Source organism: Polyodon spathula, chromosome 3, assembly GCF_017654505.1.
Source record: "Polyodon spathula isolate WHYD16114869_AA chromosome 3, ASM1765450v1, whole genome shotgun sequence".
NCBI classification, from domain to species: Eukaryota; Metazoa; Chordata; class Actinopteri; order Acipenseriformes; family Polyodontidae; genus Polyodon; species Polyodon spathula.
This window is the reverse complement of record NC_054536.1, coordinates 34308950-34379151: the sequence shown is the minus strand read 5'-3', so window position 1 is coordinate 34379151 and position 70202 is coordinate 34308950. Positions and strand designations below refer to the sequence as shown.

Sequence of the window (70202 nt, the reverse complement as noted above, 5' to 3'; positions counted from 1 at the left end):
TTATTTTATTTTTAAGATGTCTGGGATTTCTTTTTTGAAAACCCGATTTTCCACTGCCATTTACAACCTGTTGGTGCTAAGCACTGTGCTAAGGTTTAAACAAAATATATTGATATTGAGCACTGTCATCCCTCAGCTTCTAAAGAAACCAAAGATTAAATCAAGTTTTCAGGCTAATTTGAATGTAATTGTCTAAGATTATCCACCTTGAAGACCGTATTCATTAGAAATTTTGTAGAGAAATTAAGCATTCAAAACATGACTATTTTAGTGTTTGTTAAAAAGCATTAAAAAATGTTAAGAAATACATGCTCAATGCCACAAGCTAAGTATGTCAACTTCTAAAGAGCACTGCTGTTGAATTGCTGTCTGGGGTTATTCAATTAATTCTTAGTTTAGAAGTACACTGGGCTCTTAGAAACCTAGGTAAGCAGTATAAATCAGAATAATGTTTGTTCGCTGTTCATTGCCACTTTAGTCAGAAGTATAAGTGCCCAGTTTCTCCAATTGAACACCATATAAAGCATATAAGATTAAACACTAGAAAACACACTAAAGGGATTTGCTTTGCTTGATTTAAGGTGTGTTTTTTTTTTTTTTTTTTTTTTTTTTTTTTAAAAACCATGATTCATAAAAACTCCCTGTTTTAATGATAGAAACAAAGATATTTAGATTAGACACTGTTTCTATTAAACAGAACCAACCCCCGGGTCAACTATACCTTTTGTACCCAGAAGGTACAACATAAATTAGTGTTTGTTTAATGGTGTTTTTAAAGTGATATATTTAACATTACCATGCAAGCTATTATTCCTTAAAATATATGTAGGCATTGCCAAATATTTACATTTGTTAGTTGAGGAAGATTCAGGAATATTCTTGGTCTAGATAAAATCTGTGAAAATAGAGAATCAATCCTAAACTTTTGTCCACCCACCCCCAGCTTCATGTGTGATGTCTGACTACATTCCTGCTCCCCACTTAGTTTTCAAAGTGGTAATATAGATTGTATTTGCTTAGTTTCAGTAAAGGGCAAGTATTTCCTGACTAGCCTACTGTCGAGTCAAATCTTGTTCAACAACCCATTTTATGAGCGAAGTTACTCAGTGAGTTGACACCCTTGGTCAGAGTACCATTTGTAAGTCTTTGTATACCTGTATTATGTTTAGGCCAGTCAAACAGCAGCTGAATGGGGAAAACGCAAAGCAAAGTCTTGCTAAAAAAAACACTGGCAAGTCTCCTAATCTAAAGGTGCTTGTCCATCTCGGCTAAGTGTTATTCCACAATAAAACTTTGATTTGTAATCTTGGTAACTCACTGAATGGCACTGTTTCCTCTGTTGAGGCCTGCTATGGTTTTAATTTAAATGTCAGCCAATCGTTCATGTCTGCATTTCAATAGGATTTGATTCAGTTTAATGATTAGGTTCAGTTTTAGAAAAACAAAAAAAAAAAAAGCTTTTTTGAAACATAACTCCGCCAGACATTCCATAAAAATCAACCTCTGGGATTGTCTTCATAAGATACCTCCAGTGTCTCCTCCTGAGTGGTCTTGTTTCTGACACTGCACACTGGTTCCTTTTTAAATCTACTTTACCAAATGCAAAACATCTGTGCAAAGCCTGCTGCTGTAGATTCTGTATGCTTTTTTGAAATGTTATTTTTGCTAGGTTTTGGACCGAGATCTGTCTATATGGTTAGGAGTAAATACAATAATCACCACGTCAACTTCAAAACACACAAAGTTTCAGACTAGCTTGCCTTTCATAGAGGATACAGTCCCGTTGGTAAACACTTGCAAAGTCAACCTTTTTGATTGTGCCTTTAAATATATCAGGAAAATTGATCAGCACCGGTCTGAAAGTTGTGCCAAAAAGAACCCAATGAAAATCATGGGTGCCAAATAGAACACAGGGATTGACAATGCTGTGCTTAGGAAGAACGGTGTGTGAGTTAAGTTTAACAAACAAACAAGAAACACTGGTATTTATAAAGTAATTTATCACATAACGTATACAACAGTGTAGTCAAGACACTAATCACATTTATTTCCCAGAACTTTCTACCTCATTTGCAAGCTTTTCATTTTACTGTGACTAACCTTCACCTCAATTAATGATAGAAACTAGATTACAAAAAAGTATCAGCTTTACTAAAAGATTTAAAAAAGCTTTTTACCAAGTAATTGGCACGTTTTGAAAAGGGTAAGGCTGTTGCTTTTTTTAGGTTTGAACAAACCTTGTACACAAATATGATCTTTTGTTTTCAGTATTCAGTGTGCTAACATCTTTTTGTAACAGTTTGAATTCTATCTCTGTGTGAGATATTTAGGTCTTTACTCTAAAAGAGTTTTTTTTTTTTTTTAATTTGTGCATGCTTTAAAAAGTCATAGTAGAAAATAAATGTCTTTTGAGATTTGGTATTAAAAATAATGCTTTACCAAAATATTGTTTGGAGGGAATCAGTAGGTGATGGAAGAAATGTTTTTTATACAAGCTTTGACAAACCCAGTCAAGTTGATATATTGTGGGTAATTTTATGAAGCTGAAAAATATAGTATGCTTTATTAACTGCTGTGGGATTCTTTTTGGTGATCACACCCCCATATTTGTTGGTACCGGCCTGTTTGTGGGTGCTTTCCACATTGTCAGTCATTGGTGGACTAAACTCAAAGTAACCCTCATGCTTGATATTCACAGCACACTCCTGTGAGCTACGGTTAATTGAGGTGATGGTTATTCTGTGTTTGCACATTTGACAGCAGTGATCCGTTTCCATGTTGGTGTAAAGTGTGTTATTTGTAGCATACAGAAGTGATATGTTTGGTGCACAAATTTTGGTTCAGTATGTTGTATGCATCAATGCTTAAATACATTTTGGATGGATAGCACTGTATATTTGCATCTAATAGCTGTAAGCCAGTCAAAATGAAATCATTTATTTTTTCCTTGGCCAAAGTGGGTGACAGACCAGACCAAAGATGAAATGAGCTTGATTTCCCCCCCCCCCCCACCATAGCCAAATAATAACAGCTGATCTCTTTAACCCCCTATTCATTCTAAAGCTTTTTAAATAACTGAATGCTCTTGTTAAACAAGAATTACTAGATAGTGACTAAGAGGGATGATATATATATATATATATATATATATATATATATATATATATATATATATATATATATATATATATAGATAATATATTAGTTATAATCAATCAAATTCAAACCAACTGGAAAGTATAAATGAGGTGTCTGATATGGCATAGCTTGGTATTACTGTGCTATATCTTGATTGGGTTACTGATTTACTGTTGTATGGGTGTACTAGCCAGTTTTCCATCTTTTTGCTTTACCTCTTGTGGTTAAAAAAATGTGTACCAGTTAAGTCTTAGACCTCTTTTATGATTGTATAATCTTAAAAAAAAAAAAACAAACAAAAAAAAACCCCACCTCAGGTAGATTTCCAGAGCTCCTTGTCCTCTGAGCTTTCTTAACTTTAGTATGTGTCCTGTAGTGAATTAGAAACTGTTTTTGTTGAAACCTCAGAACTAGTATCTGATTTGTGCATATTTGATCTATGTATGAAAATATTGTTGCTTACATGAAATTCTGTGGTATTACTCTTTTGCTTTAGTGCTTATTTTTCATTCATCAAAAAAGAAAACACACACCAAAACCTGAAGGTTTCATAGCGACCCTTTTCTTAGAAGTTGTTTTTGACAAACATTAAGCACACCAAGGGGCTGTGAATAGAGGAATTTGGGTCTAGTCTGTCATGCCTGTATTCAGACAGGATTTTTCTCTGTTGAAGGAAAAGCCATATGCTCTAGATGTCCCTTATCTAAACAAACAAGCTCAAACAAATTGAAAAGTCAGTTGGCTTGTTACTCTAGTTTGACTGCGTTGGTTCTCCAAACAGGATTTCTTAAGGCGTTCCATGGATAGATTACATTTCCAGTCTAGATTTGTTTCTTCTGCTAACACATGCACCACTTTCAGATCAATCTGTATTTTTAATTGAACTTGTGACAAGGGTTTAAACCCCTGCTTACAAGCAGCTAATCTAAAAGCCAAACAGTCTTACTGCACTTCTGTGTGAGGGGCAGTGGGGCTGGTTTGCTTTCCCAAGAACCATTTATTAAACCAAACATGACAACAAAAATAACAAAATGTTTATTGGAAACCAATCCATTTTCTACACAATGAAGAGGGTAGATTATATTTCTCAGAAATTCACAGCTTACCTACCAAAGATGATTTGCTTGTATTATAACCACTGGAAATGTAGTGTATCTGACAGCCTTAATGACCAAACCATGCCTTTTAAGGGGTATGCTTTTGGGTATAGAAAATATTTTTTTCCCACTATTACATTTAATGTTCTGGCACAAATAGTGGCACCGCAAAGCAATGCATGACAGGATACTATCCTCTTCCCTCTTTCTTTGGGTGGGTGTGTGTTATATTAAAAGAAAATCCACTAAATGTATTTTCATTGCAGTTCATGGAGAAAGTCTGTTTTGTGTAACAAGCTGCCCTTGGATAGATGGCTGCCAGTACACATGTCTCGTTGCTTTATTTCCCTGTGGATGCAGCCCAGCTCTGAGATTGGGGTCTGTGTGGATTTCTCTAAGATTACCGACCCATACACACCCCCTGTTCTCAAGGCTGACTGCAGATGATGTTGATGTGATGCCGTCCATCTAAACAAGGCCAAGGAGATGATATATCGGTTGCCTGCAGCTTTTAAACAAATGTGTTGTCTTTATGGACTTTAAATATTTCCTATGCAGTTTTATTTTACTTTTTGTTTACACTTAAATAAACTTGTCTTTCTTGGACTACAGATTGATGTTATCATTTATTATATTACACCTACACTTTCCACAAAGCTAACTTCCATCATTAACGTAAAAGAAAATAGAATTTGTGTATATTCGATGCAAAAAACTTACCAACAGCAAAAAAAAAATTGTATTAATTAGATTGTAGGAAGTGCAGTATAAAATATTCTGAGAACACTTCAGCCTCAGTTTACATCTTGTTTTAAATAAATGCATGTCCATGCAATCAAATATTTCAATAAATATATTTTCTGTCCATCCATTATCATTAATCACTTAGTCCTTTACAGGGTTGCAGTGAGGTGGAGCCTAACCTGGCAGACACAGGGTGCAAGGTGAGGGTACGCCCTGGACGGGATGCCAGTCCATCGCAGGGTAGTAGCACACATGTGCACACCCTCGCACAGAGGGAAATTTAGAGTGACCAATCAACTTGAAAAGCATGTCTCTGGTCTGTGGGAGGTAAAAGGAGTATCCAGAGAAAAGTTCACACGAACATGGGAAGAACATACAAACTCCACACAGACAGACCCCTAGGCTGGAATCAAACCCAGGACCCTGGTGCTGTGAGGCAGCAGCACTATACACCGCACCACCATGCCACCCATATAAATAAATATATTTAACTAATCATTTTCAAAAAGCAAAAATAACAGTATGTACTGTAATACACATTGGAAATACAAAATGGAAAATTACTATTCTATTGTACTTTCTCTGTGAAATGCAAAAAAAAAAAAAAAGTTTTACTTAACTGTGGAGGATCTCAAACAAGCTGCACATTCATACTGACAAATATGCTGCAAATACAAATGTATGTAGTTTTCTGATGAAAACAAGCAATTTGGTGCATAACGCTGATCCATCATTTTCTTTTCTATCCATTTTTCAATCATTCAGTGGATTGTGGGCATTTCACAATTAAAATATACAAATGCTTTATTTAGAGTAAATGTTTGTGGTACCCTCCAATAAGTTACAGAACTCATTGGAAAAGGTTCAAAACTGAGCTGCCTCTGGTAAGATTCTAGAAGTTTCAAGGATTAGAAGTGGCACTGGCTTCACTTTGTGTATGTGTGGTCTTGACATCTCATGAGCTGCCAACTACTTTCCCAGGAATGTGTCTTTTTCTCATGCAAAATCCCCAGCTCTTTGTGTGTCAAGCTGTCCCACCAGCTCAGGGGGTCACAGTAGCAGATTGAACTACTCTATTTTCTGGCCTGTTTAGTAGAACATTCTCTAATGTGTGCTAAATGTTGTACATAGTTCAATGGTCTTCCAGCTTCTAGCCCATATTATATGTGGTTGGGGAAGTTTAAGGCAAAAGATAATGGCATGTAATATCAGCATATACTGGTATTTTAGAACCAGTTTATAAGGTAGGGCCTGGTATATATTTGATTGGTTGTCTTTATATATATATATATATATATATATATATATAGAGAGAGAGAAAGAGAGAGTGAGTGAGTTCTAAACAGTGATGTGATAAATGCTGCCATATTTTAATTATTCCTACTGGTGTTTCCCCCTGATGATTTTAAGACCCATTTAATAACACCACTAAATGCAGTATAATAGGTCTGCAATAAAGCTGGTAGTCATTCTCGTTTTGATCCACCATTGTTTAAAATATTACAATAAACTCAAAAAATATTTAGACGTATTTGCATTTATGTTTTGTATTAATGTTTCTTGTCAGTTTTTATGACAAGTTTACCCACGCATAAAAAAAAAATCAGAGACAAACTCTACTTCTGCATACAGAACAAAAATCCTCTCTGTTTTTTTTCCTGCTGTCCTGAGGCAAGTTGCTAATTCAATAAGAGGTGATTCATCAACACTACACTACAAGACAGGGAATACAACAAGCCCAAAACCTTGAACATAGTTTGCCCCTTATTATGACTCTCTCTGACTTACACATAAGAAAAGTAAAATGTTTATGATTGTTATTCAGTTAAGGGTCTTTGCATAGTTAAGTATAGTACATGTACAATTTAAAGTCAATATAGTCTAACCATGAAGTGACTGAATTTGTGAATTTTCAAATAACAAAATAATCAGGGGAGTAATTTAGATATGGTTTCTAACAGGCAGCTGAATTAAAAGTGGGTGTGAAAACCTCTAATTTGAAAGTGATGGTTATATAATTATAGCACTAGGATTATTATTTTCAAATGTATATCATCATCATTTGGTTAAAAAATGTTACTGTATTAATGTTTTGCAAATAAGATCAGTTTTTATTATATCCTTTTTATTTGAGATATATACATATATTTAACAAAAATGAGTAAGTGTGTTAGTAAGTTGGAGCTGCTCAAAAACAACTGAAAAAGAAGGTAACGAGACATGTACTACAAAGGCACACAGCCTCGTTGACCAACGTAAATATCCACATATGGATTTTTGTATTTATTAATAAAATGTGATTCACAGAAAGAAATCTTTTACGTTGGTTTACCAGATGGTCAATATTTTATTAGAGTATTGCTTAAAAGATGTACCTACAGAATACATTCTTTATTTCCATTCCAGGTATTTCTCTTTATATTACATTGGATGTTACCATATCATTAGCAAGCAGTAATAAATTCTATCAATTCAAGTAAAGATTCTCAATTTGTTTTCTCAATACATAAATTGATTTTTAACATGCAATATACTTATCAGCTGCAATCAATCCACGCTTATTAGTTACATTAACATATTAAATATTTCATAAGCTAATATTGATATGCCTTTTAGACTGAAGAATTGAAGTATTGTCTTTATGTAATGAAGGACAATGGGATAATTTTTCAGCCCCCTGCTATTTTCCTTCACTTTGTAACCCCTGTCTGTGTTTTGATATTATGCTTTAAACAGCAGCAGGACCATCAAGAAATGCAAACCAATGCTTTAAATCCACCCCTACCTTATCAGCTTCGTTAACATTAAGATGAGTATATTGAGATCTATTTTAGTTTAATTAATTACACCTTTATTCAGGATTTGCAAATATTTCCAATACAATAATTTGGATAAATCTGGGAACTGTTACAGTTGGTCCCACGTTCTGATTGCTGCTAGACCATTGTAGTAAGGCTATTGCACATGAAGTGATTAGGTACCAGGAAGCAGCAGCAACTCTTCCTGTCTGCATTTTCCAAACTGAAGTAAAATAAAGGCAAAGAATTAAAGGTTTTCAATCAAGGTTTTACTGCAGCTAGCAAACTTCTAACAAATTTGGCTACATGGTTTATTATGATGCAAAAACCACAACAGTTGTAGGAATACAATACAATTCTATTTTGGTAACATACATCATTATGACTTCCTGGTTAAAGACAATCATCAATAATACTGTTCAGTTCATCACAGGGACAATGAAAAGATCAGCCTCCAGATGAAAATTGAACACAATGGACACAGTAAATAATGTCAGCACAGCAATGTTGACTCCCTGCTTAATCTGGGGCTGGTGTAGAGTATCTACTTAAGTGTACCTTGCTTACTCTGATGGGGTTTGGTGTAATGTAGATTGCTACCAAGCACAGAAACACTATCTCTTCTGAAATGGCTGGTCCAACACAGGTGTATATGGACAGGTATTATCCTACATACTAAAAGAAACAAACTATTTCACAATGTTTGAATTAGTCTTTTAGTAATACAGGTGCACCCTGCTGGAATAGCTGTTGTGCTGATTTCAGTAAAAACCGCACAACTGTCATGAGTTGCCAATGGTAAACATACATTTCACCCATCTACAGAAAGGTGAGGGTCTGCATTTGCCAGATGTTGCGAGTCAGTCTTGAGTATTGGGCCTTGACAGGTATGCTGGCTGGTCACAGTAACTCGTGAAGATTAGGACACTTGTAACAATGTTTAAGTTGCCACAACATTTGGTAATGGTTTCTAGTAGTTTGGGTGTTCAGTAAGTATAATACGATACACCCACTGCATGTAACATTTTATTGGCCAGTGCTGCAAATTGATCCCAGACAATCATCAAGAAATTGATATGCTTTAATATATACATTTCAACAATCTGCTTAAGTCACTTATTACTGTGGGAACTGATGGCTGTTGTGACAGTGATTCTTTAATCAGCTGGTAGTGGTTTTCATCTCATACATTTTGAAGGGAGCAATAAAGTGTATTTATGTTTACTAACTTATCTGTATTTATTAATGTTTGTTTACCCTATTCAAAAACACTTTTTCATAGGCTGTGAATGGGGTTCTGCACACACATTGAAAACTAGAAAATATAAAGTGGCATTTGAGAAGTCCTATTTACTGTATACTTACAGTGCAGTTCAATGTACTCCATCGCTGGAAGGAAACATTGATTGGAATTCTTCCTTCTTTGCCACGTTAATTAAATCTAAATTTTTCTCTACATTGGCTTCATTTGTTACATGAACTTAAATAATTTCCTCTCCAGTTCAAAAGATAAAATACATGAATTACACTCTTTGTGCGCAGATAGCAAACTGATTACATAAATATAATATGCTTATAGAATGCAATTTTAAAATTGACGACTTTTGCGTCACCCATTTCAAGCAGGTAAATATTAAAAATCTAAATATGTACATTAGCTTTATAGCAGAAAAATGGCAATTTGCACATCAACTAGCAAAAAAACGAAATTGTCTAAGCACGTACTTCAGCAGGTACTTACTGCCTACACAACTGGGATTATCTTTTTATTCACAGCAGAGCCTGAGGCTGTAACTGGTGCTCCTGTTGGTGTTGCCTACATGCATTCTCCTATATGAATTGACAAAAATGTTCTTATAGTGTGCTATATGCAATCACATATTATTTATTCTAATGGGCCAATTAAAATGGCAGGTAAATGAGGGCTACAGCTTGTTACTGAACTTTTAATCTGTGGTCAAAGCTTAACCCCTGAGAAAAATGTTAAAATATAAACATTTTACATACATTTTTATTGGCTAATATACATTACAGATCTCTCTCATACAAGACATTAAAAGTTTGCGCCTTTATTGTTTTTAGTTCACATTCCCTGCATGACCTTAAACAGCCCTTCTCCACATTGAACAAACTGCATTTTAATTAAAAAAATACTTACTGCCTGTGAATTATTTCTCCTGTTCAAATAGTGTCACACATTTAAATGTAATACTCGTAAAAAAAAAAAAAAAAAAAAAAGTTAATGGTTTTAGATGCTTCAGAACCTATTTAAATTAATACCTGAACTTTGAAGAAAAGACCTTTAGTAAACCTGGTGATTGATCATAGACTGTATTATAGACTACAGTATAGACACAAGCAATAGATGGTCTTCTAATGAAAAAGAACAATATAATCCTATCATCTTATCCAATAAATTACTTAACTTAGTAAAAGATACAGAATGAACAGTATGTAAATTATATTTTATTATAAAATATGTTTTATATTTACATTTTATATAAAGTTGACCTACTTTATCTAAAATTGCAATACTTGGTGTAGAATATATGTTGTACTTTAACAACACATTGGTAAGTAGAACACACAGTCATTACTGCATTATGATTAGAATTTTAAATGATGATAAGCAACCAGAACATTAAGTACTGCAACAGATGCCATGCACATCAGTAAGTGACAGAACCCTTAAAGATTTAGTGAAGTCATTACCTGTTATTTGTATAGCAAACTGTTCTCAAGAGGACCCTTCTCATAGTGTTTTTCACTGATAGAGACAAACATTTTTTAGATCGTCTTTATTTTTATATATATATATATATATATATATATTATATATATATATATATATGTATGTGTATATGTGTGTGTGTGTATATATATATATATATATATATATAATCTCACAGCAATAAATTCCAATTCATACAGTATTCCCCAAATTCTTATGGCTTGAGATTGAGATTTTTTTTTTCCTTCCGTTATTCATTAACTACCTTTAAATTCCAGTGCTATGTAACTACAATTCACCATTTAGTCCTCATCTACAAGCAGGCATGAACATGGGTACAAATACCCCTATTCCAAAATTCTAACTAAATACTGTAGAGGGAACCAGTATCTAGACCTGGTTGATTTTTAGATAAATTTGCTAAACCAGGAGATTCAGATCCCTCTGATTCAGGTGCATTAATTTGTTTTACCATTTTATTTTTTATTTATTTATTTTTTTAACTTTTGTAATCAAAAAAAAAAAAAGTATAACAGAGTAGGACCTAGTTGATTGAAGGTGCTCTTTTTAAATGGCTCTGAAAAAACAGATGGGAGAAGTGTTGTGCTTCTAAGTGGGGTGGGCTCTGCCTCTGCCTGCCTCACTTGCGCTGCACTGTGGTGAAAGCAGGCATTTGAATAGGCTGGATGGGCTGAAAGGCTGCTGGTTTCTTCCGTACATCAGGAGACAGGGTTTTGACGGAGGGAAGTAGCTGATTTCTTTTTATAATCTGCAGAGCCAGCTGTGTGTTTCCTGAAGAACAACAAAGAATGTTAGGGTATCCATTCACTTTCAGTTGTTCTCCATTTGAATTGCAGAGCAACTCATCTCATTGAATGATAACACTATGTAACATAATTTTTGTTCCTGGGTAGTAAGTGTTATTTCCTAATTGCTTATGCCTCAAAAGTATAGAAAATGGCTATTACTCCCCACAAACTTTGCTTTTGTGACCAGGACAGTGATATTTCAAAATATCACTATTTCCTATGGGAAAACGGGCAAATGTGTGTCTTTTCATTCACATAAAGTCAGAAAAAAACAACATATGAATCCATATTAACATGTATTTATACTAAAGCAATACAAAAATGACTACAAAAGATTTAGAAGTGAGTATTTTTTCGGGATTTACGATTATACTGTATTTATCATTAGAAATAGTGATATTTTGAAATATCACTGTCCTGGTCACAAAAGCAAAGTTTGTGGGGAATAATAGCCATTTTCTATACTTCTGAGGCATAAGCAATTAGGAAATAACACTTACTACCCAGGAACAAAAAAAAAAAAAAAAAAAAAAAAATTGTTACACGGTGTAATCACTGTATGAGAACTGCAGCACAGCTGCTTTTTTTTCTCTATCCCAAATGCAAAGTGTCAACCATCCTCCCTTAATTCTAGCTTTGAAGAGCTGCCCTCTCCAGGGAAAAAGACGCACTAAAGCTACCACCTTTAATAAATCAAGACTCTAACTGAGGTCCTTTTGTGCTGTGGACAATGGTTCAATAATGTATGTTCAGAAAATGCAAAGCTCATTAAAATGGTGACCAAAGGTCCGTTGAAAGAGATAATTTTCTTTTAATTTTATTTCTATGCAATTTCAACAGTTTTTCTTATTTTTTAAAATACCATTTTGATTGCTTAGAACATTCCTACTACCTTGGGTATACATCAATTATGTGTTAATAAATGCTTAATGTTTTTAAAATACCAACAAAAAAATAAATAAAAATCGAAAATTTAAAAAGGGAATTCCCCAACACAGTGATTTACCATTCTGTAGTTCAAGGTAAACTGCCAGCAGAATCGCCTCGGGTGGAATCTCTTTCGTCTGAACCATCGAAGCAGCCTGTTTCATAACACACAAATAAAACTGATTTAAATTCCTTACAAAATCATTTAAAACTGTCTTCAATAAAATTACAAATCAGGAATGACCTTGTATTCTTAGTTAACTGAATAATGCTAAACCAACCAACCACTCTCAGGCAGTACAAGGACCCCTTAGAATACAGATAAATCACAACATATTAAATACTGCAGAGAAAGTGAGTGATAGAACAGCACTTATTCTATTAGATGTACTATGGCTTCTGTTTTAGATTACCTAAAGTTTAGTTATATTATAGGTTGATGGTGCACAGCTTAAAAGCTTTACCATTTTCAAAAGTGTCATGTTAAACACAGTAATAAAACACGTAAATTATGTGAAAGTATTATTTTTTTAACTGATCTCTTTCACCTGAAGAAGAGACCTTTGAGGTCTTGAAAGCTTCTGATTAAGTTTTGTATAGTTAGTCCAATAAAAGGTATCACATCTGACAATGAAAAAGTGATAAATTGTCACATCTAAATTCCAGAGCAACTCATTCTTATATTATGCTCCATATTATGTAATTTATATTAATACCAGTAGCTCTACAAGGTAGAGGTCTTCACAGGTCCAGATAGACACAAGGACCTGAGACCCGAACAGGTTTCTGGTATAAAATGGTTATGCAACACGTGTTTGGGTTTTAGTGTTTTGCACACTGACTAATTTCGCATAATACATTAAATTTTGGGTTTTATCGATTCCACAGTTGGTCCACGTTGACTTGAATTTCGACGGGGGCTGTGTTCTTAAAGCCCATGTCTACCAATGCACATGTGAACCTACCAAATCAAAAAACACATTGGCTAAAGGCACAAAAGAATGCACGCTCGTCGTCTGTGTCACAGAGACGGCCGAAGTGGGCGGCGTCAGAACCAGGAAAGGTAATGCAATACACACAACACAGGACGGATGAAATGAAATGATGAAGACGCCTGTTGGCGCCGGTTTATTACAAAATAAAAGGTTTAACAAACACGAAAAACACAGGACACGGCACTCTACGCCAAAATAAATAGACAAACAAAAACAGACTAAACTTAACAAAACGGTGCACGGACAGACACTGACAAACACGGTGAGCGGATACTTTCTCCTCTTATTACTGCTACTGCTACTGCTTATTTCCTCCGTCTCCAATCCCGTTCTCCGCTCACCGAACACCCAACCACCAGTATGTGACAACGTGCATCTATATATACTATTGTGCTGGGATTCAATTACCAATTAATTATTCACTTGAATCCCAGCACGTGAATTAATAAAGTGCAATTCCCCGTGCTCACATATTATTACATTTTACTTGCACGTGAAGTGCTGTGCAATCCTCGTGCCTAAATACAAATATACATTTTAAACACTCGTGTTACACAGACCCGTTTATATCCCGTGTACCAATGACTATACACCAACATTAAACACACCACACGCAACACATAACAGATAATATACACAGGGGCGGGCACTTTGTTACATATACCCCCTCCTGTGCAAAGCACACATGGCCTCAATGGCCACCTCCCCCCTTAAAAGCCCAAAAGTCCCGCCCAAAGTCCTTGGCCAGGACCAGAGGCTTCCAGGGGCCCACAGGTCGTAATGCTGTCAGCAGGGTAGCATTCTCCTGCCAGGGTAGTCCTAGCAGCGGAAAGGCTGCTTGGGGTGTGGTCTCCTGACCTTCCCCCTCCTTCGGCGCCGGCAGCTCCCCTTGGTGGGGCTTCAACCACCGTTCTTCCTGCAGGGAAGAAACTGCAGAGGGAGCAGGTCTCCGGACCTCCCCCACGATCTCCGGCGGAGAAACTGCTGCTGGGGTTGGCGGTCTCCAGACCTCCTCCCCCTCCTCCGGCAGCGAAACTGCTGCTGGGGTTGGCGGTCTCCAGACCTCCTCCCCCTTCTCCGGCAGCGAAACTGCTGCTGGGGTTGGCGGTCTCCAGACCTCCTCCCCCTTCTCCGGCAGCGAAACTGCTGCTGGGGTTGGCGGTCTCCAGACCTCCTCCCCCTCCTCCGGCAGCGAAACTGCTGCTGGGGTTGGCGGTCTCCAGACCTCCTCCCCCTTCTTCGTGGCCGGCAGCTCCCCTTCGTGGGGTTCCGGCCACAGTACTTCCGGCTGTGATGCGGAGCGGCGGGCAACCCCAGGCGATGCAGAGCGGCGGGCAACCCCAGGCGATGCAGAGCGGCGGGCAACCCCAGGCGATGCAGAGCGGCGGGCAACCCCAGGCGATGCAGAGCGGCGGGCAACCCCAGGCGATGCAGAGCGGCGGGCAACCCCAGGCGATGCAGAGCGGCTGGCAACCTTGGGCGAAGCGAGCGGCGGGCAGTCCCCTGGGCGATGCGAGTGTTGGCATCCTTGGGCGAAGCGAGGCTGGCATCCTTGGGCGAAGCGAGGCTGGCATCCCTGGGCAAGCGAGGCTGGCATCCTTGGGCGAAGCGAGGCTGGCATCCTTGGGCGAGGGAGAGGGCTGGCATCCTTGGGCGAAGCAGAGGAAGCTCCAGCTCCTCTCCTCGTGATGGTGGGCGAAGTGATACCAGCAGGCATTCACTCCTCTGCTGGTGGGGGAAGTGATACCAGCAGGCTCACCCTCTGCTGGTGGGGGGTTGATACCAGCGTGCTTCCCTCCTCTGCCTGGTGGCTGCTGAGGACCGCCAGCAGGCATTCACCCTTCTGCTGCAGGGGAGGCAGGCTCCTCTCCCCTGGTGGCCAGACCCAGAGGCATTCACCCTCTGCTGGTGGACAGAGGGACCCAGCAGGCATTCACCCTCTGCTGGTGGACAGGGACCCAGCAGGCATTCACCCTCTGCTGGTGGGGGAAGTGATACCAGCAGGCATTCACCCTCTGCTGGTGGGGGAAGTGATACCAGCAGGCATTCACCCTCTGCTGGTGGGCAGGGACCCAGCAGGCATTCACCCTCTGCTGGTGGACAGGGACCCAGCAGGCATTCACCCTCTGCTGGTGGGGGAAGTGATACCAGCAGGCATTCACCCTCTGCTGGTGGAAAGGGACCCAGCAGGCATTCACCCTCTGCTGGTGGACAGGGACCCAGCAGGCATTCACCCTCTGCTGGTGGACAGGGAGGCAGAGGCAGCTCCTGCTGCTCTCCCCCTGCCGGTGGAGGTGGCAGGCAGAGGCAGCTCCTGCTGCTCTCCTCCTGCCGGTGGAGGTGGCGGAGGCAGAGGCAGCTCCTGCTGCTCTCCCCCTGCCGGTGGAGGTGGCGGAGGCAGAGGCAGCTCCTGCTGCTCTCCTCCTGCCGGTGGAGGTGGCGGAGGCAGAGGCAGCTCCTGCTGCTCTCCCCCTGCCGGTGGAGGTGGCGGAGGCAGAGGCAGCTCCTGCTGCTCTCCCCCTGCCGGTGGAGGTGGCGGAGGCAGAGGCAGCTCCTGCTGCTCTCCCCCTGCCGGTGGAGGTGGCGGAGGCAGAGGCAGCTCCTGCTGCTCTCCTCCTGCCGGTGGAGGTGGCGGAGGCAGAGGCAGCTCCTGCTGCTCTCCCCCTGCCGGTGGAGGTGGCGGAGGCAGAGGCAGCTCCTGCTGCTCTGCTCCTGCCGGTGGAGGTGGCGGAGGCAGAGGCAGCTCCTGCTGCTCTGCCCCTGCCGGTGGAGGTGGCGGAGGCAGAGGCAGCTCCTGCTGCTCTCCCCCTGCCGGTGGAGGTGGCGGAGGCAGAGGCAGCTCCTGCTGCTCTCCCCCTGCCGGTGGAGGTGGCGGAGGCAGAGGCAGCTCCTGCTGCTCTGCTCCTGCCGGTGGAGGTGGCGGAGGCAGAGGCAGCTCCTGCTGCTCTGCTCCTGCCGGTGGAGGTGGCGGAGGCAGAGGCAGCTCCTGCTGCTCTGCGCCTGCCGGTGGAGGTGGCGGAGGCAGAGGCAGCTCCTGCTGCTCTGCTCCTGCCCATGGAGGTAGGAGCGGCGTGTAGTCTCCTGGTGGTGGAGGTGGGAGCGGTGTGTAGTCTCCCCTTGATACAGGGGACTGGTGCGGCTCTCCCTCACTTGCAGGGGACTGGTGCGGCTCTTCCTCCCTTGCAGGAGACTGGTGCGGCTGTGGAGACAGCGGTGGGACCTCTGCCTTCCTCTTCCCCTTTCCCCTTCTCTGCCACCTCCTCACCTTCCTCTCCTGCGGCAGTTCCTCCTCTCCTTCCTGGTAGGGGCAGCGCACCACCGGGTGCCCAAACTCCCCACAGGCAAGGCACCAGCCCTGGTCCTCCAGACCACCGAGGAACTCCTCCAGGTCCTGGCAGCCATCTCTCCAGTCCCAGCCTTCCATGTTTTTTTTTTTTTTTTTTTTTTTTTTTTTTTTTTGTTTTTTTTTTTTTTTTTTTTTTTTTTTTTTTTTTTTTTTTTTGACAAAACAACTCTCCTGGTCTGACGCTTGGAGGCGCTGTTATCCCACGCAGGACACCACGTGTCACAGAGACGGCCGAAGTGGGCGGCGTCAGAACCAGGAAAGGTAATGAAATACACAAAACACAGGACGGATGAAATGAAGTGATGAAGACGCCTGTTGGCGCCGGTTTAATACAAAATAAAAGGTTTACACAAACACGAAAAACACAGGACACGGCACTCTACGCCAAAATAAATAGACAAACAAAAACAGACTAAACTTAACAAAACGGTGCACGGACAGACACTGACAAACACGGTGAGCGGATACTTTCTCCTCTTATTATTACTACTACTGCTTATTTCCTCCGTCTCCAATCCCGTTCTCCGCTCACCGAACACCCAACCCCCAGTATGTGACAACGTGCATCTATATATACTATTGTGCTGGGATTCAATTACCAATTAATTATTCACTTGAATCCCAGCACGTGAATTAATAAAGTGCAATTCCCCGTGCTCACATATTACTACATTTTACTTGCACGTGAAGTGCTGTGCAATCCTCGTGCCTAAATACAAATATACATTTTTAAACACTCGTGTTACACAGACCCGTTTATATCCCGTGTACCAATGTCTATACACCAACATTTAAACACACCACACGCAACACATAACAGATAATATACACAGGGGCGGGCACTTTGTTACATATACCCCCTCCTGTGCAAAGCACACATGGCCTCAATGGCCACCTCCCCCCTTAAAAGCCCAAAAGTCCCGCCCAAAGTCCTTGGCCAGGACCAGAGGCTTCCAGGGGCCCACAGGTCGTAATGCTGTCAGCAGGGTAGCATTCTCCTGCCAGGGTAGTCCTAGCAGCGGAAAGGCTGCTTGGGGTGTGGTCTCCTGACCTTCCCCCTCCTTCGGCGCCGGCAGCTCCCCTTGGTGGGGCTTCAACCACCGTTCTTCCTGCAGGGAAGAAACTGCAGAGGGAGCAGGTCTCCGGACCCACGATCTCCGGCACGAAACTGCTGCCGGTCTCCAGACCTCCTCCCCCTTCTCCGGCAGCGAAACTGCTGCTGGGGTTGGCGGTCTCCAGACCTCCTCCCCCTCCTCCGGCAGCGAAACTGCTGCTGGGGTTGGCGGTCTCCAGACCTCCTCCCCCTCTGCTGCTGGGGTTGGCGGCAGACCTCCTCCCCCTCCTCCGGCAGCGAAACTGCTGCTGGGGTTGGCGGTCTCCAGACCTCCTCCCCCTCCTCCGGCAGCGAAACTGCTGCTGGGGTTGGCGGTCTCCAGACCTCCTCCCCCTTCTTCGTGGCCGGCAGCTCCCCTTCGTGGGGTTCCGGCCACAGTACTTCCGGCTGTGATGCGGAGCGGCGGGCAACCCCAGGCGATGCAGAGCGGCGGGCAACCCCAGGCGATGCAGAGCGGCGGGCAACCCCAGGCGATGCAGAGCGGCGGGCAACCCCAGGCGATGCAGAGCGGCGGGCAACCCCAGGCGATGCAGAGCGGCGGCGGCTGCAAACCCCAAGCGATGGCGGGCCGGGCAAACCCCAGGCGATGCAGAGGTCGGGCATGCAGGGATGCAGAGCGGCTGGTCAACCACCCTGCGATGCAGAGCGGCGGCAACCCCAGGCGATGCAGAGCGGCGGGCAACCCCAGGCGGCGATGCAGAGGCATCCTTGGGCGAAGCGAGGCTGGCATCCTTGGGCGAAGCGAGGCTGGCATCCTTGGGCGAAGCGAGGCTGGCATCCTTGGGCGAAGCGAGGCTGGCAGGCGAGGCTGGCAGTCAGGACAAGCTGGGGTGCGGGTGTTGGCCCTCTTTTCGGCCACTGCAGCCGGGAGGTTCTTCCCCGTGCTTCCCTCAGCAGCCTATGCAAGGGCTGCTGAGGACCGCCAGCATCTAGTCCTGGCCCTTGTGGTGCAGGGAGAGGCAGCTCCTGCTCCTCTCCCCCTGATGGAGGTGGAGGCAGAGGAAGCTCCAGCTCCTCTCCTCGTGATGGTGGGGGAAGTGATACCAGCAGGCATTCACCCTCTGCTGGTGGGGGAAGTGATACCAGCAGGCATTCACCCTCTGCTGGTGGGGGAAGTGATACCAGCAGGCATTCACCCTCTGCTGGTGGACAGGGACCCAGCAGGCATTCACCCTCTGCTGGTGGACAGGGACCCAGCAGGCATTCACCCTCTGCTGGTGGACAGGGACCCAGCAGGCATTCACCCTCTGCTGGTGGACAGGGACCCAGCAGGCATTCACCCTCTGCTGGTGGGGGAAGTGATACCAGCAGGCATTCACCCTCTGCTGGTGGGGGAAGTGATACCAGCAGGCATTCACCCTCTGCTGGTGGACAGGGACCCAGCAGGCATTCACCCTCTGCTGGTGGACAGGGACCCAGCAGGCATTCACCCTCTGCTGGTGGGGGAAGTGATACCAGCAGGCATTCACCCTCTGCTGGTGGACAGGGACCCAGCAGGCATTCACCCTCTGCTGGTGGACAGGGACCCAGCAGGCATTCACCCTCTGCTGGTGGAGGTGGAGGCAGAGGCAGCTCCTGCTGCTCTCCCCCTGCCGGTGGAGGTGGCGGAGGCAGAGGCAGCTCCTGCTGCTCTCCCCCTGCCGGTGGAGGTGGCGGAGGCAGAGGCAGCTCCTGCTGCTCTCCTCCTGCCGGTGGAGGTGGCGGAGGCAGAGGCAGCTCCTGCTGCTCTCCCCCTGCCGGTGGAGGTGGCGGAGGCAGAGGCAGCTCCTGCTGCTCTCCCCCTGCCGGTGGAGGTGGCGGAGGCAGAGGCAGCTCCTGCTGCTCTGCTCCTGCCGGTGGAGGTGGCGGAGGCAGAGGCAGCTCCTGCTGCTCTGCTCCTGCCGGTGGAGGTGGCGGAGGCAGAGGCAGCTCCTGCTGCTCTGCGCCTGCCGGTGGAGGTGGCGGAGGCAGAGGCAGCTCCTGCTGCTCTGCTCCTGCCCATGGAGGTAGGAGCGGCGTGTAGTCTCCTGGTGGTGGAGGTGGGAGCGGTGTGTAGTCTCCCCTTGATACAGGGGACTGGTGCGGCTCTCCCTCACTTGCAGGGGACTGGTGCGGCTCTTCCTCCCTTGCAGGAGACTGGTGCGGCTGTGGAGACAGCGGTGGGACCTCTGCCTTCCTCTTCCCCTTTCCCCTTCTCTGCCACCTCCTCACCTTCCTCTCCTGCGGCAGTTCCTCCTCTCCTTCCTGGTAGGGGCAGCGCACCACCGGGTGCCCAAACTCCCCACAGGCAAGGCACCAGCCCTGGTCCTCCAGACCACCGAGGAACTCCTCCAGGTCCTGGCAGCCATCTCTCCAGTCCCAGCCTTCCATGTTTTTTTTTTTTTTTTTTGTTGCTGTGGTTTTTTTTTGTTTTTTTTTGTTTTTTTGTGCTCTGCGCCTGCCGGGGGAAGTGATACCAGCAGGCATTCACCCTCTGCTGGTGGGGGAAGTGATACCAGCAGGCATTCACCCTCTGCTCCTGGTGGTGGAGGTGGGAGCGGTGTGTAGTCTCCCCTTGATACAGGGGACTGGTGCGGCTCTCCCTCACTTGCAGGGGACTGGTGCGGCTCTTCCTCCCTTGCAGGAGACTGGTGCGGCTGTGGAGACAGTGGTGGGACCTCTGCCTTCCTCTTCCCCTTTCCCCTTCTCTGCCACCTCCTCACCTTCCTCTCCTGCGGCAGTTCCTCCTCTCCTTCCTGGTAGGGGCAGCGCACCACCGGGTGCCCAAACTCCCCACAGGCAAGGCACCAGCCCTGGTCCTCCAGACCACCGAGGAACTCCTCCAGGTCCTGGCAGCCATCTCTCCAGTCCCAGCCTTCCATGTTTTATTTTTTTTTTTTTTGTTGCTGTTTTTTTTTTTTTTTTTTGTTTTTTTTGTTTTTTTTTTTTTTTTTTTTTTTTTTGACAAAACACCTCTCCTGGTCTGACGCTTGGAGGCGCTGTTATCCCACGCAGGACACCACGTGTCACAGAGACGGCCGAAGTGGGCGGCGTCAGAACCAGGAAAGGTAATGCAATACACAAAACACAGGACGGATGAAATGAAGTGATGAAGACGCCTGTTGGCGCCGGTTTAATACAAAATAAAAGGTTTAACAAACACGAAAAACACAGGACACGGCACTCTACGCCAAAATAAATGAAAACAGACTAAACTTAACAAAACGGTGCACGCACAGACACTGACAAACACGGTGAGCGGATACTTTCTCCTCTTATCATTACTACTACTGCTTATTTCCTCCGTCTCCAATCCCGTTCTCCGCTCACCGAACACCCAACCACAGTATGTGACAACGTGCATCTATATATACTATTGTGCTGGGATTCAATTACCAATTAATTATTCACTTGAATCCCAGCACGTGAATTAATAAAGTGCAATTCCCCGTGCTCACATATTACTACATTTTACTTGCACGTGAAGTGCTGTGCAATCCTCGTGCCTAAATACACATATACATTTTTAAACACTCGTGTTACAGACCCGTTTATATCCCGTGTACCAATGACTATACACCAACATTAAACACACCACACGCAACACATAACAGATAATACACACAGGGGCGGGCACTTTGTACAGTCTGTCTCTGTCTACGCACCCTACGTAGTATTTCTATGGCCGGGGTGTGCAATTTTTGAAAAAAAAAATGTATTGTAAGATTACAACTATAATAAGCAATACTTGGAGTTCTTCAAATATAAAAATAGCTTCTGCCTTTTTGTTTCCAATCTTTCTCTAAGTTGAATTCAGCTCCTGATGTACAGATGTTTGTTGCATCACAGATGCGAAACTATTGCCAACTATTATTGCTGCTTTGTGGAATTCACATTTCTCTTGAAATTCACCCAGTTTTGTAACAGTTGAACCCCAGATTGTTAACAGGACTTGTGGATAACCTGTCAAGTTTTCCTGCATTTTGAACTACTAAAACACACACAATATTTACAGTAGGCTCCATCAAATTCTGCAAAGACAAAATACATTTTTTCTTTTATATACTATTTACTCTTTTAAACAGCATCAAACATTTCACAGCTATTTTTCCTTATCTAACATCTTGTCCAAAGATGGCTAACTGGAACATTGCTGCAGCAGGGTGACCCTGGTATACCAATGTTTTTTTTTGGGAGGGCAACATTTTTTCCCCTGCACTACTCTCACTGGAAAATAAATACATAAATGAATTAACACATAAACATATTGCCATGAGATTTACAGATAATTTCATATATAAGCATTTAATTTCTATCAAACATATTTCATGTTTGACTCATTTCACAAATTGGTGGATTGTGCAAGTCCAATAAATAACTAATGTCTATTACAAGTTTTATTAGGGTTCAGGTTGGGTAAAAAAGGTGCCGGTTCTGGGTCGGACTGGGTTTGTTATTTTGGACTTGTGAAGTTTTACAAGGTATGGGACTGTTTTTTCTCTCACTACCACGCAACAGTGATTTAAAAAAAAGCAAACAAAAAAAACAGTATTTATACTACAAAAATTAATGTATTTAACAATGTGATTCCATCTCTAGGATCTGATGCGAGTTAATTTATTTCAACATTCACTTAAAGCCTTAATGATTTGTAATTTAATTACATACAATGGACAAAGGCAAAGTGTTTTTTTTTCTTTCTTTTAAATATACTGTATTCTGACATTTTTACTAGCCAGCAAGAGCCACACACAATTTTGAAAAAAGTACAAGATCCAAGAGTACAATGTTATGTCATCAATGTGTTGTGTGATTCAGCATAGCAACACAAAATAGGTGTTCTTCAGGCACAAATGTTATTTAAATAAGGTATATTTCACCTGATGGAGACATTTTCGGGCCTTCTCATATTCACTTCTCAGACAGTAGGCACTGCCAAGATTGAACAACATCATTGCTCGAGCTGATGTCACAGAGTTGGGGTAGCATAGTGGAGTCTGCTTTCCTGCTAGAAGATTACAGCACTACATGTTTAAATATAATATTCATTAAGAACATTTTTACATATTTGGTGTTTTGGGGTCCAGAGTTGGCATTTATCATTGTTATTCCCCCATTCTAAATAATTTCCAGACAAATCTACAAAATATATTGTTAATCAACTTTTTACATTCTACATTTTGTCCAAACACATTTAAAACCAATACTGAATACGACAAAATAAAAGGCAGTATTGTATCACTAGTGACACATTTATATTGCGCCCCAAGAGCCAGCCCTCTACATTTACAATAACACCCACACAAAGAGCCCACATCCAGGCCAGCACATGTGGCAATTTGACTTTATGGGTGTGATATCTCATTCAGTCCTAAGGTTATCTGCCAAATGCCTGTACACAAGCCTAGTCACCCGTTCCAGGGATCTATATTTAACAGAAAATCATGACCTATATAGGAGCATTTATATCTGAATGATACTGGCCAGGATTCAGTACTCCAAATAATGAAAGCAAAACCACTTACAGGACTCCACTGGGTCATTTTCTCCCTTGTCAGACCCTGCAGAGTAAATAACACAAGTTTATTGATTGTACAAATTAATGCCCAGACTCTGCTAAATCAATATTTATTTTAACACTGCAAGTGTGTGCCATCCACAAAAATAAATGTACCAGTACCGTTTTTTTTTTTTTTACCTGAAACAAATAGTTCAGTATGATAATATTAAATCTCTTAACCATCGGCTGCCATCCTATGTTTTGCCTGTGCACACTCAAAATCTGAATGCCATGCAGACTGTTAAGGGGACATTCATGAAGCAACATAAATGCAGAACATATCAGAGTAAGATTCATAATGATGCTGGGGTTACAGAATCATAAGGAGTATCAAAGCAATGTTCAAGAAAATTGTCTCTAAATCTTGGATTCCTCAAAATCCACCCTGTGACTTAATAACAGCCTCACAAACACTAGGCATTCGGTTAACAAGTTTCAGCAGGAAATCACCCGACATGTCGTCCCAGATCTTCTGCAGCAATTCCCAGAGATGTAGGGCACTTGTGGGTAGCTTTGCTTTGACTCTTCTGTCCAGTTCGTCCCATATAAGTTCTATGGGATTGAGATCTGGAGACTGGGCAGGCCAGGTCATTAGATTGAGCTGTCCTTCACTTTCCTTCTTCGCCAGATAGTTCTTGCAAAACTTTGAGGTGTGTTTTTAGGGACATTTTCTTGCTGAAGAATGAAGGACTGCCCAACTGGCCGTAATCCTGATGGAATGGTATGCCTCTGAAGTATGCTATGATAGCCATGCTGGTTGAGCTTGCCATGGACTTGGTAAAGATCACCAACTATCACCAGCAAAGCAACCCCAGACCATGACTCTGCCTCCTCCATGTTTGACAGTGGGAACCACACACGCAGAACTCATGCGCTCACCCTCTTGCATCTTACAAATACTCGGCAGCTGAGTCAAAATTTGAAATATTTGGGTCCATCGGTCCATAAGACCGACGTTCACTCCTCAAAGGTCCAGTTTCTGTGTTTTTTGGCCCAGGCGAGTCTCTTCCTCTTATTCGGCACTCAATAATGGTTTCTTTGCAGCAATTCTTCCAGTTAGGCCAGCTTCACACAATCTCCTCTGAACAGTTGATGTTGAAACATCTGTACTTCTAATAGCGTTTAGCTGAGCTTGTATTTCAGGAGCAGTTAATCGCCGATTTTGCAAACTTGTGACTCGAATGAACTTGTTCTCTGATTCTGAGGTCACCCTTGGCCTGCCTGACCTCGTGAGTGGCAGTTACTTCAAACTGTTTGATGGTCTTGGCCACAGCAGTTACAGACACTTGCAAAGTTCTTGTGATTTGTCTTAAAGATTGACCTTCATTTCTGTCTTTTTTCTTTGCTAACTGAGCGTATTTTGCCATTTTCTGCTCCCTTACATTCAGGAATGACAAACTTGTGCCTATGCTACCTATATTTTTAGTAATCATGGACCCTCACCTGTTAACAATAATTGGTGACAAAAGGTTAATTATAACACTTTTATACTTAGGCCAGTGTTCTAACACCGTGTTATACACATTTCAGACTTTTAACTGACTTGGGCTTCAGACTGAAATCCCCTTGCTTTGGGTGACCATTTCATTGAAATTGACAAGATTTACATTTTCATTTAAAAATTACATTTTTGAATGCAATTCACTTATGATTATCAGCTTATATAAGTACACGTATCATATAATGAAATATTAAGTGTTTATAGCCAAGTTTATACAGTTAAAAGCATAGACAATCATGAAAAGCCTGGTTTCAAGCAGGTGTACTCAAACTTTTGACTGGTACTGTATATACACACATATACTTTATATATTATAAAGCACATTAATAACTTTCATATTTGTTGCTTCATGAATGTCCCTTAACCATCTGTATGGCATTCAGATCTCAACCAACAGTAGTATAAATGTTTTGACACAAGTTTTAAAATGCCCTCCCTTTCTGAAAATACGTGCAAATGAAAGACTTTATTTCAAGAGATTTCTCAAGGACCAACACACTGCTAAGCCAACCAAAAAGCCATATTACATAAACAGTATATATTTTTTTCAATTTTGAGTAAATAAGGATTACAGCGAATCCATGAGCTCAATTACAGTTAGTATGTTACTTAAACTGTCCTCATTCATGAAACTGGTTAGGATAATCTTGATAGCATATTCTGTAAAATATTGTTGGGTATCCCATTAATACAGCTTAGACAAACATGTATTGTGTAAAATAATAATTATTTAGTAAGCTATGTTTTTTAATCTAGATATGTAAATCTTGTACATCCTAACTTGTGAAATAACAATGTTTGCTTAAAGTAGTGCAGGTTTAAGATCACTTTTTTAAAAGCAAAATAAAGAAAATAATGTAGAATTGTTATACTGTGATATAGGTTCTATGGGGGCAGGGAGAGAAACAAGCCTTTAAAAGGCTGAATAGCTCTCTGAAAAAATATACTGCTAGTTAAACTAAATATCTACATTTTACACATGCTGCTTACGGCAGGAAAGAAGCTTAATGCATGTCCGGTTTTAATCAAACACATGCTCATTAACCTTGATCTTGTTCATTTGAAGAGATCCCTAGGGAAACATCAGTGACGTTCTCAGGGTTCAAGTGACTAATGGCATCAGCGATCCTGTCCAAAGAGATGAGAGCCTCGGCTGCATACAAGTGGCCCAGAAATCTATACCAACACAAACATAAAGCTTTAAAATTTCAGCAGTTTACAAATCACATTACTCAGTTATTGATGTGTGAAAAAAAACAGGAGTTTTCTTACTTGTGAATCACAAATATCAGCGAAGTATAGAGAAGCAAAGATTCCTTAACCCTTTAAGGTACAAAGGACATCTGGTCATCCTCATGTGCCTTAAGAGGTTAAGTGTTTGTCTGGACAGTGTTTGTTATTATTATTATAATTGGGAACACCAGTTTTTTTTCTGTGAAACTGTCATTCTTTTATTTTTTTCTTTGAATATGCAAATAGTACCATGCATTGGAGTTGAGAGGAGTAGTCACTATAATGAAGCAGGAGAAATCCATCTCACGTCTCTTAATTTGGTCAGTACAATAGTGCATATACTTGTTTCAGGACGTTCTTCATTTTCCCATTGCACATTTCTGTTCTCTTCATATGGAAAGTTATATCTATAATTTTCCTAATTCAACCATTATACTAGTTTATTTTATTATTACTGGAGATTTTATGATTGAATGTTTAAAATGTATGTATGTTGGAACAAAGCCTTACAAGGCAATTTTACACTAAAAGGCAGGAAATATTACAAAAAAAAAAAAAAAAAAGGTTAACATACTTTAGTGATCCCGACAACTTGAGCTGCTGTAGAAGTTTCTCTGCATGATTCAAAGCCAGGAGGTTATCTCCGAGAGCCAGAGCTACATAAGAGCTGCAGGCCAGAATAGAGCACCTACAGGCAATATATACAAGAGAAGTTAACATCCTGTTCTACTCCAGAAGAATGTATTAGAGTCACAATAAAAATGCAGACATGATTCTCCTTTTATCAGACGTTCCACTGCTCCATTCTCGTTCAGGGTGAAACATTTAAACAAGTGGCAGCCTGTTATAAACAGGGTGGTTATATTCTGATGGTAACTGTGTTTAAATATATTAAACTTTTTTTTTTTTTTTTAATTCAATACGCAGTATATATTTTAAAGAACAAGCAAAAGAGATGTTCACACTATCCCCACAGTACTGTATTCAACTATTTACTATATTATATTTGCGGGTGGGGAGCACCAGGGTGTATGATTTTGATTTAATTACAACTGGTTAAAGTAGGAAGGAAATACAACAGCTTTTTTAAATGATTAAAGTAATGTCTGCAGATGTAATTTAGCTCTTTGATTTCTGAATAATTTCTTGAATGCTAGAAACATACCAAACTGTTCTTACAATCCCGCCCCCCCCCACCACCACCAAAAAAACATATTAAGTAACAAACACATGCAATCTTTGTGGCGATACATGAAATGTGCTATTTGAAGGGGTAACTAATTTAAAATGGATTTTTAAATAAGGTAGAAAAACAGCACCAGCTTTTATGGCTCCTATTCCTGGAAACACAATAGGGCTTCAAATTCCTGGAAAGAAATCTGAACCCAACTCCCTGCCTCCTCATAAACCTGTCACAGACAGGATGTCATGGCAAGGTCAAACATTTATTTAAAGGCACTCCCAGAGTAAACCGGGAGGCTGATGAAATTAGACTGGCAGCAACACAACCCTTTTTCTAATCTGCTTCCAGAGAATCTAGAGAAAACAGCAGCATGGTAAATGAGCTATGCTTTACAAAGCTGAGCATTAGCACACCACAAATGTCTATAGCATGACTACCAATAGTTCTACATCACCTCAAGCAACAAATTCCCTTGCATTTTAATAAAGAAATGCTACTGAATCTTCACATTTTGCACAATAAAATAGTGTATAAAGCACAAATGTGAGTCTGCAAGTGCTGCTTTACATAAATGGAAACAAAAACATTGACTCTTAGTATTCTCAGAGCACTGAAGTTGGAATCCACAGCAGGATGGTGTAACTACAGCATCTTATTAACTTTCACATAGAATTGGGGCTTGAAGTTTTAATTTTTTTGTTCAGTTCTGGGGGGGGGGGGGGAAGCTTTTTATTTATTATAGTTTGGCAAAGACGGTTAATTTTGGTTATTAAAAATAAAAACCACTCAAACACATCAAATTTCAGTTTGTATAATAAATTGCATGCACATTTTATTAATACATACAGCTATGGCCAAAAGTTTTGTATCACCTACAATTTTTGGATTGAGATAATTTTATATACAAGTACTGCAATAATTACTCATCAGATGAATCATAGATTCATCGCCACCCCCCCCTCACACAGCAGTGGTGTGGGTGATATTCTGTCACAAACAGTGAGCACGCAGAAGCAAGCAGTGATGCGAGACCCTCCCCCAATACACACACACTGACAGCTTTTAAGCAAGAGAGTAAATGTGGAGAAGCTGAACACTGAAGTGTCTAGATATTCACAGAGCAAAAATATAATAATGATGGTGAATGCAGAGACAGTAGGATTAGTGTTTGTTTATTTATTTAATGCAATGTTTCCCATAAATTACAGTGTAAACAGATATATAGACTATCAACTAGGGCTAGACTCCCCACTGTCTTTCTTTTTTATTTCATGTGCCCCCTTTCTCCTATTTTTTTACACTAGGATCAAAATGGTTCCCTATCAATTCGAAGATGACCACCAACCAATACCTTTGGGCTATGCCTGCACAGGTCAGGTATTCAATGAGCATTTTATATCAAAGCTGCCGATAGGCCTCTCCGTGGAGTGACGTCCTTGGTCCCGCCTCAGTGAGGTACTAAATAAATAATCACCACACGGAGAACTTGTTCTCTTTTGCCTCTCACATCCTGGTACGTAAGGTGGTGTGGCAGAGCAAAGCTCTGCCCTTTTTAAATTGGCAGGGATGGGGTTAACTTCCCCTACCTGCCTGGGTTTATTATGTTCAGGTGGCTGGGGTTGATTAGTTGATTAGGTTAATTAACGATCAATCAGCGCCCAGCCACCTGACATAAAAGGAGGCATCTGCTTCTCATTTGGGAGAGGGAGCTGGGGAAGCAGGTTGGTGTTTGTTGGTTTTGTAAATTTGAATCCAGAGAAGGCAATGCCCAGCCTGGAAACCTTTATTTTGTACATTTTGCTTTTTTTGTCTTTCTTTTTATGTTTCAATCCCTTTGTTTTGGCCCTTGTGCCTTTTTATTTTTGTATCTATTTATAATAAAAGTATATTTTTTTGAATTGCAGTCTGTCTCTGGGCCTCTATCCACTTGCCAGCCTGCCACATTTGGTGTCAGAGTGGGATAGCGCCACCTAGAGGCTCAGAGCAGTATTTTTATTTTTTTGGAATTTTTGGGATAATTTTTTTTTTGAAAAGAAAATACTGCTACATCCCTGCCAATTTAAAAAGGGCAGAGCTTTGCTCTGCCACAGGTGGGTATAACTAACTTCTTTCCATTTGTTTGATTGTCTCTTTTAAACCTTTGCAGTCCATTTATTCTGCACTTGTCAGGCACGTCTGGTCCAATTTATTTTCTTTTTTTAAAATCTTTTTAAAAAATAAAATTTAGTCGTCGCCAATTATTTTCTCCCCAATTTCGTCGTATCCAATTATTTTTAGGCTTAGCTCACGGCTACCACCCCTGCACTGACTTGGAAGCATTGAAGACGAACACACGCTGTCCTCCGAAGCGCCTGCCATCAGCCAACTGCTTCTTTACACACTGCAGACTAACCAAACAGCCACCTCAGAGCTACAGCGTCAGAGGACAACGCAGCCCTGGGCAGCTTATAGGCAAGCCTGTAGGCAACTGGTCAGACCACAGGGGTCACTGGTGCACGGTGAGCTGAGGACACCCTGGCTGACCTAGCCCTCCGTCCCTCCCACTCAGCCAACTGAGCACCACCCCCTAGGAACTCCTGGTCAGAGTCAACAGTGACAGCCTGGATTCGAACTTGCGATTTCCAGGCTATAGGGCACAAAAGCACGGAGTGCTTTTACTGGATGCACCGCTCGGAAGCCCCCAGGTGCAATTTATTTTCACACACACAGTTTTAAATTTTTTTCAGGAGATGCGTTAAACAGGTGTAAAATGCATTGCATGGCAAAATGACATCAGTACTGCATCTCCAGCCAAGCCCCACCGCTTGTTTGCTATATTTTTCACATTCCTCTTTATAGATGTGCATACTGATAAATCCTCTCCTGATCACTCGTTTTTTCACCAAACTCCTCAATAATGCTATCCAAGTCATTATTTTATTAATACAACATCCAGAGACCTGTGCTTTACGTCTTTTTGATGATGTAGGACAGGGTCTGACACAGGACCGCAAAGGGTTAAAAGAGCACTTCTCTCTGAGTTTTTCTGTAAGTAACTTGGCAATTTATTCCAAGTTACTTTCCCCGGACTCAGGACTTGGCAACTGAAGCCTGAGCTAAACGTTGCGCAGCTGCGCTTCGGTTTAAAAAATTAAAAATATATATATATTTTCAACAGCCTACATCTCCTGGCGACTTGCCACTTGTCAGCTTTTGAAAATACCAAGAGAGACCTTCCTCCAGCGAGCCCCAGCTCTGTGCATGCTGCTGCTGAGTCGAGGACTCTGGGCTACCTCGGCACAACTACTTGCTGTGCGACGCCTAGCGCCCCTACAGGTTGTTACTATTGATCCTTTTTTATTGCTTAGAATAAAAAAAAAAAGAAAGCAAAAAAAAAAAACAACAACATCCTTACACTCCAGCTTGCTGTTGAGTGTCTGTTACTGGATTGCAGTATAAAAAAAAAAAAAAAAAAAAAAAAAAATACAACAGTGGGCTTCCTCCATTAGTCCAGCCACAGCTCAGTGCCCTTGGTGCTCAGTGCTTTGGTGCCTCAGTGTCTAGGCCTTGACACTCATGGTACCCTCGGAACCTCTGCCCTAGAGCTTCGATGCTCTCTGTGCTCAAGCACTTCCCTGCTTCAGTCGCCTCGCGCCACTGGTGCTCATAGCCTCGGTGCCTCGAGGCTTTTAAGCCCAGTGCTTTGGTGTCTTTGGCGCCCTCGGTGCTTCGGCATCCTTGAGGCCTTGATGCTTCAACGCTGTGGCAAAGTGGCTTGCAGTGCGCAAGTGTAGAGGTGATGCAGTGCTCAAACAACCACAACAGTGTTCATGGTCCAAACAGTTTCTTTCAGGTCGGGTGCTCATGCAGTGAGTTTTCCAACTGGAAATAGTTCAGTTGATCAGACGTAACTCAGTTCAGATAATATGTTGCAATTGAAAAGTTATGTACTTCGTGGAAGTGTTCTTGTTGCAATTCTTCTGTGCAGCTCATACATGACCTTAGGTCCAGCTGCTGGATTTGCTTCCATTTACTGTTTCAGTCCCTCGTAAGGCAAAGAACTACGGATCACTTCAAAGCTGATTTTAGCCATTCTTCAGAACATTGGTTCTTCCTTGCCTTCCGTGAATTCGAGCACTTATGCTCCCACGATTCAGAAACTTTCTTCAGTGCAGTTTAGCTTCCATTTCGTTCCTCCGAACTCCAAGCCACTTCTAGCAGGTGGAACGCACTTGTTTTTCTTGCCTGGAGCACTGTTCCTCTGTGCGGAAAACTCAAGCATAGGCAAATTCAAGCCCTCTCATGGATGCACACTCCAGCTCTCTCATGTGCAAACTCCTCAAAAGTGGAGAGCACATGCCATTAGAAAGTCACGCGGTTGGTTTTGTTGTCCTGACTTCCACCCTGTGATTTATTTACTTTGGTTATTTTGGGCTGGGTCCGAGTCCACGTGGGGTGTTTCTCACTGGTTGTTCTCGTTCAGAGACAACCCATTGTTCTCAATTGGTCCGTGGTTTCGACCTCTGTCGGTTCTGTTTACGAGGGGTACTGTTCAGAGTCCGAAGTGTCAAAGCATACTTAAAACTGTCCGGCTTGCCTTCTGCAAGATACTGCAGGCGCCTAAATGATTCATTCAGTGATAGGTAAAGATGAAACACTTGTCCAGCAGTTAGTTTACAACTCTTTCTAAAAGCATTCTTTGTCAGTGGGGGAGTCTGTGACCAGAAACCAAAGATTTAAGATTCCCCTCTGCATATTTCAATTCTGTCACTTTCATACCCAGAATGATATTATGACCCCCTCTGACGCTACACCTGGAAGGCAGTGCCTGAACAACACTGGTCTGTTTTCAGACCAGTGCAAGCTTCGACTCCCCAACCTTTTCCGGTGTTCCCAGATTTTCGGGAGGTAAAAGCCTCCTGGCACCACCCGGCTTCGGCACCCAGCGTATCTAATAGCCTGGCCTCACTAACCTCCTTGGAAGGTACGGAGGCAAAGGGGATAGCACAGTTTCCGCCGGTGGACTCCACCATCGTGGCCTTGGTGCAAGATCCCCCCCCCATCCCCGGTAGGAGGTCTGGCTAAGGATCCTGTATGCCCTAACAGCAATGCAGGATCACAGAATCCCACCTCAAAAAGGCGTACGCAGCTGAAGCGCAAGTAACACGCTTTGCCAATACAGGAAGTCTCTTGACTGCCTACCTCGATGGCATGCTGTGGTCTGCTAGGTGTAGCTACTTCATGGGACCTCTTTAGAGGAGATTTATTGACTGACATTTGTACTGCGGCTAGCTGGGCTATGCCACATACATTCACGAGATTCTACCGACTTAATGTTGTAGATTCCTCTATGCCCTCATTAGGCACAAGGGTCCTTGAGGTTGCACGCTCACACCACCAACACTAGTTGGTGGTAAGGAGACACCCCTCGTATGCTGTCCCCTCATACTGCCTTGCGACGGCTTTTTTATACCTTCCCAAAGGTATTGATTGGTGGTCATTTTTTAATTGAAAGGGAACGATAGCGCCCCTACATCACTCGCAATTGCGGGTTCGATGCAAATGAGTTCTCCATGTGGTGACTATTTATTACCTCCGTAGGACCGTGGATGTCACTCCACAGAGGGGCCTATCGGCAGCTTTTACATAAAATGCTCAGTGAATACCTGATCTGTGCAGGTATATCCCAAAGGTATTGGTTGGTGGTCATCTTCTCTTTCAGGGAACCGAGGTTACATCCGTAACCTATTGTTATTTTGACATGAAAAACAATGACAGACTCTAGGTCTGCGCCCAGCTGTTCCAATGAGCCAGGGCAGATTTGTCCAAAAGGAGCAAAGCAAAAAAAAATGTCAAAAGCAGGGGATTTTTTCCTTCCTCCAGATGGAAACACTGGCACGGTGACAGTCAATGATTTCTTAGCAGCACAGTTCTGCTTTAACGTCTAAAAACAAAACACCCCTTTGCATTATTGAATAAAACAGAAGCCGAAATGTAATATATACTTTATGAAAATAAAACATTTTAATTTATGATTTATATTCATCTGGTCATTTATTTAAAAAAAAAAAAAAAATCTTTTAATCTGCATCACTAAATGTAAGAAAATGACCAGATGAAAGAATGACCAATTTTAAGCCCTGCATGTAATTAATACATTAAGTTGTGTCAGTTCAGCTAACATTGTGTCAGTTAAGGCCTAGCATAACGAAAATCAGAATATAAAACACATTTCTTATTTATCAGGCTCCCCACTTGTGTTAATATGCCTTGTTACTTTGAAAGGTTTGTAACTGCCGATGGGTCCGTCTCAAAAGCTTGTTGTGACTCACAAGCGACTTATATATTTGCAACAAAGCCCCTTCTTTGTTAAATAATAATAATGTAAGGATAATATTTAGTGTATTTATTTAATTCTAGTTATTCTTTCTTTTAACTCTACCACTGAATGCTAAACACTACATATTATAAATATTATTTAGTGTTTAGCATTTACCGTTCAGTGGTAGTTAAAAGAAAGATAACTAGAATGAAGCAGACAGTGATAGACAAAATTTTCTTTTGAAGACAGCAGCAGTGAAGAGTCTGGTGGAGAGCAAATTTCATGTGTGCAGACAGAAGATATGCAATATCTCTCAGAAAAGTCTAGCAGCAGAAACACTGACCCTTTAACATGAGGAAGGCAAATCAGGAAAGACTCCCTTACCTGTCAAAACTGGCAAGAGCTTATCTTACAATATCAACAACATTAACTCCCTCTGAGCATCTGGGAGGCAAAATATACTATAGTTCATGTATTTAGTTTCCTCAACAAATAATTATTTAAAAGGGCTATTAAGATTTGGAAACAAAATAGGTCATTTGTTTAAAGTACATCCCGCTGAGAAATGTAATAGAAAAGTTTGATTATTTTACTTATAAAACAAAAATTAAGTAACACTTTTTTCATATCATTACGTTGTTAGAAAAAAAAAAAATCAAAAAGCAATAATTAACACAAAGTTGTTTTTTGTCTTATGAAGTGGTGTGACAAAGTGCCCGCCCCTGTGTATATTATCTGTTATGTGTTGCGTGTGGTGTGTTTAAATGCTGGTGTATAGACATTGGTACACGGGATATAAATGGGTCTGTGTAACACGAGTGTTTAAAAAATGTATATGTGTATTTAGGCACGAGGATTGCACAGCACTTCACGTGCAAGTAAAATGCAGTAATATGTGAGCACGGGGAATTGCACTTTATTAATTCACGTGCTGGGATTCAGTGAATAATTAATTGGTAATTGAATCCCAGCACAACAGTATATATAGATGCACGTTGTCACATATTCGCGGTTGTGTGTTCGGGAGTGGACAACGGGAGAGAGAGAGAAAGAGATAGATTAGTGTAAATATAGATTTCAATTGTTTGTGAGCGTTCGTCCACTCTGTGTTTTGTCCGTGTCTATTTGTTTTGTTTGTCTGTTTATTTTGGCGTGAAGTGCCGTGTCCTGTCTTTTGTTTGTTAAAAACCCTTTTATTTTACAATAAACCGGCGCCAGCCAGCGCCATCATCATTTCATTTCATCCGCCCTGTGTTTTGTGTATTTCATTCCTTTTCCTGGTTCTGACGCTGCCCACTTCGGCCGTCTCTGTGACAAGTGGTCAATTTAAATTGTAACTTCAGTCTCGTTTCGCCCCCCACCATCGACTTTGAAGCGTTGGACTAATCTGGTTCGCTCATGCTCATAATTTGGGCAAGTCTAGTTTCGTCCAAAACTTCAACAATCGATGCTGGGCCAATCTAGTTTTGCCTATACCAATTATTTGGCATTTCCCGTGCCAGCTTCCAAGTGTGTGCCATGGTACCTGTCTCGCCTCTGGGTGTGTTGGGTTTCAAGTGGTAGAGCTGAAAAGGCAGTAAACCTGGGCTGTTTTAATAGTGGTTAAAGCCACTTTTTATTAGGTCACTCTCCAGTCAAAAAATCTCGCCCCTCCATACGCGCATGCAAACTCGCCACACACACGAGATAAACAGTAACGTGCAGGCAAACTCGCCACACACACACGAGAGAGAAATAATGTTAATTGTTCATGATGAAATCTTCTTTTGTTTCATCTTCATTTCAGTAAACTTACTAAGACCGTGTGTTTAATTACCAACGATTAACCATTTATGTCAGGTGCGGTATGCATAAAATGCCAGAGATGCACCTTTATAACATTTGCTCTGATGAAGACTAAAGGTACTGCAATGTATGCTTCGTTAGCACCTAATTATGCAAATCTATATGCTGGATAGTTGGAAGAATTATTCATTTTGAATTCCCAGATTAACCATTTCATAAAACATAGTGACTTGGTAAATAAGATGTTTTTGATTTATGGAAAGGTAATGTTCAGGAGCTTGAACAATTTCACCACTTTCTGAATTCTTGTAATCAAATTTACTATGCAATTTGATCACAAGTGTATTAACTTTCTGGACCTGTGGATTATCAAAGATGGGAATTGCTTGTACACTAATCTATTGTAACCCTACTGATCGTAACACACTGTTAAGGGCAGACAGTTGCCATTCCTTACCTTTAAAGAATAGTTTACCATAGTCAATTCTGTAGGATCAAAACGCAATTCCAAACAGGAGTCTGACTTTGAAACATGTCTGATATTAGACAGATTTGAAAAGAGGATATAAAATCAAGTGCCTCAATGCTGCCATGTCTAAAATTTCCTTAAAACCCTGAGATGATATTCTACATAAAGAATTTAAAAACTAACTCAAATCCAGGTTATGTTGATTACTAAATATTCCAAATGTGGAGAAAAAAATAAGAAACTGTCATATTTTACAATCTAATCTTACAATATCAAAATCATTTTGGACCCTCCCCATCTAACTTTTAGACAAGGGCATAATTTAAGAGATACCCTAGTAAGGGCAGATTTACCCCTTGCATCAAAACAGACACTTATAGCCCCCATATCACATGGTAATTACAAATGGGGCTCTTGTGCTCAATGTAATAGCACATTTAAGTAACACTTCTTTAAAACATCCACTTACTGGTAAAAGGAGTAATAGCATGTATAACAACAGGTGTAATCTATATGATATCTTGTCCATGCGGTAAAGCATACATTGGCAAAACTACGCATTCTCTTAAATCCAGAATTGCTGAACAAGGTATTACTATTAGATGTCAAAATACAGTCTATCCCGGAGGTGATCACTTTACTGAGACGCAACATCCTGTCTCCTCTCTCTGTTATTTAAGAATTGAAAAGGTTAATTTGCCCAGAAGGGGAGGTGATTTGGGTAATTTGCTTATACAAAGAGAATTGTTTTGGATTGATTTTTTGAAAACACTAACCCCCAAGGAATGAATGTGGAATTTGATTTGAAGTGCTTATTGTGAAAACTGTATAAAAGGTCTGTTACTCGATTTAAAAGTTTTATTTATACATTTTTTTATCCGAGTAATGTGCCTCCTTAATGTTGTATACTTCTATATTGTCCATATATGTGTGTGTGTGTGTGTGTGTGATTATACACATTTGCATTTTTTTGGTCTGAGTAATGTGCCTCCTTAATGTTGTATACTTCTATATTGTCTATACTTTTGTACAGCAACTGTATGGTAATTGATAAGTGCTTCTTGTGAAAATTGTATACATTTGTTTATTTCTCAATTTAAACTTGGTTTTATCAGACTGTTAGAACAATTTAACTATGTAATTCTAAATTGGTATATGACCGCTAATTTTCCTTGATTGATCTTATACTATTATGAATTTTCACGTGAACTGGTATTTGACTTTGTTAATCTTCCTCGATTGATCTTATACTAGTTATTGAATTTTCACGCGAATGAAATTACTTTTCTTCACCTGTGATTGATTACTTGAAACCTAAATATATACATCTGTTGTGCACAAACTTTTACCCTGACGAAGACACTCCAGTGTCGAAACGTCAGCTTTTCTTTTAATACAGTAGTTTTGGATTGCAACTGAATGTGCAGTTATCATCTTTTCTTTTTGGCAATTTTGTTTTGCATAATTATTTACATACCATGGTTCTCTCGTCCGGTTCTGCAAAATACTTCCAAACCTGGCTTTGCCTCGTTCCTTTGTTTTAGATGCCATTTTATTAAAAATAAATAACAAACTCAGAAAAAAGGCTTGTCATTAACTTTATTATACCATGGGGTTGATATCACGCCTACTACAGCATGAACACCAAGTGCACCAATGAAGCGCCAGATCAACCGAGAATAAAACCCACCCAAGTGTCAATCTTTCTGTTGTACCAATTAGAAAAGCTACTTGGAGGCAATTGCCAAACCCCTTCCTTTTTATAATATTCGCCCTTCCTGTGGCACTAGAGCAGTTGGATACACGACTGACTACTGATGATAAATTACTAAAATTAATACATTAAAAAATATGCTTTTGGTGACATTTGTCATGTGACCGGTTATACGTCTAGCATATTATTCAACGTTTAACCACTTCTTTAAAGCTTATACGCTTAAACATTTAAAATTCCCATACCTAGTAGCTTTTTGTGTTATAATGTGGGTAATGCACCAAACCAGTGGTTTTCCACCTGTGGTATGTGTACCAGTACTGGTACGTGACAGGCTTGCAACTGGTACACACCGACAGTTCTTTATGATGATGCAATTCCTCAATCACAATACTCCCTCAGTCTCACGATCGTAATTTATCAATCTGTTTGTACCACTGAATCACAGATAAATGAGAAAGGATGATGCAGGGCTCTAGACTGTGACTAAATGGTTGCAAATGCGACAATAACGTTTTTACAACTGTTTTTTCCTTTAAAGGCATGAGTTAATATTTATGGTTTCATATGAAGTTGTTGTGTATATTAAAACATGTGAGATGATATTTTTTTTTAATATAAACTGCAGTGCAAGAAGGACAGTAACAATTTGATCGAATACAAATGCTTGCAAGCGCAGAGAAGTACTGTATTAACATCAGCAGATTTAGTTTTTTTCTCAACGGTACACGTCCTAATTACAGTATTTCTGTGCATTCTGCTTTAATGTAATTGTAAGAGCTGTCTGTGTTTCATGCTGTCAGATCATGACTTCACTAACATTGAGCATGGGAGCTGCAGCATGCTGTTTCCATATTACAACTGAACAATTGAAGTTCCACACACACAACACTTGCAAACTATTTAAAATATAACAATGCTGAGTTAACTGCAGTCATCCGCTGCATAGATTAATCATTCAGCACAATGAGTCAACAAACAAGTGAGTACAGACACAACAAACCTGGTTGTAATGGGGTAGGTCTCGGTTTTACAACAGCCATTTAAGATTGCACATAGTTACAGATACACCTGCTGGAAAAACTGGTACTTGAGATGAAAAGGTTGAAAACCACTGACTAAACTAAACCAGTGGATTTTTTTACTAAATGGTGGCATGACAATGTAAATCTCAAATGCAAATAGGAGACTAAAACAGTACAGAGACCGACAAACACAAATATTTAGGGGGGAAAAAAAACCAAAAAACATATGACATTTTCATGTGATATTTTAAACAACGATGTTGCTGTCAGGGAAATAACAAAAACACGTACACAACCGGTTAACATATGATTGTTAAATTAAACAAGGTGACTAATTCAGTTCATACAGCCATTGGCTCAAATGAATGAATCCCAAAAAAACACATTTTATTTTTTATGTTTAATGCCACTTAAGCCCTTCGAGCTGTAATCATCCGATAAAATATTGTGAGCCACTCTTAATTTAGCTGTTATAGACAAATACGATATCCCTTATGTTAACATCTCAATGCAAAAAAACCTTAGTTTCCATAAAATCCACATTTGGAAGCATATTTCTACTGTATACGCTATTTTCAACATAACTAAAAATCACCTTTGGTCTGTCGATACAGACGACAGCTGCTAACTCCACCAGTTGGACATGTAATTGCAATTTCCCCTGAAGTCAACCACAGCTGCTGGCAAACTCGGAGAACAATTGTTTTTTTTTACTGCCATACTTTACAAAAAAAACTCAACATCCTTGTTCTGTTTGCTTTGACATTCATATAAGAATTGTTCAACCTCATGGGTGAATGTTGTTGCCTTACCTTAAGTTTTCGAGTTCCTGTTTCCTCAGTGGGGATGAAGGAGGAGATGGAATGAACTTATCTCCTTCCTGACCTTTACCACTGCAAAAACATAAAAGTTGGTTTAAAAAATAGGCATCTAAAAAAAAAAAAAAAAAATCTCAGCAAATCTCAGCAACAGCCAATATAAACCCTCCACCCCTCTTCTGTAAACAGCCTTGGGTAGATGTAGTCTCAAAGATAAACAACACATAAGGCACATTTTCATTCAGGTGGTTTAAATTTTTTTTTTTTTAAAAATGCCTGGATTCTTTACAATTGTTCTGAGTCAGCACTGAGCATTTCACAGAAAGGTCTTTAATTAGGGGCTAGAGCTTACCTCTGTGGAAACCTTCAAACATGTTTTAATACTTTACCCTTTTCAATGACTTAAGGAAGCACACACACACATTTAAAATGCCAATTGTAATTGTATATATAAAAAGGGGGGGGGGGGGGGGGGGGGTGAACACAAGTTATATTACTAGCATCCTCAGAACGGTTTTAAGAGCACATGGGGTTAAGCCAGAAGACTACCTATCCTAGTACAAAGAGTTTAGTGTGTCATGTAACCTGCAGGCTTCGCTGCCCTCACTGCTGCTTTCCACACTGCCAGACTGGCTGGAGTTTTTAGAGCCGTTCTCTGACTTTGCCTCCTGTTGATCTTCAGGCAGGAGGAGCAAGGCATTCCTCAGGCAGATAGCAGCAAACTCCATGCTAGCAACAGGGATTGCTGCAGATTGACCATCACTGCACAAAACAAAATACATTTCATGAATGATTCCATACAGTCAATCACTACCATTCAAAATGCTCACCTTTTAACATTTCAGGCTTCGAAAGCATGGCAAGTATGCAATAAATAAAACTAATTTATTAGGTTACCACAATAGGGTAAAAAATATGTATCTTTTGGAAATGGCTTTTTGAAAACCTGGATCTTGCTGTGCACAACATTGTTAACCGGCCATGCCTGCCCTTCAGTGGTGACATTTATGAATTGCACTATTAGGAAGTTTTACCCTGGTTTATTCTGTTAATGCTTTATAGAACAGAGAAGGTGCAAAATTCTTGGTTACAGCAAGGTCAAGGTCCAGAGCACATTTTCACTCCCATCCCCATACCAGCAAACAAACACACAACTACACAAATATAGTTTTTAAATATGTTGTTGATTTGAGAATTCTTCACTAGGTTTGAAGGAGTTTTTGGGGGAATCAAAACTGTCTCATTTTTACTTGTCTGCCTTCTTTACTGACTTGTTACTGTATGAGTTATTTCCCTGCCATAGCCATAGAACTGTATAACTAGTGAATTCTTGTGTGTCTGTGTTAGCAGAGCCTAACATTGTGTTTCACCATTACAAAAACAAAGCAAACTGTAGCAAACAAAACTGAAGCACAAGAAAAAACTGTCTGTCAAGTGAATTAAAAATAAAAACACCTTACAAATAATAAATACAGTAATTTTCCATTTATAATAGGCTAATACTCACAGTAAGTAGGACAAGTGGCAGGTCCTCAAGGGCCTTGATTACAGGTGAGCTTAGCAAGAGCAATACAGAGATGCAAAGATTTGCATCAGTCAGAACAGAACGCAGATATTAATAATGTTCGTCTTGGAGAACAAATATCCGCACACATAATGCGATCTGCAGATACTTAAGACAGGAAACAAGCCTGACTTGGATTGCACAATTTGTCAATTTTAATCTCCAATACAATCAGCATACTCGTTGCTAAGCTTTGCACACAAAGCACATTTTGGTGGATCGTGGAATGATGCGATACCTGTCGTGGCCGGGGTTCTGCCCCCCACCCACGTATGCGTTTTTGAAAAGAGCATTATATTGTATTGGTTTTACCCGTAATATTTTTTTTTAATCACTTGGAAAAGCTACTTAACAAAAATGGGATTTGAGCACCAGTACTTGTCATTGTTTTCTTGTCTTTGTGGAGTACTAATGACAGTTGTTTTAGTAGTCAGTCATAGAGAAGGGATATGTAGACACTTACAAAACTGGCCACAGCAGCCTGCTAATACTGTTGACGACTTGTACATTTTGTTTCATTCATAGTTTGCATCGAGTATCATATGTTATTTGGGGGAGGGGGAGGAGGGCATGTCTCCAATTTGGATTAGTTTATGTATGTTACAATATATACAGTAGATATACAGAAACTATACTAATATACCTTAGTGAATATACATTTGTGTATGCATATTATATATCCTCCAAGCACGTGCAGTATAATGTTACATGTCAGCAAGATAAATAGGTTATAGTTAAGGCTGTATTTGTGTCATTGTTATCATAGATTTCACAACCTACCCATTGCCGTGAAGTATGTAGTTCCCCGTGAAAATTCCTATTTCTAAAGAATATTGTAAATATACATATTTTTATCACTTAAAAATAAATACAGCAAATGTTTGCCTTACTGACACACTGCCAGTTACACTGAATTTAAGAACCTGGCAGCTGGTGTAGTTTTCTTCTGTTAAATAACTGAACACATTGAATTGAGCTGCATAATTTCTTTAAAATGTCTTGAACAAAAAAGACACCAGCTGCATCAAAGATCGGAAATATTTCTGCTAAAGATCACTGTCCTGTACAAGGGGACAATTCGTGTGTATCTTGTTATTTTTACATCTATTTATGTTTTGATTTTGTTTGATAATTCACATATGGTGAAAATGGAATGTCTTTAAAAGGGTTGACATAAAAATGAAATATGCTACAATTCCCATTTACTGTTTTTCAGGGAAGCATTTAAGTATTAATGAACATGTGTTGTATAATAACTACATTTTAAATTTTGAATGTGACACCTTTTTTTTTCTTGCTTTAATACCTCAAATCCTGAAATCTTGAAATACAAATTTTTAGACTGTGAAAAAAAAAAACATTTTTTTTTTTTTTTGCTGGTTTCAAAAAGCACTGCATATTGTAGGTTGAAAAGGTATGACTAGTGTACTAACTTATCTTCATGTACAAATGAAATTTTAGACAAACAAAAAACTGAGTTGAATGTGAACTTTATCTTATGGTTAGTCATGTTATTATGTGTTAAACTGATTCAAAAGTAACCTTAACTTAAGGTTAAGGTTATTTTTAAGGTATTCTAGTTTATGATGGAAATACTTTTACTTGATATTTTTATTGTGTTAAAATAAATTGTCAGGAGTTACCCTAAACTCACTTGTTATCTGATTGGAACAGCCTGTAGCCCCTTCTTTAAGCAAGAGAGAGCCTGTAAACTGACTGGACACATATATTAAGATCATAGCAAAGCACAGAATGGCTTAAACTGCTACTCAACGGGAGTCCTATCAGGATTTGTTGTACATTCGGTCTTTATTCTAACACTCTGTAAGAACCATTACAGGTTTCACTAACCGAGTAGTCAAACCTGGAATGCTTCAAACGTCTATGCAATAGAATCCAATTTCCACCAATGTGGATTGGTTCTTCACTTCCTAGTCTGTTTGCTGATTTCACATGTCTTGACAAACTGTGTACAGATAAGTTGCACAAAAAATGTGCTGTGTCCCCCGGTGCAAAGTGAAAGATGTGTTACTCATGCTCATAACAAACTGACCGAGGGAGCATGATTACCTGGTACTGTACTCAACAACTAGAACCAAGGCTAAGATTTTCAAATTCTAGCCAGTAAGTAGGCCAGTGTAGGCTACTTACACCTTACCACTTTGGATTAACAGTATATATACTGAGCATCAAAAGAAACTTATCACTTATATTTGGATAAAATTCACTCGATGTGATCAAAAAACGACAGACTGTTTTAGAGCAGGCGCAGTGACTTTTTATTGTACTGATTAACAATTGACATCACGAAGATGCTGCAAAATGATCTGGCGATCTTGGGCTTGTGACTCTTGGTCTCCCAGTTTGTGGCCTGCCATTGACAGTGTGTCTAGTTATACCATCTCGCCAGGTTTGAAATTGCTGGTTGTGAGCACCCAGGATGGTGAGTCACAGTATGCTGCCCTAGTCCAGAGTCCAACATGCCGATTGCACAAAGGCGCTGCTCTCTTGACAGACGTGGCATATTGTTTTTTTTCTGTGATTTTCTTTATTGCTTGCAATTCAACAGCTGAAATCACTCCATATCCAGTGTCCAATTAACTGTCTCACTAATTAGGTGATTAAGTGCATATGCTTCAGTCATAGTCACTCAAGCGTGTCATGGTCAAGGATGAATGATCGAGTGTTTAAAAAGAAACCAAAAACATTTCGACAATGTGCATCATTTATAGACCTTATTTTATTTCCAAAATAAGTGTTATAATAGTGATAAGTTTTTTTTGATGCTCGGTATACATATCATATCCTAGTAAAATGCATCCTTTAAATATAAAGTACATTATTGTAAGATACACAATACATATACATTACTTGTATACTATGTTCTGTGTTGATTGTGAAGCTAGAATTATCTTGCGATGATATCCTTGACCAACAATTGACTGCACGATTCCCTTTTTGCTTGGAAGGCCTTTGGTCTCTTGCTCTGAAGTCTAAAACATAAATAAATAAATAAATACATACAATTATATATATATATATATATATATATATATATATATATATATATATATATATATATATATATATATATATATATATATATATATAAATAAAACAATGATAAAAATGAAAGAGGTTTACAGGATTTATCACAGAGTTCTAAATTCTGGTCTCCAAAGCACAGAAATATTTGAGAACACCATAATTTATAGAGCTCAAAATTAAGAAAAAATGTTGCAGGTGCAGATCTTTAACAATCTGAGAAATCGACGAGTTCAAAAATCTGGATTTTGCCTGGTTTCTGTTCTTAGCTTGCACCACTAAAATGATAGGATGGGGCTCAATAACAAATCATTTATGTTCAGAACAGAACTGCAGTAATGCAAGTGTATGCTAAGGCTATTTATTAGAGAGCTCAAATAATTTGCACTTGGGCAGGGGGGTGGGGCGAGAGGGAGTTAATGCCTCCAGCTCCTGATCATGGTTACAATCTGTATTCAACCTGTACTCACCCCCTTGTTTGCAGCTATGCAGCATTCTGCTAGCCGCAGCCAGAGCCGTGGATTTGAATGGTATACTTGCACTGCCTCAATCAGGCATTCAAAGGCTGCCAGGGGCCTCCCTATGTGTAGGAGCTGTATTCCACAGTTGTACAGCAGCTCATAGCGCTTATTAGCTAGAAGGGTGCACATAGGGATGCCGGAAAAGTTCTTAGCTTTAACAGCGAAAAAAGGAAAATAGTTAAGAATTAGCTACATAAAAATATGCAAAATGCAGTCTTCATATACTGTTCATTGAGAAAGCTGTTTAAAATTCCATAAATGATCTTACCTTGCCCAGTGCCACTGGCGACTAGCTGTGAGCATGTGTGATCGTTTTCCTGAAGAGCCTTTTTGAAGTAGAAAATTCCTAGGTTGTGCTTTCCCATAGAAAAATGAATGCAACCAAGATTGTTCCAAAACATACACCGTACACATTCACCTTAAAAAACAACAGAATCAAATCAGTAGATTAATTGCAGTGGAACTTCAGCAGGCCGGTATTTTATAAGGTATCCTGAGCAGTTATATTCATTAAAGGGGTGAAATAAAAAAACTCAAACTTTACCTGTTGTGCTAAGCTATTCACTATGCAATTTTAGAAAGAAATGTACCTGGTATAATACAAGGTTTATAAAATAAAACACATCAGATATGTACTTCTAAATAAAAAAAACATATTTGCAATGACATGTGTTTCTTTCAAAATCGTACATGTGTGACATACATGGTAAATGAGTGCTTGAAATGGTAAGATTTATGGGATTCGTGCATTAACTATAATCACGATAAATAGCATGCTGTCTGCATGGTTAGAATAGCTGGCAATTTAAAAGGCAAGTTACCAGTTTTCATGACGCCTGGGTATTCAGCAATGTTAGCGCTGTTCAACAACTTTACTGCTTTCCGATAGTTACCCCTCAAATACTCAAAATTACTTTTTAGGAAAAGGGAGGGTGCAGACTGAAAAAAGAAGAAAAACAACCAGTTTACACACATAATATATATATATATATATATATATAATATATATATAATATATATATAGATATATATCATATATATATATCTATATATATATAAACCTATATAATTTACCTTCATTAAATCTATCACTATTTGGTATGTTTTTCTACTGATGGGGAGGGGGTGCTTTATTAGCATGACCAACAAATCACAGAAACAGATAAAACGATAACGCTTTCCCTTAAGAAGATAACCTTAAGGATTAGTTAAGTCCTTCACATAATGGATGAACAATTTTAATGACATGACAATTTCAGACCTTGTTGATCCTGTCATCGTGGAATGGCTGTTTACATTGGGTTTTAGTGAGGGTGTGTGTAACTGGACTTTTGATTGCAGGTCAAACCCAGGGATTACACTCTGTATCACTCCAGCATTTATTATTTACAGGTATTTGCCTTAAGGCTCTGGACGTTGTAGTTTATTTCAATAAACACCCTTGCACCTGAAAGCAATTGTCTGCATGATTAATCTGCTCTGCACTGCACTCACCTGTATTTACTCACCACTTTGCCACAGTTAGTCACCAAGGTCTAACGTAAGGCTTCACTTTTTTGTCTATTGTGATTTGGCAGGTAAAGAGGGTGTAACTAACACTGTGCAAACATTTATTTTATGTCCCAACCAATCTTCACAGCTGGATGTTTTTATGATCAATTGTTTTTAAAAATGTGAAAAATTATAACAAATATACAAAACAATCGGATCTTGCACACAATCAATATATAAACAAAATAACAAAAGGAGAAACTATATAAACCATTCATGCCAAAATAAGATCAGCCAGAGCAGCAGAGACTGAAATCCACGCCTCTATCATTGCTGGCCTAAGTGAACAATATCCCTAAACATGCAGAGCCAAGAACAGGCCAGAGGTGTACCTACCTGGTGATATCCAAAGCTGCAAAATTTACTTTTTAGCAGCCGTTAGGCCAGCAAGTAGAGTTCGACAGAGTCAAAAATAGATTAACCAGTGAGTCATCAGCATGTAAAAATAAACAAGGTTCATCTACTTACTATAAAACCAGTCAATTGAGATAACACTGAAGCTACATAGCTCCAAAAAGTGGCAATGACGGGACAGTCCCAGAACATATGCATACTGGTGCCAGGTGTAATTGAATAAGTGGTTGTTTATACAAAACTCTAAAGTGGGATATATGCATGTAGATAAGCCTACCTAGGCGGTATTTCCCCATGTCCAGGACATGGGTACCTAGTGGGTGATAATAATTTGATAGAGGAACTTACATTTCCAGCTGTGTTCATGACTGACTTGATTTCCCTTTTGCAGGTCTTCAAAGACTTCATTTGAATATAAGCCCTTACTTTATACTGGAAAACAACATTAACAGAAATTGATAAAAGAAAAACAAAATTGCCGCACACAACAATATATGAGACATTCCAACACTGATATTAATTATTTTAACATTTTACAAGTATATAAGGGGGTCAAGATTACGTTTAATACCATTTTACAATCAGACAGAGATAAACTGAGAAAACTACCGTTCCTGTGGTAGAATCAGAGACCACAGGTTGAATTAAAGTATTTAAAACTTGCTTTAATGCACAGTGATAAGTGTATTGTTGCCTTAAATAACCTACCTGATGAATTTTGGATTTAGCTGCCTCAAACATAGCAATATACTCTGCCTTCTGATTTGAACCTTCTTTGTTTACAGCCTGTTCATGTTAGGGTAAAGAAAGAAACATTGTGAGGATTATTGTGTGACTATATATCTGCTGAAGAACACTACATACAGTATAATGAATATATGGTATCATAATAAACATTTATTTTTCACATATAGACACTGCATTTGTTCGTGTGCGATATCTTAGCACACACATGGTGCAGTCATGTAGTACCTGATTGAAATACATAAAACAAATGTGTGTATATACAGAATACTGAATGATCATTTGTGGTATATGGTTTTTATTCACCACAGGAGGATGTTCCAGTAAATCAGGAGCCCTGACAGGACCTCTTAAAGCAATTATTTTACCAGGCGGAACTTTACTTTCCTTGTGAAAAGACTATTTTTTGACAGATTATTTTCAAACTGGTTTATGGCCTCTTCACAACTGTCTTTTTAGATAAAACATGGAGCTCAGTGTGTCAGTGTGTCCATTTGCAGCTGCTCTGTTGTTTCCTACCGTTACTAGTATTAATGAAGGGGCTACAGGCTGTTCAGGCAAATCAGACGCAGGCAGATTGGTAACTGGCATTTCTGGACTATACTGGCTCTAAAGGAAATCAAAGTCCAAATCAAAACAACAATAGAATTTTGGAATTATTCCAGATGTTTTAAAGTTGCTATAAAACACATAATCGGTGACAGTATTGTTTGAACTACTGAAGCATTTGTAATGTAAGCAGACACACATTAAAAACTAGTCCCAGTAGTCTCACAGGTTATCCCGCTGAAGTGGAATAACCAATATTTATCCCGCGCTAGATATACCCATGCTTGTGGTATCTATCTATCTAGAGATGGGCTATGGTACATAAAGAGAAAATATGGGTTTATGAAATGGTGCATAACACCGAGATTAAATATTTTCTCAAAATGCATTGTAGTCCATATGTTACTTTTTTATATATTACATGGATTTAAAAACTATGTTGTTGTTCAAGATATCTATCCATACTAGTCAGAATAGAACATAACTTTCCAGGTTCATTCTCACTGCTGTCTCTTTTCGTAATGCATAAATCACATTAACAACTACTCATACAGAATAGCATTGTAGCAATCTTTAAAAAGACGCCGCCTACCGGGTCTATAAAGAAAAGCCAAGGTACGTATCTCAAGGAAATTTAGCTAAATCCTGAGCCTTACATTCTGACCAGAGCCTCAGGGGAAGGACCTGCCCCTTCAAAACAATGTTGTTGATACTAACAAGAAACAGAAACGCAGGTGAGGGCAGGCTTCCACAACAGCAGGCTCACTGATGTCTTTTTTCATTGGCAGAAAATGAAATTTTCCAGGTGTGTGTCAAGCTCTGACATTTCTTTTTGGATTTCTGTGCTCTGATCTCAGGTAGATCATATTTTACCAGAGCTATGTCGAATTGGTTTTCTTTGACATTTTTACATTTCCTTATTGACTAATAAAAGTTTGAGCATCAGTGTTGGCTAAGTGTTGAAAACAGGTCAACATGTTGAGTTTATGACAAACCTTTTTTTTTCCCCCTCAAGCTAATCTTGACTGACATTAATACAACTGAAATTATATATATATATATATATATATATATATATATATATATATATATATATATATATATATATATATATATATATATATATATATAGACACACACAAGTTAAAAAAAAAAAATAAGGTTGTTTTTGGGATGTATACAAAATGATTTAAAAAATTAATTAAAGATGTTTAGGACAAAAGCACTTCAGCTGTGTAGAAAGAAAAGTAAACACAGTGAAGTAAACTTGAAAAAGAACAAGTTTATTGCTCTATCACTTTTTTAAGCTGTCTTTGACTATGGTCTTTTCTAAACTTTCCAATTGTTACAAAAAACAGGCTTACTTAGTATGCTTTGGTTGTGTTCAGCTACAGTGTCAAACTTCGCAACAGTTTGACTAGAATTGGTGTCTTTTGGCATCAGAAATGGTCTGACAGCTTTTCTATCTTTTAATACCACATTGAATGACAAGTCTGTTTTGTTAATTTAACCATTTTCTCTGTTCTTAACCTGTTTTGTTGCATACTGTCTGTCCTTATCTTGTATCATGTCTGCTGCTTCTGCTTTGGGGTCCCAATGAATGTAGTACTTGCATCTCTCTTGAAAAACAACCTGTACAAATAACTATTTAAATTAAAAGCACCTTTACTTTAACATAGACCTTACTCTGAATTTACTTCATTGTTAAACTGCCTTATTTAATTTTATATTATTTTATTAAAAAAAAAAAACAACGGGTTGTATTCATGGAGTATGAAGCCTAGTAGGATTACTAGCTGTTACTGGAAGGCACAGCTCACAAATCAGTATTACTTGTAAAGCTTGACATTTAAAAAGCAGTTGGTGAGGACTGGAGAGAAACCATATTGCAGTTTTCAAACTTAGTTTCTAAAGACAAAAAAGTGAAAAAATACAGTACCAATAAGTTTAACAACATAACTTTTGAAACAGACCAACCTCGTTTTTGCCATTTTTGTTGTTTCCCTGTACGGTTAATTTCTCCAGGACAGCAATAAGATGCAATGCTTTCTCTGGTTGGTATGTCAGTAGATAAAGGTCCACAAGCAAGAAGCAAACAGCCTGAGCAAACTTTTCTTCTAGGACAAATACATATTATTAAGATACGTCAAAACTATAGTAGGAAAAAATTATAATAATAATAATAATTGGGACTGCAGATATGTAATACCACAGTGACAGTGTAACTCCTGCTTCCTTTTGTATTTATTCAACTATTGCTGATCTGACTTTGTCCAGCTACAACTTGAAGTAGGAATTTCAAACTTCAGAAATCAACAAATTTCCCTGTCATTGATTGGATTAGCATTCTTGTATTTAAAAAAAAAAGTGCTAGTTTGAGTGCTAGTCTAATGACAGAAAGAGTAAAACACAGGTTATTGATGTTCTTTTTGCAATAATTATTTCACCCATCCAAGTTGCTCTTAAACACACACACATTATGATATATATATATATATATATATATATATATATATATATATATATATATATATATACACACACACACACACACACACATATACAGCTCTGGAAAAAATTGAGACCACTGCAAAATTATCAGTTTCTCTGGTTTTACTATTTATAGGTATGTATTTGTGTAAAATGAACATTTTTGTTTTATTCTATAAACTACTAACAACATTTCTCCCAAATTCCAAATAAAAATATTGTCATTTAGAGCATTTATTTGCAGAAAATGACAACTGGTCAAAATAACAAAAAAGATGCAGTGTTGTCAGACCTCAAATAATGCAAAGAAAATAAGTTCAGATTCATTTTTAAACAACACAATACTAATGTTTTAACTTAGGAAGAGTTCAGAAATCAATATTTGGTAGAATAACCCTGATTTTCAAGCACAGCCTTCATACGTCTTGGCATGCTCTCCACCAGTCTTTCACATTGATGTTGGGTGACTATGCCACTCCTGGCACAAAAATTCAAGCAGCTTTGCTTTCTTTGATGGCTTGTGACCATCCATCTTCCTCTTGATCACCTTGTACTTGGCTTGATTCATGCCAAAGCTGCCCGATTCCAGCCTTGCTGAAGCACCCTCAGATCATCACCGATCCTCCACCACATTTCACAGTGGATGCGAGACACTGTGGCTTGTAGGCCTCTCCATGTCTCCGTCTAACCATCAGATGACCAGGTGTTGGGCAAAGCTGAAAACTGGACTCATCTGGGGGTGCTTCAGCAAGGCTGGAATCGGGCAGATCTGTCTTTGTGAAGGGCGCATGAATCAAGCCAAGTACAAGGTTGTCCTGGAAGAAAACTTGCTTCCTTCTGCTCCGACAATGTTCCCCAACTCTGAGGATTGTTTTTTCCAGCAGGACAAGCTCCATGTCACACAGCCAGGTCAATCAAGGTATGGATGGAGGACCACCAGATCAAGACCCTGTCATGGCCAGCCCAATCTCCAGACCTGAACCCCACTGAAAACCTCTGGAATGTGATCAAGAGGAAGGTGGATGGTCACAAGCCATCTGCTTGAATTTTTGTGTCAGGAGTGGCATAAAGTCACCCAACATCAATGTGAAAGACTGGTGGAGAGCATGCCAAGATGCATGAAGGCTGTACTTGAAAATCAGGGTTATTACAACAAATATTGATTTCTGAACTCTTCCTAAGATAAAACATTAGTACTGTGTTGTTTAAAAATGAATCTGAACTTATTTTCTTTGCATTATTCGAGGTCTGACAACACTGCATTTTTTTTGTTATTTTGACCAGTTGTAATTTTCTGCAAATAAATGCTCTAAATGACAATATTTTTATTTGGAATTTGGGAGAAATGTTTTCAGTAGTTTATAGAATAAAACCAAAATGTTCATTTTACCCAAACACATACCTATAAATAGTAAAACCAGAGAAACTGATAATTCTGCAGTGGTCTCAATTTTTTCCAGAGCTGTGTCCATATATATATATATATATATATATATATATATATATATATATATATATATATATATATATATATATAGTGCCTTGTAAAAGTATTCAGACCCCTGACCAAGTCTCTCATATTACCGAATTACAGATGGTACATTGAAATTTCGTTCTGTTTGATATTTTATTTTTAAACATTGAAACTCAGACTCAATTATTGTAAGGTGACATTGGTTTTATTTTGGGAAATATTTTAAAGAAAAATAAAAAACTGAAATATCTTGCTGGCATAAGTACTCAACCCCTGTGCTGTGAAAGCTCCCAGTTTGCACCGATGAAAGAAACTGCCCTAACGAGGACACAACTACCTTACCATTGAACTCCACCTGTGAACCATTAAAGTTGCTGTCACATTTTCTGGATAAAAACCCCACTGTTGAAGGATCATTGGTAAGGCTGTGCATCTGAAGGAAAATGAAGACCAAAGAGCATTCTACAGAAGTTAGAGATAAAGTAATACAGACACATAGATTAGGGAAAGGGTACAAAATAATATCCAAGTGTTTGGATATCCCAGTGAGCACAGTTGGATCAATAATCAGGAAGTGGAAGCTGTATCACACCACCCAGGCACTGCCAAGAAAAGGATGTCCCTCAAAACTCAGCGCTCAAACAAGAAGGAAACTTGTGAGAGAAGCCACAGAGGGGCCAACAATCACTCTGAAGGAGCTACAGAGTTCAGTGGCTGGGAGTGGAGTAATGGTGCACCAGTCAACCATATCAAGAGCTCTGCATAACACTGGCCTGTATGGGAGGGTGGCAAGAAAGAAGCCGTTACTCAAAAAGTACCAACTGAAAGCACGTCTGGAGTTTGCCAGAAAGCATGAGAGTGACCCAGCTGAGATGTGGGAAAAGATTTTGTGGTCAGGTGAGATCAAGATAGAGCTTTTTGGCCAAAACTCAAAGCGCTATGTGTGGCGCAAACCTAACACTGCCCATGCCTCAAGACACACCATCTCTACAGTGAAGTATGGTGGTGGCAGCATCATGCTGTGGGGATGCTTCTCATCAGCAGGAACTGGGCATCTTGTTACAATTGAAGGAAGAATGGATGGAGCAAAATACAAGAAAATACTGCAAGAGAATCTGCTTCAGTCTGCTAAAAAACTGAAGCATGGGAGGAAATTCACCTTTCAGCAGGGCAATGATCCCAAGCACAAGGCCAAAGCAACATTGGAGTGACTCAAGAACAAAAAGGTGAATGTCCTACAGTGGCCCAGTCAAAGTCCTGATCTCAATCCCATTGAGAATCTGTGGCACTATTTGAAAATTGCGGTCCACAAGCATCGTCTGAACAACCTGGAGCAAATCTGCCAAGAATCGGCCAAAATCACTCCGACACTGTGTGCAAAGCTGGTACATACTTACCCCAAAAGACTTAAAGCTGTTATTGCAGCGAAAGGTGGCTCTACCAAATATTAATATGTGTGGGGGTTGAATACTTATGCAAGCAAGATATTCAGTTTTTTATTTTTCTTAAAAATATTTCCCAACATAAAAACAATGTCACTTTACAATAATTGATTTTGAGTTTAAGTGTTTTAAAATAAAATATTGAACAAAACGAAATTTCAATGTACCATTTGTAATTCAGTAATATGAGAGAATTGATCAGGGGTCTGAATACTTTTGCAAGCCACTGTATATATGAAATATTATCTAGGACAACAGTCTTAAGTAGGATTGATCCTTGACCAGGTATTTTAGTAGCCAATAGCACAACACATTTTCACACAATAAGAAAACTGCAACACAAACCAAAAGGTTCCAGAAACTGATACAGCTTCTCTCCTATTATGATGGCTTCTGTGTATTGACGCATGTGGTAGTGTATAATTGCTTGATTGTAGTAAAGAAAGCTGTTTTCAACATCATCCAAACCATCAATTTCCTCTACTGCAGCATGGACCTAAAAAAAAAAAAAAACATAAACACACAGGATACATAACACTTGAAATCATCTGGTGTTAAATCGCTTCCACAAATTGTGTACCATCAGCTAATCAGCTTCCAGCTCAATGCCCGCTATGACATCAGCTGTGATTCATTTTCCCTCTCAAGCTTCGCCAGTAGCCACCATCTACTTGACTTTCTGCACAGCTGCATAGGGTAAACTAATTTGCTGAGTCTGGTCTAAATGAAAATGCCCAGAATGTGCTTTGACATCTTTCATGTTTCAACAACAACAATCATCTCAAACTCTACTGCTCAACTGACTTGCAGGGCTGCCAGAAATTAAAACACATTTGTAGTCCAAAGTAAACCAAACACCAGCCCAATAGTAGCCCAATATTATGTTACCTAACTGTTTAAAAACAAATAAATAAACAAGGTATTTTCCAGTTTCTTGCTACATTTTTATCTTAAGGTATTAGAATGATCAGAACTCTGCAGTGCACAAACTTGCACACTGTATAGCCACGGGTAGCAGAGTGGTTAGAGCATTTGGAACTGGCTAAGAACGTATGTACAAAACATGTAAAGAAAATGTCCTTTACGTATAAACTGAAATGTACAAGCCTTTAAACTTTCATTAAACTATATACACGTGCAGTCATCTTGAAACGGTTTGCATTTGCTGTTATGGGTGCTGCAAGCAGCTCTCGAGGAGGCCGACTTCATGTAAATAAGACTTCTTGCAGTCCAAATCAAATGTGGAGTATGTTCCAGTTTTAGTCCCTTTCTGTTTCAACTGTCACCTTTATTAAATGACATCTAAGAGAACATGGTCTTTGTTTAATTCAGGATCAGACTCCCACTCTTTCTTATATACTATATTTTTTTATCAGTATTTATCTTCTGTTAACAGATGTGCGCGTGTAATGCAATGCACATCATATCCATATCCAACCATCCAATGTTTAGCAAGTTATGTAAACACTTAGGGTTGTGTATCATATTCATATAGCTTAGTATTTTGCATAAAAATATAGTTAAGACTTTAAAACTATTCAAAATATATCCAAATGTAATACCCACACAAATGCCCAAAACTAGCCCCTGTCCATTTTTTCACAATGGTTCTACCATCTGCCCTTCGGCTCAGAATACATAACACCTGGCAGTTATCTGCCATAGCAGAAGAAAAACCTTTTTGCACCCATTACCTGGGTTTTCATTGCAGCAAGTATCTGCTTTAAGGTGACTGTTGTGGTCTGGCCACTTTTATAAAACTCTGCTATTGCCTTGTTCATAGCAATTTTGTAGTCATCCTTGTTGACCTCCTGTAGGCTTGTTAGATGTTCCAAGCAAGTGTCATAATTTCCAGACTGTAAAAGCAAAGAAAAAAAGGCAGTTTAAAAACATTTGTTCTAAAATCTAAAACCTGTTTCATACATTATTAGAGTAGGTCAGTATCTTGTATTGTATTTATTATATATGTTTTATTAGTTTAAAATTAAATTACTGTTAAAACTAAATTTAAACAAATTTATAACTGAAATTATTTATTTACTGTTACACAGTAACTTGAAGCTGTATGTATACACTTAAAATACAACCGATATTGCACATCCTTTGTGGTTTAAAGCATAATTTTCCATCTACTAATCAGGTACCATACTGTCTTTTGAAGCAAACGTCATTGTGAAAGCCTGGGCAAGATTATCACTTAACAGGCTGGAAAGGGTGAAGGAGGAGCAGCTTATATCTAAGGTGAGTTTTGTATCTTTAATATAATTACAGAGAAGGCCTTAAATGCATCAGTTGCCAGTTCTTTTTCTTTGTCTGCCACTCCAGAGGTTGAAGTATTGCTCTCATGTTTTTCTTCTGCTCCTTGCTCTGTTGGAATAAAAAAGTGATTTAGTTTCTGCATCAATATTAAACTTGGGTTATACTAAAATGTTATTCTTATGTTACAATTACTACATTCTATATAGTTTAAGCAGCTGGCAGAAAAGCTTTCTTCAAGAATTATACAGTATTTCATATGTTAAAACATATGTCTCAAACTGGATGGGGTAATGCACTTTAATACTACATATTTAGTACAATCTGTCCCATACAGACAAGGAAAATTCAGATTGAATCTCAGAATGATTTTTGTACTATTGTACTAATGATTTTTGTAAAAATCACACCTGCAGTGCCCTCTATTTATATGAGACAGATTAATGCCAAATACTAAAAATTAATTTAAAATGGGGCATTACATTATCCTCAAGGGATCTTTTCGGTTTCAATATTTATGCACCATTTGGATGCATGCATATTCCAAAATTCCACATAAAATGAAAAACACATTTCAACTGCTCTAAATTGCTTAGGTGTTGTACGTGTTACGGTAACTGATCCGAGTCTGGTTACTCTTACCGATGGTAACATGTACCAGATAAGGTGGTAAATGTCTGAAATTATGTAGAAATAGATTGCTTTTCAGACATTTACCAGTGTAGGGTCAGAAAGTGGTACATTGTCAGAATGTGGTACGCGTTAGAGATGGGAATTTTAAACGTTTAAACTCCGAAGAAGTGGTTAAACGTTGAATAATATGCTAGAATGTCAGGGGTGTCAATCTCCAGTCCTCGAGGGCTGCAGGGTCTTCTGGTTTTCATTCCAACTTAAGCTCTCAATTAGCTTAATTGATCTAACCATTTGTTCAATAGGACATATTTAATTTGTGGTAATCAGTAGGACTCGCTGTAACAATCCCTTCACCTTTAGCCTACAGCCATCTATATACCTTCCCAGAAATTAGAACTAGTTGCTGCACCGAATCATTGTCAAGAATATATTTATTTTTGCATACAAATGTTCCATTAACAAAAAACATGAGTCAAACAATATTTATTTATGCATACATTTTTCATTAACATTATAAATCAATGAGTTTACAGTAATCCACAATTGATTAATTCAACATAACACTGAACAATATTGTGATCCACTTACGTAGTACAACCGACATTCTGGTAAATTTGTATAAAACAATTCACAATGGCGTTGAAGGACATTACACTCCAAATACGTAGTCATTTGATGAAAAATTACATTTGTAAATGCAAATGAAATATCTGAAGACCTTTTTTTCAACAGAAAATCACATTTGGTTATGACACAAAACGCCAAAAAGACAGGCAGTCAAAGGATAGATTTACTTATTCAGCATGGTAAACGCTTGTGGCACTTGAGTTACACAGGACTGCTGAAGCCTATTGCGCGAAAGCCAAACATTCTGTTATAGCCAAATCAGCTTAGTTATTCTTGAGATTTACCGGTAAATGACCAAAGTAAAGCGTGATCATGTTTATTTCAGACATCAATCGCTTTCCTTTGATTTGCCTGTAAACCTTAAGATTTGCCAATATTTGGACCTTTACCACATTCCTATGGTATTGTGCAGTAATATCTTCTTCGGTGAACTGAAGTAAATTTAAACGTCATTCAAATATCTTTCGCATTTAAAAGCTTGATCCTCAGTACTCAAATGTATAGACTACAATCAACGGCTCTTCTCAAGTTATTTAATACGGGTATGCGATGGGAGGTTAAGTTCCTCTCGGCTAAAGATACCTCGGGACACGACTTGGAAGTATTCACATACATTGAAAATAAAACACCAGCACACCGGCACATTTGTAACAACTTGAATCGGAACACCGTGCCGCATTATGTCCACATGTGTCTCAAAATTCATTGTTATCAAAGTAGCACTTACTGGCTTTATGCTTCACAACCAAAGTCTTAACGTTATTATAAATACTGTTATATTATTCTACTTTGGATTAACGTTTCTCCGCGACCTCAATGGCGTTGAATTTAGTCATGAACTAACTTATGGTAAATGTGATACTTAAAATAATGTAAACATCTTACATATAAATTAGGTCAACATTTCCGGTTTTCATTTTTCGTTTCAAAATGAAAAAAAACGACTGGACGTAACATTCTGGGACCTATCTGAACTGTCTCTAAATAATAACACACAGACTGACACGCTGTGACACATACTGGTAAGTATTGGGTGACTTTCTAACCTTGCATAATCACATAGTAACAGTAGTTTTTGTACACGTTTAGTAAAAAAAAAAAAAAAAAAAAAAAAAAAAAAAAAAAAAACGTTACCTGCTGCTGCATTGTTATCCGACATTTCTTCAGATGTTTTTGAAAATGTGTCAAAATATTATAGTAATCTTCTTGCGGGCTGTCTTGAATGAAACCGTGTTCCAGTAAATATCTACGATATTTATTGACACTTCAGCTGATAGTATATAGAAATAGTTCTGCTTTTTCCAAAATGTTTTAATCTGGAAAATATTTCCACGAAGAATAAACCGGGTAAATTACTTCTCTGCTGTATTAGTCAAACCAACTCTGAAGTTTCCGCCATGAAATTTACCCACAAGCAATCGGACACATAGGCGCTGGAGTTCTACGTCGCCAATTTTTTTTTTTTTTTCCTGCGTTGCCTGGTTACAGAGTATTTTAGCACCGCCTGCTGCACTGGAGGAAAACTACACAAAAGCACACGATTCAAATTAATTCCGAATTACCATAAGACAAGATTATTATTATTATTATTATTATTATTATTATTATTATTATTATTATTATTATTATTATTATTATTATTAACAAAGCACCTTTAGTGTTAAAATTATAGCATTCATTTCTGATTCTGATGTACTTGCCCTCAACAGAAATACTACCGTGTTTTGGACACTAACATTTTAAATGCACTTTCTTCACAAAGTCGAGCCAGATTCTGGTCTGTATTTCAAAGAGATCTTTCACCTTGATGCAGTAATGATGGAAACAGGGCATTCGTCCAACATGATCCAAAATAAAAAATATATATCAGTACAGTATTTGACCGTTGTTGGGACATTATATTTTATTTGAATTATTGCATTTTTAATGGGGGTCTACTGTACTAAAAAAAAAAAATCCTTCCAGTTCTATTTTTTACCACTAGATGGCGATGTATGATCAATGGCTGTAACAGTGATTCAATCTAGTTGGTCAGATCTAGCTGAAAATTTAAAAAATAGTACAGATGCCAGCTCAAACACTTTAGCCACAACCAAAAAAAAAAAAAAACATCCTCAAATGACAAGCGTGCTGTTTGCTGCAGTAGTTTGCAATGTGCCACTTTATAGTTTTGAAGAACATAACAAAACAAACACACAGACACATGAGTAATATAAAACCCTGCCATGCAATCTCCATTAAAATACAGAGCATATAGGATAAGGTGGTGTAATCTAAACCACCTTAAGAGGGCAGTGCAGGCCTGCTAAAACTAACTTGCCATTATCCCTTTCATTTCTTGGGCACTAAATTCATAGCCCTTTGGATGCTTTTAATTATTGTTAACAAACTTATAGGTATTCAAGGCAATTGTTGCTTTGTCACTGAAATAGAGGCTGTCTAATTTTCTATCACTTTACAAAAAGCCCATGTTGTAAAGAATACTCACATACACAGTACATTTAATACACAAGGTCACTGCACATACAAAAAAAAAAAAAAAAAAAAAAAAATCAATTGATAATATCACTGGTGCTCAAGGTGAATCCAATAGACAATGGAAAAGTTACAAAGTCTTCTTTGAGTAAATGACTAAGCAATCTATTGGTGTTCTTATGATAACTCTTTACTTAAGACATTTACTGGTAATCTCAAGAATAACACTGTGTAACAAATTATTATTATTTTTGGTTCCTGGGTAGTAAGTGTTATTTCCTAATTGCTTATGACCCAGAAGTATAGAAAATGGCTATTATTCCCCACAAACTTTGCTTTTCTGACCAGGACAGTGATATTTTGAAATTGACCTATTTTCCAGAACATTCCAGATAGATTCAGTGCTGAGTAAACCTGGAACCTTCTAGAACTTTCCAGTAATATAAATAGTAATATAAATACAGAGGCCTTAAGCCCACCAGTTCAGTTTAGTTCCAGCTACCTAAGTGGATACATATCTGCATTTTTCTGAGATGGCATCAAGAGGCTGCAAGCATCCGGCAGACGCATTTTGCTATGTCTGCGGCCAATTTATCAAGACAAGAGCGAAAAAGTACTCCGTGGAAGCATCTGCTAAGATGTGTGAGGCCTACAAGGAATATTTCGGCATGCCTGTCGGGGATCAAGACCCTGGGCACCTCATTTCACCTGCGAGCACTGAAAAAAAACTCTGGAAGGTAAGATGGACAATTGTTGCTCGGAATTTTATGTTATAAAATTTGTTAACGTTTTTAAAATTGTAAAAGTTTTTAATTTTAAAATTATTGAAAAAATGTTATTGAAAAAATATATCATATATGAAAAATGTTGCGAGAATCTCGTACACATTAGTCATGGGTGAAATAAATGTATTTTTGTAGGAAGGTACAGAGGGGAAAAGAGAGCCATGAAGTTCGCTATCCCAGGAATTTGGCAGGAACCCACTGAGCACTCAAGCAACTGCTACTTCTGCATGGTGGACCCTTTCAAATGTCGGACTGGAAAGAATGCACCTGCTATCACGTATCCGGACCTTCCTTCATCCATCGCCCCGGTGCCACACTGCCATGAGCTCCCCGTACCCACTCCTCCGGAGAGAGAGCAGCCGTCTTTAGAAGAGAGCAGCAAGTCAGAAAGCGAGGCAGACGTTGTAGATCCAGATGACAATTTCAGAGGTGGAGCTGAGGAATGAAACCCATACTACCCCAACCAAAAAGACCTCAACGACTTGATTAGAGATCTTGGTTTCACCAGTCCAATGCCGAGCTTTTGACGTCTAGGCTCAAGCAGTGGAACTTGTTGGATGAAAGTGTGCAAGTCGCAGATCAGCGGAAGCGTCACCAACCTTTTTCCAGCTTCTTTACCATCAAGATGGGCTCTGCTTCTGCCACAATGTGACCAGTCTGTTCGAGGGAATCGGAATCGCCTGTAACCAGAATGAGTGGCGCCTCTTCATTGACAGCTCATCCAGGAGCCTCAAAGCCGTGCTGCTCCATAATGGTAACAAGTACCCGTCTCTTCCCCTGGCTCACTCGGTGCAACTCAAAGAGGATTACAACAGCATTAAGACCTTGCTGGACACCTTGAAGTATGATGAGTAAGGCTGGAGGGTCATAGGAGACTTCAAAATGGTGGCATTCCTGATGGGTCTCCAAGGCGGTTTTACCAAGTTTCCCTGCTATCTTTGCCTTTGGGACAGCAGGGACACCAAGGCACACTACCACAGGCAGGACTGGCCACAGCGGACCGAGTTCTCTGTGGGGAGGAACAACGTCAAGTGGGAGCCACTGGTGGACCCCTGGAAGGTGCTGGTGCCACCACTGCACATCAAATGGGGCCTTATGAAACAATTTGTCAGAGCTCTAGATAAGGAGTCGGCAGCCTTCAAGTACCTTCAAGACTTCTTCCCTAAGCTGTCTGAGGCAAAGGTCAAAGCCGGTGTCTTCGTCGGACCACAGATAAAGAAGATCCTGGAGTGCAATGAATTCCCCAAGAAGCTCACTAGTAAGGAGAAAGCGGCTTGGAACAGCTTTGTTGCAGTGGTTCGGGGCTTCCTGGGCAATCACAAGGCCGAAAACTATGTGGAGCTGGTTGAGACTCTGGTGAAGAACTACGGCACAATGGGCTGTAGGATGTCCCTCAAAGTCCATATCCTTGATGCTCATCTTGATAAATTCAAGGAGAACATGGGAGCGTACTTGGAGGAGCAAGGCGAGCGCCTCCACCAGGATATACTGGATTTTGAACGCCGCTACCAAGGAAAGTATAACGAGAACATGATGGGAGACTACATTTGGGGGCTGATTCATGAAAGTGATTTACAGTATAATTGTAAATCTCGAAAAACTACTCACTTCTAAATCTTTTGTAGTCATTTTTGTATTACTTTAGTATAAATACGTGTTAATTTGGATTCATATGTTGTTTTTTTCTGACTATGTGAACGAAAAGACACAAATTCGTCCGTTTTCTCATTGGAAATAGGTACATTTCAAAATGTCACTATCCTGGTCAGAAAAGCAAAGTCTGTGGGGAATAATAGCCATTTTCTATACTTTTGAGGCATAAGCAATTAGGAAATAACACTTACTACCCAGGAACAAAAATTGTGTTACATATTGTAACCAATTATATCTATCGCTGTCTGTCTTTGTGGTGTTTTATGCCATAACCAAAGTGTGATTTTCTGTTGAAAAATGATTTAATTTGCATTTAACAGTGTTATTTTTCGTCACTACTATGTATCTGGAGTGCAATATCCTTCAACAGCATTGTGAACTCATTTATACGCCAATGAGTGTTGGTTGTTCTACATAAGTGGATCACAATATTGTTCAGTACCATGATGAACTAGTTTAAATTGCTCAATTGTGCATTACTGTAAGCTCATTAATGGTTCTTTTGTTAATTGAAAATGTATGGTAATGAGAAATAAATATATTCTTCGACATTAATTATTATTTTGTCAATTGACAATTTATATGCCGGCATAATCATAAGATTAACTAGTGAATGTCCAAAAAGCAATATATTTCTTCATACTTTGGGACACTTACTACCTTACTTGGTAAATTGACAGTTAACAGTGTCACATCAATCTATGCTACCTGACCAATGTTCCTACTTTGCGTACTGTGCATGCCCAGATTTTTTTAATTGCAGACCAAAGACATCATCAAAATCCACTACCCAAGTCTTTGGATATGAAAGACGTTTTTCAAACATACATTTTATTTCACATGTAACTAACTCATTATTTATATTACACACAGACAGCTGCTGTTAACAAACATTAAAGTGTATGGCAGAGGCAGTTATATTTTTAGAAAAAAGAAAACGAAAAAAATGCACCTATACACTGAATCTTTTACATTGAAGCGTAGCGTTTTCTCGAAACGATAATATAAGTAACCTCAAGAAAACATTTGTAAAATTGTTTTTCAAAGGTAGCTTCTTCTTCTTCTTCTTCTTCTTCTTCTTCTTCTTCTCTTTTTCTTCTTCTTCTTCTTCTTCTTCTTCTTCTTCTTCTTCTTCTTCTTCTTCTTCTTCTTAACATGATTGGTAGAAAACCACGTATGTACTGTTACTGTATGTTATGTGTCTTTTACAATAAGTCTGTGATCTGTCCTTCAGATGAGACATAAAACCTAGGTCCTATTGTAAGTGACTCTGCAGCAACAATTGTTGATGCATACTTCACCCCTTAGTCTCTGTAAGTCACTTTCCTATATCTTTTGTAGACGATTAACTGAATACTTATTTAAAGATTATTATTATTATTATTATTATTATTATTATTATTATTATTATTATTTATTATTATTAATCAAATAATAATAATAATAATAATAATAATAATAATAATAATAATAATGGATAACATTTTGCTAACTTCAATAAAGAACATGATTTTAGTCCTGCATTTTTAGAATGTTTTTAAACTATTCTCTATACTGTAACCACCAAGATAAATTGTTGGATTGCTTTAATTAGACCAAAATTTTTTTTTAAAACATTAAAACGTCTCGTCTCCCGGAGAGAGCTGCAGCTCCTCTCGCAGCAAAAAAAGTAAATACATTAGGAAAGATAACCACGTAATTGGCCTAATATTTATTTAGTTATAAAACAAATGCTGAATAAGATGTCTGTGTTATAAAGTGCCAGCGCAGCTTTTCTTCAGTTCAGATACTGTATCAAAAGGGAGAGACAGAAACAGAAGTTAGACTGAGAAGTTGTTTATAGTTTGAACAACACCGGCACTGTATTTACTGTAGAAATATTGCATGAATCACTAGTAGGGAACTGGGGGACATGCTGTATCTAAGGCGCGTTATAACCGAGAGTCTTATAGCGAGGGAGCACTATAGATATAAAGCTGTCACTATTGATCGATGCATCAAAAAAAAAAAAAAAGATGCGTTAAACCACATGTCTTTTCATTTTATAAGGATGTAATTAAAGTATGTATACCTGTAATATTGCTTTGTTTAGGCGTGTAAAGCTGAAACTGGGACGGAAGTTCACCTTTCAACATGACAACGACGCAAAGCACACAGCCAAAGCTACACTGGAGTGGCTAAGGAACAAAAATGTAAATGTCCTTGAGTGGCCCAGTCAGAGCCCTGACCAAAATCCAACCAAAAATTTGTGGCATGACTTGAAGATTGCTGTCCATCAACGCTCCCTAAGGAACTTTACAGTTTTGTAAAGATTAACGGCCAAATACTGCCAAATCTAGGTGTGCAAAGTTGGTAGAGACCTATCCCAACAGACTCACAGCTGTAATTGTTGCCAAAGATGCTTCCACCAAGTATTGACTCAGGGGGGTGGAGACTTATCCAATTATGATCTTACAGTTTTGTATTTTTAATATATAATTTTTTTCTCAATAAATTTTTTTTTCCCCTTAACAGTGTGGAGTATGGTTTGTAGGTAAGTGGAAATCCTCATTTAAATGCATGAAACTCTGAGGTACTGACACGAACAAAATGTGAAAAAAGTTCAAGGGATGGGCTTCCCGTCACAAAGGCCTGACAGGGTGTCCGTATATATGTCCAATATATGGATGCTTTGGGGCATTGTGAAACCTGAGGCGAAGCCAAGGGCCTGCAACCCCCGAGAAGTCTGTATATTCAATGTGTATGGACAACCTGAATGGCCTTATTGCATTTGTAATCCAGGTCAAACAGTGGATTTGAAAAAAATAATTATAAATTATTATTAAGAAAGAAGAAAGAAAATATATATATATTAAATATCCTTACACCTTACACCAAGGAACTACAAAAGCAGATGGCTAACATGATCCGGAGCTGTCAGCAAAGGCTAGCATTAAACCCGAATCAACAACACTGCACTTTTGCACTAAAGAACTGTATTCACCACAAGCACTAGAGCACACACTGTGGACTGGTGTTTGTGTTTGTGTATGTGTTACGTGTGGGTGAACTAAAAACAGGACTGTTATTATTTTGGGGCCAACCTGTGGATTACAAAAAAGAAATACATGCTGCTGTATTGCTTCATTACCGTTGTTATTATTTACTGTTGTTTTGCCATCAGGCCATTGGAATAAAAAAAAAACAAAAAAAAAACACACATTAAACAACATTGCACCTGGATTATAATTGTTTGTCTGTTTATTGATCACTTCCACCTACACACTGCTAACCACTTTGCCACAGGGAGATATTCAGTTTCACATTGTTTTAGATTTTTAAGTCCTATTAAAGCCTAAATATTTTACATTATGACATCTAGCACTTGAAAATAAATGAATGTTCATTATTATTATTATTATTATTATTATTATTATTATTATTATTATTATTATTACATGTATTGTGCCCAATTATTATACCTCAATTCTTCTGCCAGTTTGGGATGCCTAGTATGTGCTCAATCTCCATGCAAATAGCAAAGTTTAGCATTGGAGTACTACAGAATAGGGTTGGCTATGGAGCCCTGGAACCAGCTTTCTGAGCTGTGCTCTGGAGCTGGAGCTGGAGCTCTCCAGAGCATGGAGAGCTGATGTTCTGTAGCAGCTCCATTCTTTCCTGTATTCACGTTTTATAGGAACAACATTTTCTGAATTATTCAGTTTGAGCAGTTGAATGAAAAAAAAGTATATAAGTCTATGGACTAAGCGTTAAAATATGCAAATGGAATATTTAATTGAATATTTCTATTGATATAATATATAAGGAGAATACAGTATCCTTTAATTAAAAAAAAAAAAAAAAAACATTGCAGCTGTTGAAAAAGTTGTCATTACATTATTATTATTATTATTATTATTTTTATTTTTATTATTATTATTATTTTTAATTAGTCATTTAGCAGATGTTTTTATCCAAAGTGACTTACAGAGACTAGGGGGTGAACTATGCATCAACAACTGCTGCTGCAGAGTCACTTACAATAGGACCTTGGTTTTATGTCTCATCTGAAGGACAGATCACGGACACACATAACATACAGTAACAGTACATACATGGTTTTCTACCAATCATCAATAATAATAATAATAATAATAATAATATATAATAATAATAATCATACGACCAAACAAAAACTTTTTGTTAAAATGTTTAAACATGAACTCCAATGAATAATATCACTCCAAAAGTTTTCAGTTCCTGGACATGTGAAAAGTATCATAGGCAAATAATAATTTAACCTTAAGGACAGGTCAAAGGTCACGATCAAGGTAATTTTTTAATAAAGCATATATGGGTTCCAAAATGAGTTACATAGTAACCATAATCCTATGTGCACTGTAATAGTTTAACATTTGGAGTTATAAGCTAGTTTAACATTTGACCTTAGAGGGGTCAAATGTCATAGGCAAGGTAATTTTTGGATAAAGCATTCATTGGTTCCTATCTGTGTTCTATAGTAACCAATAACCTATATATTGTACACTCTGTAAGGAGTTATACACTAGTTTTACATTAGGTACACTAGGTTTCCTATATGTTCTTCCATAGTGGGCATATTGGTTTACACACAAACACCATTTTTGAATAAGTCAATTGTATTGACACAGGGATGGTGCTTGTCAACTTTGGAGTTAATTGAATAAACCATTTTTCAACTGAAGCGGTTTTAAATTTAAGAAAGAAATGTAGGTCTGTCCGTCATCTTGTTTTACAAAAGAATACCATTTTCTCATATTTGAATTCCGTTGTCCTCATAATGCCTAACAAATTAAAAGTTAGTTGGTTAAACAGTTTGGAAAACAGAAGCAATTTGATATTTGGGGCGCGGTTTGACAAATTTAGTAGCAGCCCTTTTGATAGTAAAATTTATCTGCACAGGATGATACCTGCCTAGTTTCATGTTAATTGGTTACACCGTGTGCAAACAGGAGCAGTTTAAAATTTTGGGAGGAAAAAAGTTGTTGGAGGGAAAACACAAAATAAAAAAAAAATAATAACAATGGAAAAACCTTTAACAATAACCAATAATATGCTTCTCAAGCCAGCTTGGAAGCCTAACAATTAGGGCTATACATTTTTAGGTGAAGGGGGGGCAGTGAAGAAAGAGATATTCCTCCCTTATCCCAAACTTTAATAAACACTATACCGGCTTACCCCTTCCAGGTTGCAACTTAAGGTATAAAGTGCCGTTTGGGGTGTTAAAGGTACAACTACAGCTTTCATCTTGTTACCTTGCCATTCACATAGATTTAAAATTGTTTATTTATTTACATTTTTATAGTGCCTTTAGCCAAGGCACTTTATAAGTTTTAACAAAACGGTACAATCAAGAAAAATGGGAACCGCACTGTTTTCTAACATTCAAATCCCAAATTCCTCCCCTCAAGATTATTGGGTTAGGGTGGGGAGACAGATTAGTTGCTTAAATGAAAGCAGAGGGCCAGAGGCTAGGTCAGGGTCAGGAAAGCAGGGTCATAACAGGAGGTCAGGGGCCAGGGGTATCAATAGGCTGGGCTAGGGAGAAGAGATGTGTTTTGAGAGAGGAGTGGAAACTATGTTTTATGATAAGTGGGAGTCTACTCCAATGAAGGGGAACAAGAAGGGAAAAGGAACAGAAACGAGATTGGGCGCAGGGCAAGGGTGGGACAGAGAGGAACAATAGGGATTGAGAACGTAAGGGACATTGGGGAACATAGTAGGTGATCAGGCCAGATAAGGTGGGAAAAGACCATGGAGAGATTTGTACACAAGGGTAAGGAATTTAAACAGGCAACGATAATAGACAGGGAGCCAGTGTAGCTAGTGGAGGAGAGGGGAGGTGTGGAAGGAGTAGGGGAGGTTGAATATGATACTGGCAGAGGCGTTTTAAATTTTTTGCAGTGGTGTAAAAGCGTAAAAGGGAAGGTCAAGGAGGAGGTTGGTGAAAATGAGAGAGTTGACCAGGAGTTTAATAGCAAAAAAGGAAATGGAGGGGCGTATTTTGCAGATGTTGAATAGATGGAAATGGCAGGTGTGTGTTATGGCCGAGATATGATCAGAAAGGGAGAGGGTAGTCGAAGATGACACAGAGGTTACAAGCAGAAAGAGATGGAATGAGATGGTAGGGCAGGGTGGGGGTAAAAGGGGGTAGGGGAAGAAAAGGATTTCAGTTTTTAATGGGTTGATGAGGAGGTATCGACACGCCATCCAAAACTGGATAGCAAGCAAGCTGATACAAGGGCGACATGGTCAGGGGTAAAGGAAGGGAATGAAAATAAAATCAGGGTGTGATCAGCAAAGAAATGAGAGCTTCATGGGGAGAGGTGTACAAGGAGAATAGCAAGGGTCCAAGGACAGAGCCCTGGGGGACATCAACAGTCAGAGGGGAGGGGGGAAGTGAGGCTGTTGAAAGCAACAGCAGAGGTGCGTGCAGATAGGTATGACTGCAACCAGACAAGGGGTGTTCCAGAGATTCCAAGGTTAGAAAAATTGGAGAAAAGGATGGGGTGATCGACTGTGTCAAAGGCAGAGGAAAGATCAAGGAGAATGAGAATTGAGGAGAGGCCAGAATGGGAGGAGTTGGCCAGATGATTCTGGACAGTGAGGAGGACAGTCTCAGTGGAATGGAAGGCACGGAAGCCAGATTAGCAGGGCAGGCAGGGTCGAGAGAGGGGTTTTTTTTTAACAGAGGGATGATGGTAGTTGATTTGAAGATATCAGGACAGAGACCAGTGGAGATAGAGGCATTAAAGAGGGAGACTAGGTAATAGAGGATAAGAGGGAGGAGTGGGGTTGTGAGGGAGGCAGGTCCAGGGGGGAAGAGGTAGGGTGGGCTTTGGCAATAATGGAGGAGAGTTCAGGTAAGGATGTGGGTAGGAAGGTAGTAAAGAGGGCATTTGGCGCAAGTGGATGTGGAACGGGAAGCTGGGGGTGGGAGCTAGTCTGAGAGAGAGTCAGGAGGGTAGGCGAATAGTATTAATTTTGGTGGTGAAGTAGTCAGAGAGATCAGTAGCAGCGAGGGATGGAGATTGGGATGAGGGATGGGGACGGAGTATCTTATTGCGGGTTGAGAAGAGCTGACGGGGATGCGGTGCCAGAGTAGTGATGAGGGTTAGGAAGTATTCGTGTTTGGCTAGTTCCAGAGCAGAGTGAAAACTGAAGAGGAGGGAGTGGTAGGCTAGGGAGATTAGGGAACCAGTGTACAGAGATTACAGCAGAGGACATGGAGTGAGAGTAAGGGGGTAAAGGGAGGGGGAGGGAGTAGGGAGAGGATGAATGTGAGGAAAAAATGGTCAGAGGGAAGTAGAGGGGCAGTTATGATAATTGATGATGCCTTACAACTGAAGAGGAAGATAAGGTCTATGGTATTACCAGATGTGTGAGTAGGGGGGGGGGAGGAGAGAAGCAGGAGGTTAAACAAGTTGGTGAGAGGGGGAAGGGCAGAAGCAATGGGGGAACAATGTAGGTGGAGCTTGAAATAGCCTAGGAGAATGAAAGGGTGGTGAAGGGGAGGAGTGAGGAGAGGAGGTATTCAAGATGGTCAAAGAATGAGGAGGGGGGCCGGGAGGACGATAGATGATGTGCAAGGTAATGCGGTGAGGTGAGTTAAAGGAGGTTTGTACTCAAAAGAGGGGAAGGTGGTAGTTATTGGGGAGGAGGGGCAGGGGTCCAGGAGGAGGGCATAAGTAGGTCAGTACCGCCACCTTTACCAACTGGGCAGGGGGTATGGTAGAAAGAGGAGGCTGAAGAGGTGAGGGAAGCAGGGGTGGCTGTGTTGTGGTGTGATCCATGTTTCTGTGAGTGTAAGGTCAAGGTGGAGGGAGAGGAAAGCATCTAAGGTGGCTGTGAGTTTGTTGCTGACAAACACGTAATGGACACCAAGCTTGGGTATGGTGTTGGAAAAGGAGTTCTGATTGGTTGCACCATGTAAAATGTTGCACATGTATGCAAATTATGGGCTGTAAAATGGGGTGGTTTTAGCAGCTTAGAAACAACGTTTGAGATGCAGTGGAAATGTGTGACACTCTGTAGAGCAGTAGAGAATTACGGTGCCCACATTTGTTTGTTTGAATGTTTCACTTTACCCATCTTTTATTTTGTGCCTGAGTTCGACTGTTTCCTCTTCAACAGTAATTTCCGTCTCCAGTCTTGCAATAGCTGGCTTCCTACACTATTATTCCGTAACTTTATTTATGTTTTGTAAACATAATCATGTACAACAGAACTACATTTAAAAAAGTGTTCAAAAACTCAAAATATGGAACTTACAACTCTTCAAAGGATGTAACTTTTAACTGTTCAAAACATGGATTGTTCAACTGTTCAAAAGATGGAATGTGCAACTGTTCAAAATGTGGAATGTAAAAAAAAAGGCGCCTCTTCATTGACAGCTCATCCAGGAGCTTCAAAGCCGTGCTGCTCCATAATGGTAACAAGTACCCGTCTCTTCCCCTGGCTCACTCGGTGCAACTCAAAGAGGATTACAACAGCATTAAGACCTTGCTGGACACCTTGAAGTATGATGAGTAAGGCTGGGAGGTCATAGGAGACTTCAAAATGGTGGCATTCCTGATGGGTCTCCAAGGCGGTTTTACCAAGTTTCCCTGCTATCTTTGCCTTTGGGACAGCAGGGACACCAAGGCACACTACCACAGGCAGGACTGGCCACAGCGGACCGAGTTCTCTGTGGGGAGGAACAACGTCAAGTGGGAGCCACTGGTGGACCCCTGGAAGGTGCTGGTGCCACCACTGCACATCAAATGGGGCCTTATG

At 39.5% G+C, this 70202-nt stretch overlaps 1 protein-coding gene across 2 annotated transcripts; it reads right to left on the bottom strand.

The window, feature by feature from the left end:
- Nucleotides 1–10648: 10648 nt before the first annotated feature.
- cnot10 (CCR4-NOT transcription complex, subunit 10) lies at nt 10649–57920 on the bottom strand. 2 transcript variants are annotated; one of them, XM_041245116.1, is made up of 19 exons: nt 57631–57920; nt 55250–55347; nt 54675–54836; nt 53326–53476; nt 49552–49691; nt 46990–47067; nt 46630–46713; nt 45198–45315; nt 44645–44794; nt 44326–44528; nt 43682–43803; nt 39832–40008; nt 39241–39321; nt 26526–26639; nt 25764–25894; nt 23183–23218; nt 22538–22665; nt 12324–12399; nt 10649–11300 (listed from the first exon to the last, which is right to left on the bottom strand). In XM_041245116.1, the coding sequence occupies exons 1-19, from the start codon at nt 57653–57655 to the stop codon at nt 11149–11151; spliced, it is 2226 nt and encodes a 741-aa protein (XP_041101050.1). In that variant the 5' UTR covers nt 57656–57920; the 3' UTR covers nt 10649–11148. The 2 variants fall into 2 exon arrangements, with proteins under 2 accessions (XP_041101050.1, XP_041101051.1); XM_041245117.1 differs by having other exon boundaries at nt 49552–49688.
- Between the last annotated feature and the right edge of the window lie 12282 nt (nt 57921–70202).

Bases quoted from the DNA above. Each gene is read 5' to 3' on its own strand.
- cnot10 (XM_041245116.1), bottom strand. From the start codon at position 57,655: ATGTCGGATAACAATGCAGCAGCAG. The intron at 46,714-46,989 runs GTAGGTTATTTA...GTTGTTTTCCAG, and splicing joins CTAAATCCAAAATTCATCAG to TATAAAGTAAGGGCTTATAT. The intron at 26,640-39,240 runs GTAAGGCAACAA...TATTGCCTGTAG, and splicing joins CAGGAACTCGAAAACTTAAG to GTGCTCTATTCTGGCCTGCA.